Genomic DNA, 72,089 nt, shown 5'->3' on the forward strand with positions numbered 1-72,089 from the left:
CATTACCGTGGTGATTTTTGTAGTACATTATTTAGTAAAAACAAAACAAATATATAAAGGTATATTGTATAGTATAAATATATAAATAACTAGGGCTCACTCAAAGTTCTACAATCTTTTCCATATAATATATGTAAATAACACATATGTAAAATATGCTCCATCGGGATTTATCTAGAACAATTCTTCTAAGAGTTTACAAATTCTGTATTTTTTTTTTTTTTTTGTTTTTCAACTCACAGGGATAATAAATAAACGTTTATTATTACATTAGTTTTGTATATAAAAATGTTTTATACAAAATACTAAAAACTAACTTATTGTTTAACAGTTTTTGTGAAATTCGGAGCTGATAGAGTTATCATAATATTATGAGTTATGATAATATTTCTGAAAATAATTCAATTTTCATCAACTTCGTAACTTTTAATAATTTCATTAAATTATAGAAAAATAGTCTTATAAGTTATTTAAATTGTATTCTATTATAATCAATTAACCTCGTTTTCAGATAAATTTTTTTAAATCATTTATTACCATTTATCCTTGAGGCTGATTTTTCATGTAGAGAGATTAGTTGATTATAATATGAATTAATATTAAATGGTACAATTTTTCTGTAAACCAGTAAAATAATTTCAAATCTTGAAAATAAAAATAGTTCTATAAAATTTCCATTACTGAATCTTTTACGAGTAATAAAAAAGCAAATAATTTTGATATTTTATTAAACTGAACCAATGTGAAATAAATATTTTTAATCCTGTGAGTTTGAAACTGAAAAATTGAAATTGAAAATCTATATTAACACATGATAGATCATTTTGTGCTCGTCCCGATAAGACACCCTGTATATTATTATAATATTTTATTATTATTCAGATTTTTTATTTGACACAATACGTGAAACGCCTGGCTAAACACAGCGTACAGTATGCAGTGAATCTACAGGACATTTTTTCTCAATTTATGATTTACATACGTTCACAAAAAAGTAGGACTGCACCAAATAAATCACTTCACGCGTGCCACTTCCATTCTTCTTTACGTGTCAATACAATATACATAATAATTTATATTATCACTTTGATTTGACGCCCGAGGCTGAGTGCGTAGCGTAACGTACTAAGTAGATAGAATGCAGGTATTAACGTTACGGTGGACCAACACAATGTTACATGTAATAAGTCGTCATATAGTTACGCTCAATAATACCTAATACCATTGATAGTATATAGTAATTATACCATTTATAATTAATGATAATACGAAAAAAAAATGTAGATTTTATCTATATATTTTGTTTAGTACAAAAACAAAATAAAAATATTGCCATGACCAGAGCCAGAGCATCCTGGATGAATGCATGTTATAACATGTAACTATAGTTATATTATCAAGGAAATCCAGTGGGTCTCAGAGATCGTATTTATCTATGATTATTAATTTGGCAAAAATCATAATTATATATGTTTATATAAGCACTTATTCAATGGAGCTCTCGTTTGGATACTTCCACGGCAAAATAAAATTATAATGTGGATGATTCATCAGATAACAATTTTATTATTATTATTAATCGTGTGGCAAATATTCATTATATGCTTACAAACAGCTGTCTACTTACTGGAATTAATAGTTAAGTAATATTATACGTAAGAATCGCAGACGTTTCGCCCCCACCGTTTCGTCCCCGAAAAAAAACCAGTCCACGGACATTTCGTACATACCAATTTTTAAAATAGGACGTTTCGTCCCGGAGAGTTATTAGCCATAAGACGTTTGGTCCCCGGCATACTTTGATAATCTAAATACATTAATTTTAAATGAACAATTTAATGTTTAAATGACAATATTACAAAATATACAAATACATTATCAATATACATACAATATAATATTACAAATAGTCAAAATTTAAATGAATCACAATTATATTAAGTTAACACAAAATTTCGTAAAAATGAATAAATTAATAATATTTTATGTTAACTGACTTATTTTTTTTAAATCATATAAAATGTCATTATCGTCATTATATTTAAATCTTGTAACATATGATTGTAATTTCTTTTCCTTAAAACTAAGTATTTTCGGTACATTTATTATTTCATTTTGTTTTTGTACCAGTGCAGTCGTTGCAGACGCATTGCACATCTGTATTGATTCAATAAATATATATAAGTTAGGATGTTTAATTCTTACAATATTTTTAATTTATTGTTGAACCCTTTTGACACGTTGTTGATCCGACCATAGCCTTCTTTTGTAGCATTGTAAACGTTCCACGTGTGCAGTGAAAATATTGGTGGATGTCGTAGAAAGCGAGTTGTACCATACTCCGTTGTTATAGATTTGTATGTCTCGTTGACGTAAGTTGAATCAAAGTACACCACAATATCGTCTAATTCTTCCAATTATTTAAAAGAATTGGATAATAGTGACATTCTTACATTTTTTTTTAAATACTTAAAGATTACATACATTTATATATTAAAAAAATTATAAATTACCTTTTTTTACAATATTTGCAGGGAGGAATGCTAAGGCAGGAATCATTTTTGCAGCCTCTCTAAATTTTTTGTCTTGTTTATATCTAATGGCTAATCCCAACTCTTGAACTTTTCGCCAGATAGATTGGTTTAAATGGTAAAAACACAATTGCACCGATACTTCATAATTAAATACTTGCTTAATTGCCAGTACCACAGAATATTCGAAATCGATTGATATTATTGAAAGTCATTCAAATTCATCTTTTAGAGCAATCAGTAATTCAATATAAGTTTCTTTATTTTTATGCTGAAGTAAAGCGTGCACCACAGGGATAATAATATTGTCTACACTTGCGTGTAATATGTAAACTTGATAAAATTCGGGGGGGGGGGGCAAGTAGAAAATGTTCCATCCATATAAATAATTTTGGTACGTTTTAATACGTCAATGCACTTTTGTGAAGCGAAAATTATAATACGGTTTTCACTATTTTTACTGTCATAAAATAAAAATGACTCTGAATTTTCTTTACCAGTCATACTCAAATATGTTCCTTCTAGTGAAATTTCATCTATTTTTGAAATTTTTGGATATACGAGTATATTGCTGTGAATACGCCGCAAACACCTTTTTATCGAATTTTCATTTCCAATTAATTGTTTGCTTTCGTCTAATAAATTAACCACATTTCGTGCATAAATTCGAGACGGTAAATCATAATTTTCTTTTGCTATGTTTTTTATTACACATTTAGCTCTCTCTGCGTCAATAAAATCTGTATCACCTTCATGATTATGAACTCCAAATTTAAAAACAGTTATTTCTTCGTCAGTTGTTACTGTTCCATTGCACAAGTCTTTATGAACACATACCCACCGGATTTCTAATTTTACTTTTTTTTGTTCATAGTATAAAAAAATTTTGGAAATTAATTTTTTTTTTTTTATTTCTTTTTGTAATTATACACTCCATATTTGTATTATATACGCACTGCAACACGAACAAAATACAACTGTGTACGGTGAGTGTGTATAATTGTGGAAATAGGAAGTATAAAAACTTTTTATGGAATAGGTTTATCTTAATAACTTTTGATATACTAAATATCTTTTACCTATTTGAAAACCCCATCATTATCATTTAATGTATTAATATAAATTTAAAAGTTCAGTTCACAAACCGGTTTGGATGTATAGTGCACGTGAAATTTTTATTACTTGCCTATAGCCTATATACTATATTAGACATTACAGAATTGTTCATTAAAAAGAAATGTATTAATTGTTAATAAAATAATGAATTTTGAAAAAATTAATAAATAATAATGATTTAAAAAACCTAAGAACCAAATGTCCTTTAATCAAAATATGCTGGGGACCAAATGTCCTATAGCTAATAACCCTCCGGGACGAAACGTCCTGTCTAAATAATTGCCGGGTACGAAACGTCCGTAGACTGGTTTTTTTGCCGGGGACGAAACGTCCGTTTACCTATACGTATATAGTCAAACGCAGATCTAGAAATTAAAAAAGTAACGGGGGCTGAGTATTGGACGAAAAAATGTATTTCAAGTGCATAAAATCATAGGTATTAAGTTACAGTTTTTAAAGTAAATAAAATAGTAATCATACATGCATAATATAAAATTATAATGAAAAACTTCAACAACAAAATTATCTTTTATTGCACACATCATATAATAATTCAGACAAGAGTGTAAAATATTTAATAACTGAAAAATATATTAAATTTTATTAGCAAATTAATTTTACCGACCCTCTGTTTTATCCTTCTAGGTTAGAATTATTGAGGACAATATAAATAATCACTATTATCAATCGCTTCTAAATGTTAACAAACAATATAATTAAATATATATGTGTAGTATTGCACCTCTTTGCTTAAATTAATAAATTCAAAATTAAAGTAATCTTCAAAATATTTTAAATACCTAAGGCCTAATTAGGTGGGAGAGCTTTAGCCTCCATAGTCGTCATCTTATTATCCACGCCTGTATGTTGTAAAAATACTGATCAAACACACTCTCGTCAAATCTATGGATGGAATTGCGGCAAGTAACATAGCAATAATAAAAATGTACCGCTCGAAATTCGTAATCATATTCGTGTAATATAGTACACTGCGTAAACTGGTTTGGTCATCCCAATATGAAAGTAAAATGCATGATTGGTCTTCACGAGGTTATAATATAGATTTACGCATAAAATAATAATACATCAATATGTAAATATGATAGATGATAGATGTGATGAAAATATAGTTGCTCACTTATTATAATAAGTATGTATAAAAAATTATTAAGTACTCATAAAATAAAATTTGTGTTTTATTTTCAATAAAGTAATAAAACGAAACAAAAATTAGCAATCGGTTAATACACCTAAATAAAAATATTAGCAATGTTATAGTATTCTTTTTTATGAATATAGTATTTTAAATTAACCCTAACCAATTAATGTTAATCCTTTTAGTTAGTCCCTCATTAATTTCTAATTTTTTTTTTTTTTGAATACTCAAAATTTTAATTTTAATTATATTAATGTTCTTATAGTAAGTAAATCATGTATTTGATTGCACATAAATAGAGTCCAGGCATAAGGATACCTATTTTTCATTTTTTCAGTATTTAAATGGCTTAATTTTAACTCGAACTTTAAATTTACTTTTTTTTTTTTATCATTACATTTTTAAACCCAGCAATAATAAAATAATTAAATATTCTATATAAATTAAATAATATTTTAATATAGCCTAAATCAATTATATTTTTTACAAAAAACGTTTGCGTGACCGATATTCCGGAGGTTTCGTCGATTGTTGTACCGGACGGTACGTGCGTCGTCACGCGCAGTGGCTGGTGGCAATCCACATGTTTCGCACAGCACTGTCTTGCACCTAGATTAGGTTTTTAAAAAATTATTTTAAAAAAAAGGAGATAGAATATGATTGCTTTGGTTTAATTATTATAATTTTAACTAAAACTCGGAAGTAATAGCACTTAAAAGCTTTGAACATTGATTACATTATTGCATTAAAAAATACTTAAATTGCACTTAATTTATTTGTTTTTTTTTTTTTTTTTTAAGTGGAAATTGCGTTGTCTAAAATTGAGCTTTAATACGATATTTTTTATTTCATTAAAATATTCACAGTCATATGACTGCTTTTATCCATGTATCTCAGCGAGTTACAATAGACTGGGAAGATAATTTGGTGCTTTGTTTTTAAAAAATATTACACAGGCCGGCCATTTTAAAAATATTTGGCTTGCCTAGGAAATCAATTTATTAACATTAACAAATTGCCCCCATATTTCCTCAGCAATACTATGTACACCTTATTCTAAGCACGTTGTATGTACCTGCTTAGAAACATATACTCCAATTTATTTTGCCGCTTAAATCGCATACGACGCCACATCACTGACAAATAACATTACGTCATAATATCGTATATCATCAGACCAAAGAAGAAACATCGATCGGTTAAAGACACTTGTGATTATCGAATGATTTGTCTTATAGAGCACCTCTGAGTTTAAAGATAAACATGCCCAGATTTGTCTACTTTTAATGTTCCAATAATAATAATGGCAATATATATACAACACAAAAATTGGTGATATCATCAGTTTGAAACCCATTTTTAGTGTTCGGCAATTTTAGATTTGATTTTGTTTTTAATTTCAATGTAAGCATTATTTATCTAACTTTTACATTAAGTTTAGTGTATTTTTCTAGAAACAAGCAGAAATCCTTGTTTATAACTTTGTTTAGAGAAATGATTGCAGATAATAATGTTGCACAAAGATTTTTGGAAAACATAGCATTTTTGAGCACAACGTAAGTTGTCGCTGTACTTTTGAGGTTGTAGTGTTTTGGTGGCGATTAATGGCGCAGTTGTGTTTATCAGTTTTTAAGTATCGTTTAATAATGTATCTTCAATCTGCAGATACTCGAATTTCACATAATGAGATAATTTAAAATTATTTCAGAACAAAAAGTCATCCGAACAAAGTCCCACTCAAGTTTTTGTTCGTCGGCGTATTCAGGACGTTTAAATAATAATGATCCAACTAGATACGAGATACCATACGATATTTTGGTATATATATTTTAATATTTTTCTGAGGGAAAATAACATTCACATTTCGAACTTTTCGTGCGTCATATTTCAGTACTTTTACACGACAATGCAAAATAAAATGATTAAAATACATTCAATACAAATAATAAACATTTTTGCATATACGCACACTTTGAATTGACAGTATTGGCCTTATAACAGGAGATTGAAAATCCCCTATCCACAACTAGGTTTCATAGTTTTTGTTTAAACGAGTTCATATGCGACGAGAAGTAAATATATGCAAGGATCTCCCGGAAAAATTTAAAAAAAACCTCCGCAGAACGTTTGTGTATCATCTTGATACAATAAATAAATAACATTCATGCGGATTACAAATATTTGGATAATACAATTTAGGAAATATATTTATATTTATATTTAGGAAATCTGTATTTCATGGTTTATTTGGATTATTCAATTACATTTTGTTGTTCAATAACTCAAATTTTTATTTGATAACTGTAAGATAACATTTCCAAATAAATAATTATGTCAATAATAGTTATTATTGTATCATTCCTATATTGTACTGTAATATACTCGTAAATTTAACTTATCTACAGAAAAGCTTATTCAGTAACCATTCAAAGGTCATACAGTTACTTGGGTATTCAGTCAAGTTATTACTGTAAGTCCTAGATGTATAAAATAAATTCAACAATTTAATAAATTGTTATTTTGGTAACTAATAATAAATTATAAAAACTGTTAAGGTCATGACAATTGTATTGAAATTCATAAAATATAATATTAATTTATTGTTACAATATAATAATATAATTTATTTTACTAGAAATTAAAAGTAATTGTAAGTTATATAAAAAGCAAATTCATAAAGCCGAATTCTGATACTTCGGCAAATCCTGATAAGAATTTGATTGAAATCCGAATTTGGATATTCGGATAATTCAGATAATTCAGGTTTTTAAATTTTATGCCCATTCCTAATTTATATACTGTCCACTATGTATACCAAACCGAAAATGTTTACTCTTGAAGTCACAATGTCCTACAATTTTAATTATAATCCCATTATTATACTGTACCGCATGAATTGATTTCCGCGTATCGAACTTGTAACACGCTATTACGCGATATTACTGAAAATACCAATCAAACCATCTGCGTCATTGAGTATTTTATGCGTAAAAAAGTATAATACGTGTATATTAAATATTTTTTCTCATTAGAATCCTAAACGGGTTGGGGGGGGGGGCTAAGAAATTTTATATACGAACGTCATTAATTAAATAAAATAGTATTGACATTTCATTTTTGTTCATTGCAATTGCAATAATATCACATATACATAAGCGTACGCACGAAGAATGCCGGTTGTTCCCAGGCACCCCCCGAAATTTAAGTCTAAGAGAGTTAGAGGCCCGTATTGTAAATGATTTTGCTCAAATTAAATGTTATTTGCTCAAAAATATTTGGTAAAAAATAAATGATGTTTCGTAATAGAAAAAATAAAACTACATTTTTGAAATTTTCGTGCAAATCTTATTGTGATAATAAAACAGCTACCATTGACTTCAAAAGTACAAATCGTAAATTATCGAAGCTATCTGAGGAAATATACGTGATCCAAGGAAGGCATTTCCATCGGGACTAATATATCAAAATATTAAACATAAAATTAATGTTATGTTTATAAAATTATTTATACATTACAATTTGTTAAACATGCTTGTAATTACACGTTTTGTTAAGAAAGTATTGTAGGTATCCTCTGAATTACAGGTCTGCGCATGTCTACGCACGTAACAATGTAGTCGTACACATGGTATAGGGTTATTATTGCAAATTGATAAACTCGTCGCGGCGACTATCAAGCGTATACAATTTTTTTCTAATGATCGACATATGCGAAAAACGCTACGTGAACGAACAAATTGAATTATTTTCAATTTAATTTAATCAGCGACTGACGATTAACCCGGTCATCTTACGGCTTCATAAAATACGAAAATATTGCAGCTAAAAAAATTCGAGTATCGAAAAAAAAAAACAAAATAAAATAACAAATTATATTGTTTAAAATTGTTAGTGTTTCAGTTCAGGTAGTGTTTAGCATGGCATGTAATACGTACTATACATGGGTGAGTCCGTTTTCGACCAAAACCGTACCCTTCCCTTTTCTGCCGATTTACTTTTCGACCAAATTTAAAATAGGCCGATTTCCTTTTCGACCAAAACAAAAATTTATATAACAAATTTAAAATAATAAAATAATGATATACAATGTTTGATTATGATGGAAACTATTATAATATATTAATGTCGATTCAGGGTTTTACTCGCGTAGCGAGGTTTTAGGTTCACATACAGAGCATAATCCCATTTGCAACAGTATCAAGGTTTGTATGAAAACTAGGTTAGGTTTAGACTATAATTCCCCTTGGGGCGGTACATCATTTCCCCGAAAAGTGCCACGCAATGGCACTCGATTTTGAGTGGAACCGGCAGACGTAACGAGCGAAGTCCTAAAATTTTTAAGATTAAAGTTCTAATTTTTCGAAAAAAAAAAATGCAAAAAATTTTCATTACGATAAGAAATCAAAACTAGGTATAAAACATCGTTATTTTTTATATTAATATTTTAATAATTATTGACAAAAATTGTTCGTCATTATTTTATTATTTAAAATTTATTATATAAATTTTTGTTTTGGTCGAAAAGTGAATCGGCAGAATAGGGAAGTGTACTTTTTTGGTCGAAAACGGCCATGCCCGTATATATGTGTATTATTTTTTTTTTTTTTTTCTGAAAGTGCACACGTAAAATGTATACGTTTATTGCAAAACGTCTGCGTAACCGTATATTCGATTCATAGTCATAGTTCCCGACAGTGACGGTTAATAGAGTGTCTACCGAACAAACAAATTAATAATCCTTGGTGTTATCATTCGATACCAAAAGAACGTTTTTCGATCGTTTAAAACCGCAGCTAGATGTTTGCACGTGAATGTATGTTTTATATTTATTTCTTGTTAACGACTGAGATTTTACGCGCATTAAAAACGTAACAACTTTTATTTTGTTGCTTTTTAATGTCCCCCTACTTACAGACCATTAATTCACGTCTCGTATCCTTTTACCCTCCTCTGGCGGGGTTGTATGCGTGTACATCGAGTAACGTCAACATAAACCGAGGTATAATGATTGTACCCCGGCCCTTTCGTGACTGAACGTGCGCGGTACACAATGAAAATTAAAGTAAAAATTAAAGTATGTCACAGTAATGACAACAGAACGCCGTTCACTCCGCTGGAACTGAAAAATTCCATAAAATGTACACAAACTCGTCTTTCTATTCTTAATTCAAATTCTGAAATCATTATAATCCGAATATTATCCTTCATCCTTGAGGCTGGTCTGTCCATTTAATTAGATTCAATTATTGTACATTAAATGTACGTTATAATATTTTAGTTAAATAATTATGCATTTCATTGTTATCTCTAATTTGTAAATGTTAAAATAAATTGTAATTCTACAAAGTTTCAATAAAGAAAAAGAAAATACACAAACGCGCGTAGCGTTGGATTCATACGTATAATACGATTATGATATGTTATTATAACCTGCGGCGCCCACATCAAATTCTGGGCCCCTGTAATAAATATTCGGGCCCTTTAAATAACTTCCAATAATACAATTTACCACGAACTATTAAAATTTCGAGCGGTAGCATTGAAATTGTTTTTTTTTAATTTTGAAGAATATATAGTTTTCTGGTGTAACGTTTCATGACATATTTTTCCAGATTAATCTGATTTGTATTTTCGTACAAGTGTGGAATTTGTTTTCGATTCTTATACTTCATTTATCTGTGATAAAAACTTTAATAATGACTCAATAACGTCATAAATATTTTTTAACTCTTGATAATGATCAAAATCTGACCGAATAAAGTCAATTTTGTATAAAACAACTTAATTTCTAAATACCATTTGAGGTTCAGTACTTTCAGAACTTTCATTGATAAACAATTTTTTTTTTTTTATTCGTCTAGTATTTTATATTTATTGAAATTTGATATAATTTGCATATTTTTAGCTACTTGCTGTGTTTCGAATACAATTTGAGGCAAACTATCTGGTGTATTTTGTAGAACTTTTTTTAAAAAATCTGAGAGGAGGTTAATCTCTATATATATATATTTATATTCTCTCTTTTTTTTTTTTGCGTCTATACAATTAAATAAAAACTATTAGATTAAAGAAAATTTAAAATGTCGATGGATTATCCATCTTCTGGTTTCGTTTTTACTAAAAAAAAATTTAAATCCACACATACCGAATTCACCCATTCGCATATTCTATGTAATTTTAATTACTTCAACAGAAAAATGGGCTTCACTAAACATGCAATTGTGGAGCCCATGAATACTTATCTAACAATTCCGAGCCCTTTTATTGTTATTCATAATGTTTCCTAATAGAGGACACTATTTGACACTACATAGTTACACTAAATATATTTTATAGTTCTTAATATTATATCTACTATGAATACACCCAATATTTAATTTTAAGATAATGTTATCTACAAATATAAGATGTAATATAAAAATGATATATATAAAAGTTATAAAATAATCAAAATCATAATAAAATCTTTTACTGGATAGCTATCACAATAGATTTATTAAAAAACAATTTTTTTTATTTATTTCATATGGCTTTTCACAAATAGAGGGAGGTTTTTTGATTTTCGGCTGCCTGGTTTATGCTGTTTGGATTCATATTGTTAACATACTGATAACAATTTAAGGCATAAGCGCTGTTATTTATAAGTATTAACAACACTCTAGATAGGAAGGAGAAATTACAGTACACCAATCCCCCCATCAATAACAATAGTATCCATAGTTTCTAAATGTATCAATTTATTAAAATTCAATACAATTAAAGTGCTTAAAAATTAATTACCACAAACACGTGTATATATTTAAGTATTTTTATTCTTGGATATAAATTCAACACTTTTGTACTTATATAATCATAAATTGTGTTAATATTTCCAATAAATCACAATGTTATATGTTTATTATAATACAGATATAAATTGGAATTCAACAATGTAATAAGATAATATTTTTTACTTAACCAATCAAACTTATTTTAAGATACTATATTATTATAAATGTATCTAAATATTTTCAAAAATAGTTCTTAATAATTATAATAATATAGTATTTGATTTGCATTTATATAAATATTGTATGAGCTTCATTTATTTAATGAAAATTACAAATCACCAAGTTGCTTTACTGAATCATTGAGATGACTATCAGAAAAAGAGCGGTCTTCATAAGTCTGAGTTTCCATAAGTTCGTCTTTGCCATTTTCTCCAACGTTTTCTTGACTATTCGGTCGATTTTCAATTATTTCTTGCAAGTCAAAATCTATTGAATTGTTCATAATTTGATCAGCTATCAACATAACAAAATTATTATTACATATTAATAAATACAAAATTGCATCTAAACTTTACATAGCTATAGAGAATTCATAGCATGTTTAAAACAGTTATGTATAACACTAATAATATTATTAGATGTACAACTATTATACAGCAAACAATAAAATAATTTGGATAGATTTATCAAATTTCTATATCATGTCAATAATTCAAAATTGTTATAAAAACGTATTATACAAGTAACTTAATTGAGTCATTTGTAAACATTATATTGAATGAAAAGTTTTAAAAATGAATTACTATTGATTAAATGCATTAATTTTAAAAAATATTTTTCATAATTATTAAAGAAAGCTTATGATTTTATTTTCATTTAAGTCTAAATAAATGGAAGAATATTCAATCAATCATAATTGATTATCCAAAATAATTGCTAAATAAAGGCGGTTATTTTATTTCTTATTAATTATACAATGTAATTTACACCATATGCTAAAAATTAGACATCTGATTAACATAGAGTAAAAACCTAAAATATAATTTAATAAATTTAATAAATGTAATTACATTGTGTATAAACACTATCCTCCATTTCTATTTTTCTGGATGCTTCTAACATTTCTGCAGCTGTTGTTTTGATATCTGACTTATGTATGTTTGCACTAGAAACCTAATAATTAAAACATTATATTATATGTATTAAAGTATTAAATAATTTTTTATCTTTACCAAATCACTTTTGAGTCTGTAGTTTGTTTGCAAAAAGTTAGAACGATCATGAGGAATTCGCAATCCACTAGAAGCTTTAACCATAGGTAATGGAATCCTATTTACATCACGAGCAGCTGCCATTAATACCTGTAATTAATGCAATTAATAGACTATCATAATAAAGAACAATTAAAATATTGTTTTGAATAAAATCTATCCCATGTGCTCAAACCATAAATTGAATTACGATTAATAAGGTCATGTATCCAGATTGAGCAAAGTTGTATAGGCTTGTTAAATTATAACAGAATAGGAATCAGATAAATATGGCTATATTAATTGATGTCCAAAATAAAAACAAAATACTCTAATATAAAATAATTTAAACTAAATTGTTATAAAAGACAGACTTATATTGGTATCAAAATTCTAGTATAATGAATTTAGAAAAAAAAAGGATAACCATATTCAATATTATATTTAATTAATCTATAGCATAAAAATATATGCAACTTTATATGCACAATGAATATATTTTATATAGACTTTCAAAATTATAGAAAATTATTTTCAGTACAGTTATTATCAGGGCTAGGATTTGTATGCAACAGCATGTTTTTTTTGCGACTTCTGATTATTAATTTTATCATTTATGTCCAAGAATTACCTCATTATGAGATAAATGGTGGTGTTTTTATTTAGCATGTTTTTGCATATTTTGGATAAAATGCATATTATTGTATATACTGAATAAGATTAATATTATTGCACATTTCAATTATAAGAATATGAAAAATGAATGTTTTATAGTATATTTCGTAATTGATATTTATAATTTAATATTAATATTTCATATTTAATTCTAGCCATGATGATTAAAGGATAAAAATTGTTTTTTTTGTTGAACATAAAATTTATTTTATTTTATTCTTAAATTACATTAAATTAAGACAAACAGCTAACCACTGATGTATTTCAATAAATATTTTTTTTGTAACTATATTTTTGTATTAATCTTATAAAAATTTAAATGCATATTTTACAATTTTTTATTGCATACAAATCCTAGCCCTAGTTATTATATAAAAATAATTACCATTGTTTTGCAACACTTAACTATTGATTATAACATCCTAAGAATATAGCTGATCAAGAAACATTGTCAAATATCAATTGAATAATATTGTTGGCATGTAGGTAAGGTGACCATATATTCTCCTAATATCTCCATCATTTTGATTATATATATATTTTTATTTAACAACTATTAATAAAATGAATTACTATTATGGTTTCAAGGATGAAAAAAATTTAATTTATTAATTACACCTATTATTATATAACTAATTTTTATTATAAACAATTTTTTTTTTCATATATTTTTAAGAAAAACGCGTACGTTGAAAAAAACGGTCAACGATTACTGTAACACTGAAATAATTAAATATGAAAAATCATTTTTTGTTTGCACTGATATTGCTGTATTTAAATATTATATTGTATATTATATATTTTATCAGTGTAGCTATCTATCCTAATACACCACTCACATCCCTCGCCATTCACCGTTGTCACTCGTCACCACCCATAAAGCAGTAACACAGAGTATACATGTCACATGCATACATACTAGTTAAATATAATAAAAACAATAATTCATCAACAAATTAAAATTGACCATCATTATTTTTTACTTCTTTTTGGAAACAGAACATTTTATTGTTTCAAAAATTCCCTGGAAACAACGAGACAAAGATACAAAAAACAGAACTGTCGCGTTCAAAAGGGACGTATGGTCACCTTATGTAAAGGCATCAAAACAAATTATGAAAAATAATTTTTTACTACTATATACAACTTTCCTTTTCATTAATGGTACACACAAATTATAGGACAATATATGGATATAATTAATAACCAAGAAGCAATGATGAATTGCTTAGAAAAATCAACATTTTCAATTTCTAAAGTATTCCAAACAGAAACCATTAAACATAAATTGCTCTTCAATAACATTGCTCATATTTTAAAAATGTTATGTACGTATAAAGGCAACAAGTTATATTAGGTAAAAACTCTTAGTTTGCTGACTTAGTGTCCAAATAATGTTGCAATAATTTAGGTATCTTACTTCACGGGAAGGAGGTCTAAAAAATACACCATCTTGAGCCAGTTGTATAGCTATTTTGACATCATCCACATCAACATTTTTTTTTTTAGCAAAGTTTGAAAATGTCTTGGCATCCTCCAAAAGTAAAGTTGTGTATCCTAGAAAATACAAAAAATTTTAAAAAAATTCTTTTACTTTTCCTTTACATTATTTACTATAGTTAAATTCTAAAAGATGATTTAAGACTTGTTGATCATAATCATTGATTCCTAAATCTTTCATGATCGAAGCAATAATTTGGGTGTCTTTGGGCATATGTTTTCCGTGAAAAGATGCCATATTTATAAATTATGCAGTTGATTTCAATTTTTTCTTCGGCAATTAAGAAGTTACAATAAAACTAAACTGAAAGACAGTACAAAGACAAAATAACAGCAACGGGACGGGACCACAGAGGTTAATGTATCGAGCAAAGGTATACAATTACAGTCCACTGATACTGTTTAGTTGTGTACTGAATTATCAAGAACTAAGGTTGATAAGACGATCCGGTTGAATCGGTGATCGAAAAAGCGACACTGTTACATAACACAATGACTCCCAAACTCTGAGGCATATATTACTATAATATTAACTTGCGATGAATATTTGTGTTTAGATCGAAAACACTTTACTCATACTTGAATATAATAGAAAATGTGATTTTATTTGTTCGTGGGAGGCGCGATTATTTTTTTTCGTTTTGGTGATACGCGACTAAAACGAGTTTGTGAACCGCTGGCGCACAGCGTACTGCGTTCGCGGTTGCAAATGTTTTGAAATTCGGATCAAATTCTTGTCGACCATAATCGATGATGTTCGCAAACGATATGGTTCTTACGAAAACATAATTTCTCAAGGCAAGTGATATTACCAGAGAATATATGAAACTAAAATTAAATCCATAATAAATTTAATAAATGTAATGTTTCATATACGGTGTTAGAAGATATCTTTGGTTTCATATAATCTGTGAAATTACGTCGCCCAATGGGCGGAGGGGGCGGTGAAGTAGGTGAAAAGTGTATAACGTCTTTGGAATCAGTTTGCCGCGCACCCGGGCTCGCGCACGCGCCGACCGAAAACGTAAATAAACACCTCAAACACGGAGGACGTATTATTTACTACGTGCGCGCGCTCAAATCGCTGTTGGGCGTCGATAGGAGATTGCACGTTTCGTGTGGCGCAGCCGAGTCGAACCGTATCCGCGCGACAACCGTACACCAGTGAGCCGCTGGTCGCGACGACGGCGTCCCTGCGGTCAGGTCGAGAACCGTTCCGATTCCCTTTGACAACAATCATGTCCACTACCAACCGATTCATGCACCCGAGAAACATGTACCGCACGCCGCCCGACTTCAAACAATTGGCCGCCGAGTACCCGGAATTCAAAAAGTACTCAGTCACCGTAAGTAACCGATCATTATTATTGTGTATTACACTATTCGTCGGGCACGGGCTCGAATCTGATAACTCAATATTATTCCACTCCTAATACTTTTGTTATTATTCCACTCTTATTACTTTTATTATTATTATTATTATTTTTATTTTTTATCATTTATGTTTATTATCATTATTATTTTTAAGATAAGAAAAATCAATGAAATTCAAATGTTGATATAAACTTATAAGTTCAAATAATAATATCACTACATCAATTTGTTTTTATAATTCGTTATAATACTTAATAGGTACCAACATTTTTTTTCGTATAGGTATCTATGATTAAGAGGACCAAATATTATTTTGTTCATAAAGGGACAAAAAAAAAATAATAAAATAATATCTTCATCATTTTGATTACGCAATTTTTTTTTTTATTTAATAATTATTAATAAAGTCAAATACTAGGTTTTAAAAATTGAAGTTCTGATTTTCCGAGAGAAAAAAAATGCACACATACCAATTAAATATAATAAAAATAATAATTCATTAACAAATTAAAATCGTTATTTTTTGCTACTTTCTGAAAACTGGATATTTTAATGTCTTGAAGATTCCCCGGCAACAATAGAGGATGTATCACCTTACCTATGATCAAATACCATCAGTGATAGTTATTTGTGTAACATAATTGTACGTAGAATAGAATGTTAATTTTTGAGAAGTAATTTTATGAGCTAAGAATTGCTTTAATTCTTTTTCTCTTTCACGCATTCTTTTATATAATCAAAAACATTATACTTACATGAAATAACAAAAAAAATTCATTGAAGAAAATGGTACACAAAAGAAATGTTTATTTTGTAAAACAAGTATAATATAGATCAGGGGTGAGCAACTGGTGGCCCATAATATATTTTAAAATTACATCATACAATTTTAAAGTTTGTCATCTATACTTTGACTTATCAATATAATAATTTTTATCTAGTATTAAACATTCTTAAACGTTTAAATGTCATATGTATGTATAAGTTTAACTTCCAACGATAGCTGTTTGTAGCGAACTATTTAACTTTATCAGTTCCTTCGTACCATTCGTATTATGCTATCATGTGTGTTGAATTTATTATTTCCATGTATATAAATGCTAATTAAAATTCATATTTTGAATGATCTTTTATTTTTATATTCTATGCTCTAGCCCGCTAAATTTTAATTTTCTAAAAATTGGCCCTCTAGTTACTTTAAGTTGCCCATCCCTGATATAGATAAAGAAGGTTTTATAATGTGCTTACAGGCACACAAACTCTCAGAACACTTTTGCTGTTATTATGATCACTGTTTTTCAAAAAAAAATTTAAAATATTATGTCTTTGCAGGGATTGAATGGAAAAATTACTTTTGACTTTAAGAACCAGGAAGCTCTTAGACTGTTATCTACTATACTATTGAAGAAAGACTTTGATTTGGACGTTGAGTTACCTGTTGGAAAACTGGTACCTACTGTTCCGTTGCGGCTTAACTATTTACTCTGGATCGAGGATTTGTTTAACTTGAACTATGATAGTAAGAAGAAAATAAAAGGAATTGACATAGGTAATTTACATAGTTAAATATCAGTATAATATAAACATGAAATTTTAATAGAAACAAAAAATATAAAACCCATGGTAAAGGCTAAATTGATGCCCATAAACTATTATTTAACAATTTTTTAGTATTACTAGCTTTAATTATAAATAGTTAAAATAATGTTTTTGTTCTATTTGTAATCAAATTAAGTTCTTGAATTTCAATGGTAAAAGTAAAATTGACCCAACAATAATGATTTTCAAAAAGTTCTATAGAGACAACATGACAACATTCTGAATGCTTCAAGTATAAACTATTAAAAAAAATAATAACTTGTATAATAAATGTTTTTTTAGTACTATACTTTATAATAAATGCTTAAGAAAATTCTAGACCAATTCTTCTAATATATTGATTATTAATTATTTATAAGTATCAATATTTTAAAACAATTTATTGTTTCATATATTTAAGAATGATTTAATTATAACTCATTTTTTTTTTTAGTATAATAGTACATATAACATAAGTATATTGATGATTCAAAGTTCAAAGGCGCAAATATTTATATTAATAAAGTATATAAATACCTTATTCTTTGGTCTTTTTATATAATTGATTTCTTAAATCTAAAATATTTATTAATCGATTAATTTAAACCATTTTTATTTTATTTATTTAAGATGTCAAAAATAATAAGTTATGATTAATATAATAAAATTTGATAAACAATGTGGTCCCTATTTCACGTGTACATATTTTCTCGTATTCCCGTGAAATTAACTTTCGGAATTATTAAACCGTGTACTTAAAAATTCGTGTACACGTGTAATTAATTCACGTATTCACTTGTTAAAAAGTTTTAATATTTACTTCTTCATTGTTACATATAATAATTAGACTTATACCAGGGTTGAGGAATATTTATTTTCATAAAGATGTACAATAATAATTATTATATATAATAATAATATATTTTTATATTTATTATAATTAATTATTAATTATAATAAATATAAAAATATATTTATTAATATAAATATATAAAATATATTTTATTTGATATTAGGAGGTATAGGTACCTAACTTATTACAAAAGTAAATAATAATCAGATAATTCAATTGACAGTCGCTGTACATAAAGGCCAGTTACTATATATCCGTACGGCCGTGCGGTGTATTCTTGAATAACGCTAATTCACGTGAATATGTGATTAACACTAATTCGCGTAAACACGGACAGTAAATTCACTTGTATTAAATATACGTGATTGTAAATTTTCCATTCACGTGAACATGAACTCCGTATTCACGTACATATTAATTCACGTTTTCAAACGAGACCTCTAGATAAACATTTCATTTCTAGGCACTGGTGCATCATGCATTTATCCATTGTTAGCAGCAAAAAAATTTCAATGGTCAATGGTTGGTACTGATATCAACAAAGACTCCATTAAAAATGCAACTAAAAATATTGAAAAAAATAATTTACAACATTTAATTCGAGGTAATTTACCTATGGTGAGTGAAATAAAAAAAATTATATCAATTTTTGAATTTATAGTTCTAGAAGTATCTGAGTGGGATAGCTTATTGCCAGTAGCAGCAAATGATCATTATGACTTTTGTATGTGTAATCCACCCTTTCATAAATTTTCAAATTTAAATTCTGATGATGATTCAAACAGTGACAAAGGAGTAAATTGTGAAATGTATACAGTTGGTGGTGAAGTTGAGTTTATCCAAAAAATAATTCAAGAAAGTGAAACATTAAAGAATTCAATAAGGTAATGATGTAACACAATTTTATTATAGTAAAATCTATTTAATGTGGAAATCATAAGATGGGTAGAATTGTTCAATATATACAATTATTCTGGCTAACAAATATCTATATCTAATATCATTGATTATAAATATTTATGATAAATGCTTATATAGTATAGTAGTTAAGTATTTTTTTACAGCATCGTTTACTAAAAACCTTAATAACTAAAATGATTCTCTTATAAAATTAAAATATTGAGGTTTTTTTTTTTTTTTGATTTATCAACGTTTGATTTATCAATATTTGACTACATAAACTAGCATGTAAACTACACAAAATTTGAAAATTTACCAATATAAAAATGTATTCTAATTATTTAATTTTATAATTTTGGATGCTGTTTGGTGTATAAATATATATTAAAGGTACTATTAATAATAATGTTAACTGCATTTTAAATTTGTTTAGCAATGCTGATTTATAAATCTGTATGAAAAATTGACTCAGAGTAATTATACCAATGGGTATCAACAACGGTGAATACACAAAAATGTATGGTCCTAAATTCAATGATTGCTAACGGTCAATTTATCTAACTAGACTGAACATAAACTACACATTGATTTCCATATTTCACAGATTTTAATATATTTATATTTTAATTAAAATTTATTTTAATACATTTTTTAATAGTATTTATACATCAATGGTTGGTTATAAGTCATCATTAGGTCTTCTAAAAAACAAATTGAAAGCTATTGGAGCATGTGCAATTGCAAAAGCTGGTTTCTTTCAAGGTCAAACTGCACGTTGGGGTATTGCTTGGACATTTCAGCCAGATATCAAATTAAAAGATTTTATGCCTAATAAAGAATTTCAAAAGATGAAATCTCAAGTGAAATTAAGACCTCCAGTGTCTTTTAATATTTCAGATTCTTATGACTCATCTACTGCCTTAGCTAAATTAACTAAACTACTCGCCGATCTTAAGGTAAATTTATATTTATTTTTTTTATAAACAAATTTATATATATATATATATATTTTTTTTTTTATTTTTTTTTTCATTATTAGATGTCAATTTCATTATTAAAATCAGAAAAAGATGAAAACATTTTGTTTCAAGCGGACATTAAAGCTTATGAAAATACTTGGACTCATCAAAGACGAAAAAGGCGTATGGAACAAAAATCGAATGATAATAAACGTCAGAAAACTAATGATAATTTATCCAATGAATCTGATGACGAAAAGGTTGAACAAAACTTGGAAACATCTGCAAATATCAATGCATTATTTGCTGCTACTTTGGTATTAAGAAAAACAGATGATACACTTTGGATAGATATGTTACACCTTGATGGAAATAGAGATAATTCGTATCAACTTTTTCAGTTTTTGAAGAATAGATTTGTGTGATGTAAGTTGTATATAATAAAATACCAGTTATATAATACTTAATATTAAATAGGTTTAATGTGAATAACAAAATATTATAGTGTACAGTATAATAGTTATGATACTATAAAAATAATTTGGTATAATATTCTAAGGAAAAAATAAACAAAAAATACATAGATAAATTAAGTTAATCAATTGATTAACAAATAGGTGTAAGAATTGACTCAAACAACAAACAGTCCACATATTTTGTACATTATCAGTTGTGATAAAAAGACTACTAAAATACAAAAAAATTTAAATTTGAACACGTTTACACTTTTCTTTTCATTCACATTTTGCGAGATCATATATTAAGAGCTTATAAAATGAAAATTATTTTCTAAACTGCTACTATTTTACTAGGATCTACTTTGATACGTAAAAAAATTGTGTCATCTTTAGTAAATTGTCTTTTTTTCAAAAGTGTTTCATGTGACACAAATTTTGGGAAACCAAATCCAAGACTATCTGGCTGCATACTTGGTCGTTGGAAATTCTCCCAAGATGGATCAGGCACAAAACTTTCAACTATGTTGCATGGCTAAGGAATGATAAAGGTAGTTAAAATATTTGTATTTTGAATTTATATAATGTATATAACCACTAGAATAATATATTTGCACATTACAATGTTAATTCATATTTCTTGTTTGTTATTTTTTTTTTTTTTTATATATATATAAATAATATGTATATTTAGGTATTGTTTTAATTTTGACTGAAATATATTTATTTTAATCGTAAGACGTTCCTCTTGATTTTGACTGTATTTTTTGTTTAATTTGTTTATTTATTTTTTTTTTTTTATTTTTTTTTTCTCGACATACAATTTGCCCTTCATAAATATACTATTTTGATTATTTTTGATACATAGCTTTCAAATAAGTACATTTGACTGTAATGTGCAAATATATCCTTCATATTAGGTTAAGTTTATAAATGTGTACAATATCATTCAAATACACACCTTTTCACTTTGGTCGAATAATGTGAATGCTACAGAATGTGAAAATGGCCACTTTAAAAGGGCATCAAATTCACCTGGCAATATTTTTATATAAACAGATACATGTGTGTTTTCACCAGACCCATTGCCGTTCAAAAACACCGATGCTTGCAACTTGTACCCAAACTGGCTGGTGTAGAATGGCGAACTGATGAGTTCTAAGCCATCACCACATAATTTATGCCGACCTTCTTCAAGTTTTTCCAGTACATCACTGATTTTCCAAATCAATGTACCTTTAAATAATAAATTCGTTATAAGCAATCTATATTATAATTTATGTACTATTGTAAAAAAAAGTGTATTTACCTGACTGATTGACAGTTAAATTATTTATCACTTTTTTCATGGATACAATTTGTTGTTGTTGTTTGGTCACCATTGAACACATCAATGTTAAATGCTGTTGGCTTGATTCATCCATATGTGTATCCATTTGCTTTCCTCTCAAACCCTATGATTAAAAATAAAAAGTTAGTAAAATAGAGTTGTTGAAATTTGTATTGTGTTACCTTGAATCGACAGCCAACTTCTTTGAAGCTGCAAGATATTAACATGGAATTACACGCATGTTTAATATGGTGTTCTAAATCTTCACGAGCTACATTAACTATTTCACACCTGTTAGGACAAGGTAAAGGGAAACGTGGGCATGATGTTGAATGTGAATTTATAGTATCGGCCACAAACTGCCGTCCACAATGACGACAGGGTACCAATCTTTTTGAGCATTCTGTAACCTGAATAAAAATATTGTGTTATTGAATTATTCAAAATATTATAGTTCAATAATATTTTACCTTATGTTTGGCTAACATTCGTCTTGGAATTTTTACACCACATTTGGCTTCACAATGGATTGGTTCTACTGGACAAGTTCTACTATGCTCTTCACCAGCTGCCTCCCCTTTCATTTCACCATTACAATGTTCACATTTGATGACACGTTCTATACAAGTATATCTTACATGATCATCCATTAAAATCCTAGCAATTTGAGCTCCACAGTGATTGGTGCAAGGTAGAGCATCATATTTACACGTTTGCAAGTGTCCCTGTTAATTATAATGCATATGTTTATTAACTTCAATTATTACTTTATAAATACTTTTTTTATTGAAAAAATGATTTGGTAATATTAATTTTAATGGTTACTTAGATATAAACTTACTTTTAATCGTCTTAACTGATCACTCCATTTACAACCTTCTTTATGGTGAATGCAATAGACAACGGAGCCCATTATATCTTTATCTTTTTCACAATCGGAGACCTGAAAAATAAAAGTATTTAATATTATACTATTTTGTTTCGAAAATCAACTAAACAATAGAAAATTATAAATATCTTTTAATAAAATTAAGTATATAGTAATGGAAAAAACCTAATAAATGATTTAATTTGTAATTATATTTTAATTAAATTAAAAATTGTTGTAAATACAAAAATTTCAAAATCAACATAAAAGAATAGATACCTATGCATCTAAAATTTTAAGTTTCAATAGTATAACTATTCAATGAATCAAAACAATAAATATAGATTTTAATAACTTAAATAGTTATGCTTCCCACACAAATTCAACGCATTTATTGTTGTATACGTCTGTTCACTATAATTAAATTTTAAGACTTGATTTTCAACCAAATAACTTTTTAACACATTATATACTACGTACATTCGCAACGCTATACACCGATGTATTATACCCATATATTAATAAAAATCTGCAACGCCAATTTTATTATATTATTTTTTTTTTTCATAAGAAGAGAAATTACATTCACGCGCGAAACAATAGAACGCGTTTAAGGACACGTGCAAGTTCTTTTATATAGGCTTTACAATGGGTCAGCAATTACATATAGTTTACCATGTGTTTTGTAGTTTATATGTATCTTTATGATTGGGATCAACTAACGTTTTTCCATTCACAGCTGGATATAAAAAATTATCCGTATAATGTGCACCGAATATTTGGTTTACCTACATAAAGTCAAATATTCTCGTAATACACGTGTTAAACCTATATATCGAAACATAATATTGAGTGGGATGATGTTATGGATGCGTAATATTGTAGAAATTTCGAGTGTAAGTAATTATAAAATCTCGTTTATGGTCCAGTGACGACCACGGGGAAGGAAACCGCAGAAATCGATTAAACTGTTTAAGATTGATATAGGTTAGGTAGGTAGGAGGAAGTAAGGTACATGTCGAGTTAGTTCTCATAGAAGTGGTTGAATTACTACGCCTCCGACTGGTAAATGTTGGACAGTAGCTTCTGGTAATGCATCCCGATTCTTTTATTATAAATGGTTTTTTTCCTTCTAGTTTCATATATGGGTGTTGTATATCGCTATGTAAGCTGTAGTTGTTTAACATGTCGTGACTCGATCCTGATAATTTTACTCTATGCCTAATTTGTCTTGAGGTTTTTTCGTAGATTTTTATAGGTCCGCGTCTCTCGTTATTCGAAAATGCATATCCAAAATTATACTTTTGAAATCGTTACACCAAAACTAGAGGTCACTACACCATAGTTCGTTGCAGTTAAAATACAACTTAAGTACCTACTTGATTAATAAATGCATGTGCACATATAAAAATCGATATCACAATAAATTACTGTTATTTTTTTAACGTCATGTCAAGGTAGACTGAGCACCAAGATAAACCAAACCAGGTGTGATTCCTCTTGCCATATCTACTGCCACGAAAATAATAATATAATGAAAGGCGTTTCAAACCGAAGGATATACGCTTGGCGAAGCTTAAGGGAGGCCCCTAGAGTTCTGGTCAAGTCATTATATAAGAAGTTACGGTTGCCGAAACACACCTGTTCGTCCAACATCCACACGGACCTCCTGCGGGCTTTGGGGTCTCTAAAATGCATCTGTAGATTAAGTATCTATGATTACTTTTAAAGAGTATTGACCGATTAATTAATACTACACACTTAAAAATCAACCGCTAAATAAGTAATAGGCACTTGATCAACATTTGTAATGGGAAAATACTTGAGTTTTAAGACCACACAACATGCGCCTTAATATAATACGAGTAATATACGAATAATATATTATTTATAACGAAATAAATAATTTATATTTGTATGTAATCCGACAAAAATCGAGAAAGATCTATACAATTTAATGTAGTTTTAATGAATAAAACATGAAAATGGCAAATTTCATACGAGGTTTTCATTTAAATTACATAAAAATTGTTAAGTTTATAGTAATTAAATATTAAACTATATGTAATTCAGATTGCCTGGAAAAATTTAACTAACCTCTATATGAAGACAAAACAAAACAAACGAGTATTTTAGTAACGAAATTGGTGCCCTATCTAATGTTTTCTTAAAGAAAAATAAAAAAATTTATGTTTAACCACCACTGACATGCCGAATGGATAATAGAATACAATAAATAATAAAATCGGAGATATTTATGCGCGTATATACTTGAGATGTCGAGCGTATGTTTTTGTACAGATGCGATCCAAGAAGATCATTAGTCAACTAGCAATAGAAACGAAGTAATTTTGACAGCACTAAAACATTCCTACGACAATCGTATCCAATTTTCCTTTGAGATTATTGTTGTTAACGTACATAAATTATTTTTGAAAATATGCTTTAACACATTATATCTGACCTCCCGATAACATTTAAGTCGCACGCATCACGTCATACTTTTATTATTATGAATTATTTAGTTCATACTAAATAAGTCTGAACAGATGTCCGTTTAGGAATTCCTATGTATGGTACATGCGGCCGATAGGGTCATATTCTTCTTCCCCACATGTGTCGGATCTGTGACAGATGCTTTCGAATAGTGATTAAGTGAATCCTCCCTTAGTTGGGGTCACGTTCCGTCGGTTCCATATTATTGCCGGTTTCGGTATACAAAAAAAAAAAAAAAAGCACTACAATATAATCTATACATTCGTCAAAAATAATGTCTACAAAGAACAGTAATACAAGAGGCTTTTTATCAAATACTTTTTTTTATTTTTTATTAACACATTTGGAAAAAAATAACTATGAATTTCCACTATTATTATTATTACGTAATGCATGAATCATTATTCTAGGGAATATGTTTCTGTGGTAACATAAAAAATAACAATTATAAAAAAACACTATTTTCATTTTGACGTTTCGTTAATGAATAGTGTCTCTTATTCTCTGTAAATTGTATATTATATTCTGAGTGGTGCAAAGGAAATATTGATTTTACCATGGAGTTTATTTTATTTATTTAATTTTTTCGTGTCGTCCAGTATCAACTCGATTTTAATGTTTTGAAATTTTCAACAGTCAAAATAATTTAAAAAACAAACGAAAAATTATAACAACAAAAAATAAACTTAAATTTTTCGTTGTAACTTAAGTAAAACATTATAAGGACATGAAGCCTTTCCGAATTCATATAATTAACACCTTTATCTCTGTAGATGGTATAATTCTCAACATTTTCAACTTTTTTAAACTAATTATAAATATTTAAAACTGTTGTGTGCTCTTGACTTTTTTTTCGTAAAATGTCGTTACAATAATATTGATTCGACAAAAAAACTTAAAAAATGTAGGTAACACAAAATATCTTATAGAACTTGTTTATGTAAAATAATATCGACAATCTGTTATCATAATTAATTTAATCCGACAATGGGCTAGGCCAAAACGCGTGGTTACCAACTAAATTATTCTAATACTCTCGCTCCTACAAATTTTTATTTTTATGATTTTATAAATTAAATATTTATATTTTAGAACTCAATCAATTCATGAGTTACTATTTTTATACAAACGAATATGGACAGAAAAGTTGAATAAAATTGGAAATACACTGGATGTCACTTTAAAATAGATTTTTTAGTAAATAACTTTCCATTCATTTTTAAATTTCCTTAATTTTTTAATAAAATCAAACTTCTAAGAAAGATACTAATGAGTAAAATATGGCTGTAGTTAAATTGTCTCTAAATTATTAACAATGGTACTATCGTTGGCAACAATGTTTACAATTGTGATTTAGAAATGGTTTAAAGACATCATTGATACAACTATTACCATAAGGATTATATTCGGAAAATAAAATAATTGCCAGCTACTACAAAAAAATAAATAATAATAAGTCATTCAACGTGAATATTAAACACTGGAATATACTTGTACGTATAAACAGTTACACAGCTGATATCTATAATCTACGCGTAAGCAATAACGCTGAGATGCTATGTATTACATTATTTGTATTTGCACTGAGTCGAAGACATTTGATCTAAAGAAGTTACGCGGTACAAATTATCTCGTTAATGCTACAGAAATCGTTCAAATCTGATCTTAACATGTATCATCAACCGGACGATTGCAAATTTCAAAATGTACTGTGATTGTATTATTTTTTCCTAATCCATCGTTGTTAGCAAGCGACTTCCTCTTTTGAACTTCGGATGGTTGGTTAATGCAATTAACGGATGGACGGTGCATGAATACGATCATTAGGGCACTAACCGAGCGAACGATGCGTTTTTCACAATACCACCGAATTAACCTACATTGCAAACGAAGCGTTGTTTTTTTGAATTTTCGTTACTTCAATCGAAACCGTCGTACCGTACACGGAGAACGCATTACACCGCACTGAGTTCGTTTGCAAGGTAAGGAACAACGCGTTGATTCGCACCCCCGCCCGCGACGGAGAACCACTGCGTATAATTGCTTTCGAATTAATAAGGCGTCATTAATATTGCATAAGGATTTTTTTTTTTTTAATGATTCGCGCAGGAGAAATGGAACATACGCGAAGATGAATAGATAATAACAACAATATCGTGTAGGAACGGTGGCGGGCGGCAACCGGTTGGTTACGCGCGCGTAGTGCGTTTACATATTATTATTATTATTATTATTACCATGTGTTTTTGACGCGACGCAAAATGCCAAAATACCCGTTAGCTATGGGACGCGACTTTGCGAGATCATAACATATTATACAATGACAACGCCTCGTTTCAACAATAACGAGTTGTTATTGGTCTACTCTGCCTCCTAGATCCGTAATACCGCGGGATCTTCTCTCAACAGGTATATTATTTATTATGTTATATCGATAGCAGTAGTAGTAGTAGAAAGAGGTTGTTATAATAAACCCTGCGAAGGTACACCGTGATACACCGGACATCCTGTGAAATGATTAGTGTACAACCCTGTTTTGAAATTCGAATTTTTTTTTACTCCGTCGTCACGGTCATTTGACCTATTCGACGGTTTTTAATTTCGACAAACCGCACACGGAGAAAGACAGAAATTCGATATATTTTCGTCGACGTTACGTGCGCAATATTATAAAAAGGCCCCGTATACCGATAACGCACGATTCATCTTCCCTGTATAACCCTCCGGTTGGAAACTATAATTTTTTACACCTGTTGCGGCGCGTGTCTCGCATAACCGATTTTCGTCCATGTTCCACGCGAGACAAGAATATTATTATAATGATACTTCCGCGCGCAGTGGAAACGGGTAGCACTCACGTTTTCGCGATTTGTTCCTCGTATCGGAAGTGTGGCCGTCTCGAATGGATAATTTTTTTTCTCGCATTAGCACGTACGGGTGGTTGTTATAGATTCAAAAAAAAATCGTAAGATCACGCCTTTCATCGTTAAACTTACTGTAATTCATCCACTCGTCCGAATACGTATTGCCAGTGGCGGTGCGAAGTTTATTTTCAAACGAACCAATTACATGTAACGAGTATCCACCCCAAGTCAAGGTTTTAAATTCAGAGCGAAACGTTTAATACTGATGTTTATTTTTTTTTTATAATATTTTACGCGGAGCATGTATTATGTATTATGTATTAAGCTTTTCTGTTACACAACCACTATCCACCCACGCACTCACCCCATTTTGGTCATGAAACAGCTGCTTCGATAAAAACTAAAAACCCGCATTGCGTATAGCGTACGGATGGTAAAAAGTGCGGGTATGAGGACGAGTCGGAGCCGTTGTCGTTTTGGGTTTGAAAATTAAGCCCGATGTTGTAGGAAAGGGTGGAATGGAAAATACCGCGCGTTTTGCCTATGCTATCGGACAGGATGCATTTTACGAACGATTTCGGGAGTGTACATTCTTCAGAATATTATAGACAATTATCATACAACAACGAAACGGTCAACCATTATACGTACACGGGTCGGTAGTTTTTTTTTTCGTTACTATTTGCCTGTGTCTGCAGAGTGCACACCGTAGCTAGGTACATATGAATACAGTAATAATATTTTTCAAAACGACAATTGTATGCAAATGCGACGGATAATATAATTACGCCATCTTACTGCATTGTTATACGCTTGCATTATATTATTATTATTTACTTTATGATTTTGGTAAATTTTAGTTGGTTCAGAGTATTACATCCGTGTTTGGACAACCGTGGTGTACACAGGTATTAAATGTACGTATACTGTTGTACACTTGAGTTGTGCGTATACCGTTTTCCTTGAATATCATTAAATAAATATAATAATAATAATAATAATAATAATAATAAAAATAATGCAAACACCACCAAACAATTATTATCATTATTTTATTACGCGGTTGCCCGTCTTGGTCACAGACAGTCAAGCAGGTGTTTAATGAAATCAACCCAACGAACCCCCATATAGTATCATAATACATGATATTCTACTTAATGTAATATGCGTGTTTGTTTTATTTTTTAAAAATGAATATAACACTCGTGAAACAAATATAATACAATTTTAATATGATTCAACTACGAATTTTGAATATATTTAAACAAACAACGATTACGATCAAATATGTCTGACAAAATTAATCAATTTGAATTAATTCTTTGAATTCTTTATTTTACTTTGGTACCCTTATGCTTTAATGCATTTTCATTATCTAGAGCTAAATTCATTCACTTTTTTTTTAATATCAAGTATTTCGAAAAAACATTTCGACAAATTATTAAACATATACACGCGCTTGACAAAGATTATCTTACTACAATGATATTAACTTTTGTTGAATAATTTTCGGTCGATTATTTCGTATTTTTTAATTCGAATACTACCCATCATTATACAATATTGTTCAAATTACTTTCCCCTTTAACGTTTGAGTACATACTCATTAATAATCTTATTATTTTTGAAATTATAAATCTAAAAAATATGTCTAATTACGCGAAAGTTATAATAATGAGATATAATACTGCGTACCTCTAATACAAACGCCTAGAGAAATTCTTAATATTGAGATTTTTTAACATTTTCGAAATCATGCAATACTCTCACTGTATAATACAAGCTGTGAATTACTACGGTTTACGGTGTACAATATCGGTGTTCGGAAATGGTTATTATCCAGTAGCTAATCTACTTATGTAACGTCGGATAGTTAGTAATCGTAAAATCGACGCGTAATGAACGGAAGAGGGAAAAAAAAACCGTTTTTTTAAATACGTATTGACCCAGGTAAGCGATCTTTTCGAAAACCCGAAAAAGTCTTGTTTCCTTTATTTTCCTTATCAACCTTTAGCCTTCCGCTAACAATTTAAAACGTTCTAATGGTTTAAGGTTTTTTCCGACATCACAGCTTAGACTGCAAGTCGTGTGAAGGGTCGTATGATGCAAGCGCGCCAGGGATCGGGTGCAGTCCGACCGCGATGGACTTCAGGCGAAAAGCACTCGTGAACATGATTCCTCCCTGTAGAGCTGAGCAAAGGTTAAAAAACGAATACGTAACGAAACTGTGTACCTAAAAGCATGATAAAGTAAATAATTCACTTTATCATGCCTGTTAGTATGAAGAGAAGTGCACTAACGGGCGATAACCGGCAGCAAAGACAGGGGCGTATTTAAACTTGCTTGGGGGGGGGGGGGGAGGCGACTCAAATTTGCTTGTGCTTTATTTGATTTTTCACTAAGTATGGACCCGAAAAAAAGGCCCAATCCAGTATTCGCAGCCACGCGTAATTTTATATCGTTATAAAACGATCCACATTGAAAAAATTTGAAATGTGTATCCCACATATAATCGATTCCTTAAACACAGATTCTGGGGGGGAGGCAATCGCCCCTGAGCAGAGAGAGCACCGGTGGAGACGATTTTTCGGAATCATGCCCACTGACCCGGGACCTTCCGGCGATGTTAACCGCGGCGGCGCAACGGGTAAACGAAACAACATAGGCGATAATAAAACGGCGAAATGACTCGCGCACGACTTACGTCTGGCGTGGACACGGGCGTGGTTTTCTCTTTGGTCGGCGTGGCCGGCGCGAAGATCGTGCACGACGACGTGTTGATGGACGTGGTGATGCTGTGCTTGGACGATTTGTTCGGCGAGTTGCGGGACGGGAAGCTCAGCGTCTTCGTCCACAGCGCAAGGCTTCTGCCCATGTTCGACCGGTGAAACAGGACAACGATGGGGTGAATGGAAACGTCGGGACCTCGGCACGACGACGACGACGATCGGTTGTCGAACGCGATAAGACGGCGGCAGCGGTTATGCGACGGAGGTTACGACGTACGTGGTAATGGTGCGGCGAACGTGACACGACTGATCGTGGTGTTCGGTGTTAGGGCGACCGAAGGAAACGACCGGAAGGCGGCGGCGCGCGTACACAGCTGTTGCGGCGTCGGTGGCGGGGGACCGCCGACGTGCACCGACATGCAGCTGCACGTAGCCGCGTGTCCGGGAACGATCCGACGTGCGCGCGCCGTTCGCGGCCGCGGTGTTACGGGTGTCCGGTACGGTACGGAGCTCATATCGGGGGGCTGACGACAAAAGTCGTGTGATGTCTGCAGAGAGGAACGAAATCGAAACCGTTCCGTTACGGTAAAACGGTGATCGAACGCAATTACGGGTGCCTAATTCCGGTTGACGGATTAAGGGCCGACGCTGCCCTGGAGCAAATAACGTTTGCCCCCCCCTCCCCACGAAAAAATAAGGTTTAAACGAGACCTAGTCCCTAGTTTCTATGCATAAATTAAAAAAAAAATAAATGCTGTTATAAAATATACCTGGTATAATAATTAATCTACTTACACTTAAAAAGTATAACTTTATGTTTAACGTCACAGAATAGTTTTCCCAAGAATTTTTTTAAATGAATGAAAAATAACTACAAAATACGATTATAATATTAATAAACTGGTTAAAATATATGCAGATAATAAAGTGATTTTTAATGTTAACGTAATTAAAAAAAAACTAATACTATTATTTATTTTTCTTTAAATATGTTTTTTTTATGGATTTAAGAGTTGAAAATGTTTTGTATCAGTTCTTCTCACTTCATTTTCTCCACCAAATTACGTTCTATGCATATGCATAAAATTAATAAATTGAACATTTTTCCTTCTATTAATGACGATCTTAAATAATTTTTTACACGTTTTAAAACAGAAAACGATCTCTTGCCAATTGCATTTAAAGAAGGTGAACTGCAAATAATTCTTAAAACGATTTTGATATTAGGAAACGATATCTCTATAGACGATGTTTTCGGTTTTCTCAGCAGTAAAAGTAATTTTGGCTTCTGACAGAATATTTTGAACAATTGATTTGAAATGTTTTACAAATCTTCTACAAAATCTGTTTCTATGTTTAAATTTTACAATTCAACAAAACAACAACAGAAAATCAAATCGGAATCGTAGAAAATACTATAAATGACAATAACGGGTCTAACAAAACATACAAAAATATTCAAAAGTTATACACTTTATGGAACACCCTACAATATTATTTTCTAATCGTAAATTAAATTATTGTACTTAATATTATTATTTTTTTTTAGGCAATTTTAAATATGCCACCCCACTAAAGTTGTTGTCCTGGAGCAAATACTCCTTTTGCACCTAGGTTTATCCGGCCCTGTTTAAGAACATGAACGTACGCGTTTTTATGAAAACGGCGTTCAGGTTCATGCAATACACGCGTATTCGGAGTTCATTACGCAACGGTTTTGTTTTGTACGCATTTTTTCCGTACGCCAACGACATTTCTTTTGTGGCCCGCACAACCAAAAAACATAGGCGCAATAGGGTTTATAACACCCCTGAGATCGAGTTCAAATGTAGCACTCCTGTTTTTTTTTTTTTCAGATCTATATAATCTATAGTAATTACAGTTAAATACAATTTTATTTTATTTTCAGAAATTTCAGCACCCGCAATATTCGGGCTCTAGTTGCGCCCATGCCGAAAAAAATCGTAAACGGTTTGGTTTGGAATTGATTAATTGGTACGGGGTTTCTCTGTAGCGTCCAGACGCGGGGGCGGGGAAGCCGTTGATTTTATTTACGCATGGGACCAAATACTGTCGGCATTATTAAAGAGTTAGTCCCCCGTGGAATTTTTTTACTTCAAATTGTTATTGTTGTTTATTATTTATATCTTTCTAGGAAAATACTCATGGGCGTGTTCAGACTTTGGTGATCGAGGGGACGTAACAAATTTTTAAATCGTGGGACCTATATTTTTTCTATGTTAAAATCGCGCACACATTTCTCGTCCGCGTACATTTCACCCTATTTTCCAGAAACTTTTTACTTGGTCTCCAGTAGGTCTCGCGATATTCCTGACGAACAGTTTACGATAACAATGACTGATCAGTAATATTTTTAAGTGTAATATCATTAAGTATCGGTTCGAATCGTTACTTCCCAGTGTTATTGGTGATTTTTTTTTCTATTATTTCGGTGAAACATTGAACGAACTCAATAATTCCTATGTATTAGCATAGCTGGAAAAATTAAAACAGCGAGCATTCAAATCAACGTCGGATGAGCTGTGTTCAATTTGTTGATTATTTTTTGATTGAACGATTTTTACGACCGACTTCGAGTACCTCCTAATGCGTTAGTTACAAACTTGTCGAGCTAAAATAAATAATACGAAGAAAATCGAAAAATATATAACCGATCGTGTAGCAAAACACGTCGAAAATAGACATTTCATCAGAAATCTATATTGGCGTAATGTAGCGATTAGCAACTACCAAATAAATTGAGCAGCTAATTAAAGTCTATTGTTAAAACACAATCAAATCGATCATTGCAACACCATGGTATAAACGTGACATTCACAGTGTGTGTGTGGTGAAATTGAATAGGGATTTCCCGACGTCCCGGTCGTAAACGAGGCACGTGTTCCGCTGGCTTATTTTTCCGTTCGTTCAAGGGCGTGTTGATCGTAAAAAGAAACTCACTGAAATGAACTAATTAGTCATTATTTCAGTGTTATGATCTATGAAAATCTTAAGCGTTATATTTTTTTCAATAGTTCTGCATAAAAGTTGAATCGATAACAATTGTATACATTAAACACGTCCATATTTTAACTAATTACCGCGAGTTACCTACACAACGTAAAATTCCGAATCGTTTCGATAAAAATTTGCAATATCTGATAATTAATATTTTATCCTGAGGTCGGTTAGAATGACCGAGAATAACTGTGCTGGTAAAATAATTAACCTTGCATAGGTTTCGTCGCTTTTGGCTCATGAAAATGCGTTCGAAAACCGATACTTGAGTGCGTTGTCCATCCCCCGAACTGACGAGATCGACGAATATCGAAACGTGGTATGCGCCATATTGTGTTCGTCGTTTGCAACTTTGCGCCGCCGTCGCACTTTCTCCGTTACGGACGCGAACTCCGCCGATTCGTCTGCGTTCTACGCGTGTATCGAATTCGATCGGATTACCAGTTTTTTTTTTTTTAGAAACGTTCCGGGCATCCGTGATAGTCAAACAATTAGGTCGAACATTTTCACGAACATGTTTTTTTTATCGATAAACAAAAAAAAAAAAAAACCATCTGTTGGAAATATACTCGCAACACTATAAGATTCACAAATCACCGCGAGCCTATTGTTTTATTACACGTGCTGATGGATCTGGAAAATCTTTATAGTTTTCCATTTAGACTAGTTTAATGTCCAATAGATACGCATACAACGTGAAGACAAGCGTACCTAGACCAACGTTAGAAAATACGTTGAACACAACCCGAATAGATAAATCCAGATACATTTTTTTCGTTAGAGCAGTGTACGCATTTTGCAACGGAATATAATTCTGAATTACGATGAAGCAGGTTCTCCTTCTTTTCAAACCTCTGTCCACCGAGGAATTCTGCGGAGTAGGTAATAAAATGTAAATGTTTTTTTTTTTTTCTTAATCCATTCTTATTTATGTTTCACTCCCCGGACAGTCTGAACCGCGGTATTATACTCGGAGAATTCTTGTATTTTTGTATACTAAATAAATTTCCGACAAATATTTAATGTTATTAAATTTTCAAATAATATACACTCGTGTACATCATTCAATGTAAATATACCGATCAAAATAAAATCAAGTGCAAATCGTTTCCGAGTATTTGACAAATTTATGTTGAAAATTATTTATACTTTATATGTGGGCATAATTTTATATTTATTGAAAATAACTAATACGTTTCAAGGAAAATTGTCATAATCAAATTAGAAATTACTGTTTTATAGATAAAAGATGGTTGCGGTATTATTTGAAGTCAAAAGAATAATTCCAACCAGGAACTAGACGATAAATGTTATGTTCGTATATAATTTAAACTATAAATTGAAAGAGAAAACGTATTGATTTTAAAAGAACGTTTTTATTTTATTTTTCATTCAGAAATTACTTTCCGGACGGTAAAATATTTTCTGTCTTGGATAATGACATGACGTGTACATAGGATTATAGATTAAACTGTATTAAAATCACCTAATCGCCCAAGACACTCCTGGTTGTTAATAGAAACACATTGGAAAAATATAATAAATTACAATCCTTGTAAATTCAATAAAACCATTTTTAGTGAGATTGTCAATCGCTCAAAAACGACCAATACCCAATACTCGGTTGGTGCAGTTTACTGTCCTCTGTTTATTAAATTCTGTTTTAGTAAAAGTACCAAAAAACCATACAGAAAAATAAATAGGTCGTATAACATATTGTCTGATTTTATAATTTATATTTTAAAATATTATGTTTAATATGTAAAAAATGCTTACTTATTATACAGTACACTGAAACAAAAACTGAAATATGAATGATAAATTATTCATCTATTCGTTTTGATCGTTATTCAAATATTATGTAATCTATTAAAAAAAAAAAACATACTAGAGGAAATCAACTTCTCCCAGTTGACGTGTATTAAATGTACTTGGCCCGTATAAATAATTCGGTTAAAATTAATGTAAACATTTCATTTACATTTGATGCAATGAACTATTGACATTTATTACCGGAAAACATTCTAAATAAAAATGTAACAGGCATCACATCAATAACATTTACAACATAAAATATTGTTCCACGCGCAAGTTTGTAGATAAACATTTAAAGGGGATTTAAGGTCAAACAGTTGCAACTGACTTTGCATATCGGCTATATTTCCAGTAGGTATAACAGACAGTGGCTATAACAATTTAAATAGATGTACCTTAATTTTATGAATACACTTATACATTCGGTTCGTATAAATATGTAAAATCTTTCAACGACACTAAATCCACTTATATTTTCATAAAAATAATCGACTTGTTACCTAACGTTATATACGTCAAGAAACATTTATGCATTTATGAGAAAAATAAGAAATTTCGATATCTTAATAATTTATCTAAATCTACTGTTAAAGTCGTTAGACGATTAATGAGCGCCGCATAGTTCTTTGAATCGTTTATAAGAACGAAACCACAGAGGTTTTCAGATATACATATTATATTGTACTATTATGTTCTAATTAGCTTGAAAGAAATATTACGTCCGTAACGGTTAAATGTATATTTGGGCGAGACCGTATATAATTAAATAAACGGATGTTGCAAACAATTTACTATTATGGTCGGATTTAAAATTAATTTAATATCTCGTTTTATTGTAAATGATTAATAAAACCTTAATTAATAATTCGAGATTCAATATGTAGTATGCCTATTAATTTTTTTTTTTTTTTTTAATTTAATTTCACAAAGAGGAAAGTTATGGTGAAATAACATTAAAAATATGTAAAATTACTTTCAAAATAACACGTTTGATTATAATTTTTTCTGCTAAATTCATAATTGCAGAAGAAATTTTGAAAAATAATACAATTGAAAAATTACTAAATACAGTTTTTTGAATATGAATTTTTAGTTAATTTGAAAACATCTATTTTATAATATATTGGACTAAAAATTAGTTAACATTGTTTTCTTTATCATTTTTAGCGTGGTTGTCGTGAAATTTGAAAGATTATAGAATAATTTAGATTGAAAAATGTCCGTATTCAACTAATATTCGATGGAAATACATTTAGAGAAAAAATGTATTTTCATAAAGAAATGTTACCGATACTGATTTTATTTCAAATTTATTGCATTTGAGTAGAAAACGAAAATACCTACATATAAAAGTTGTATTGAGTTGGAAAAGAATCTTAAATTCCAACTATAGGTAGGTAATTGTAATCCAGATTACATCAATCGTACGTATTGACTAATGATTTACTTTGATGCGGTACACTTTTCCTGGAAACTGTAATAAAATATGAATCGTAAGATTTACTGAATCTATTTTGGGCGTTTGATAGTTTTTGAAGATTTTCGTAGATACTCGTCATATCCACTACTTGAAACTCAAATCGTAAACAATTGGTGGTGAGTATTATGTTTGCATTCCAAAATTGTTTTGAAATCTATCACAGTTACTCCGTGAACTTACCAAACAACTGCCATCCGGAGAACTCGAAGAATATTGCATTTTTTCGCGTATCAAAATTTATTGAATTCCTAACCAATTGCGTACATAATTTAATTCGGCTTTTATTTTCTCTCTCTCTCTATATATATAAATGGTAACACAATACAGATTGGTTGTCACTATCACGTAAAGTCTTATCACGCGTTCAACATAATAAAACCAATAGTAGTCTCGTGTACTGGCTACAAAAACGTTTCGGTGTCCTGTTTTTTATTCGAATTCTCACATCTCATCCTTGGGCAGAATCGTACAAGTTTCGTTACGGCATCGACGCGTAAACGGGAGAAATGTCACATATTGTTGTTACGAGTGTACGGTACACGATCGGGAAAAACGGGTTTAGCGCCTCATCCGCCGCACTCGTGTGCGTGTCCTTAACGACATCCGCGTCCTTGCCTCCGGCGTCGTGGCCGTCCGGCCGGTCGACCATGTGCGCGACCGGAGCTCGGAGGAAAAAAAAATAAAAAAACGAAAGAACAACAAACGTGTAATGCGCGAATAGCATCCGCAGCAGTTCCGGTTGGTTTTCGCGCGCACGGCTACCTGGACGGAAATGCATTGTGCACGTATCGTAAGTTTTTCTGTTTTTTTACTTGTTTGCGTTATTGTTCCGTCGTCGGTGACGGTTAGAAACAGAGAAAAAGAAAAAAAAATTGTTTATTAAACAGTTTCGGATTTGTTCTTTAGCTTTTTTTCGACCACGGTGGTCGCCGTTCGGCCAACGCACTTACGGATCAACTCGAATGCATTCAATGGGTGGACGCGCGTCGTCCCTCCGCTGTGGTTAGACGTTCTCACATGCGAAGGGTTAAAAATTGGTCAAGGACTACTAAAATCGATTTAATAATTTAGCAATAATACACATAAGAAAAAGACATCTGTTAAAACAAAACGGGTTCTTGAAGATTTTGTCAAATGTGGTCCAAGAAGAATTTAGCCAACACTTTAAATTTATTTTGTTTTTAGATAGTTATTTTTATTATTATAAATTGCGCAAGATTGTCAAGACAAAGTGATCAAATAATAAAAAAATATAATCAAAATAAAGAAGTGAAAATTATATGAAGTTGAATGTAAAGAAAACATTTATGGTAACCTTGTTATAATTATTATCATAAAGAAATCTTGGGCTTAAGCTCCTCCCCTAACTTATCAAGCCTCGTCTATGGTGGAAAATTTTTTCATGCGTCCTATGTAATTGTGTTTTATAATAATTCGTTAATACAATCTATAACAATTGTTTTATAGGGTAGAATACTGCTGTAGACGTCTGCGTCTTTATTATTATTGTTGTTTGTAAGAAACGAAGGTCGCACAGCGGTTTCAGTAGGTACCTATGGTTGTTGTTATTTTTTTTTTATAATAGTTTTCATTATTTTGGACAGGTGTAAGACAATGGCGAGGACGTTCGAGGACGTTAGCGCGCTAACACGGTGGGAAAACTATTTCAGGAATTCAGTCGTACAGGAAATGTATGAATTAGAAAATCCGTTTCAAAAACCTGAGCTGTGCCTTTTTGTACGTCGTTTCCTGTGACTACAGCCTAACCCGTGCTCGTAAAGAAAACGAAACGCAAACATATATAGTACGTCTTACCAAAAGTGGTCGTTTCGCGCAATTTGCATTAATCGCCTATAAACTAAACGTAGGTATACTTTCTTCGTGGCGTTGTTGTTCGCGCGTGCGTATACGCGTGCTTAAAAAAAAAAGTTGCAGGAAGAGGTGAAAGACAAACGGATTTTGAAAAGTAAGATAATTGCACCGTTACATTTTCACCGTGGATTTTTCCATGAATTTATCAACGCAATTAACAGTGGTATATAATGTTATATACTCCGTTAATACAAATTAACGTAGAATGTTCCCGCGTAAACTATAATACTAATCGTAAACTTGAGAATCGTATACGGGAAAAAATACATAATAATGAAGCAGTAGGTAAACACGAATAACATTACTTGCTTAAACGTGTAATTTATATAATGAGTTATTAAATTATGTAAACAAACGAACGTCAAAACCATTAAGAGAATGACAAATGATTAAAGTCGCATTCTAATTTCTTGACTAACCATAAACGAGCAGCCTTAGAACATAATTGACGTAGGTATAATTGTTTCCCAACGTCAATATAGTTTATAGACAGCTAATAAGTTTAACTGTTTTATGTTATCAAAAAAAAAAAAAAATTAGACAACCATCTACACTCAGTATTATGGAGTTTAGTCATCCTACGCTTTTGTGAACACACGCAATTCAAATTATTCAACTATCGACTGTGCCTATAAAAACCGATCCCATTGGCCACGGACTGTGAACGCATATAATCTTGTGGAAACATAAAATAATAATATTGGATAATGCTTTCCGATTAATTCGATAAAGTGATAGTTCACTGATGATTTTCGTTCGAATGTATTAACAATAGTATCGATTTAATTTCGTTGCCGCATTAAACGTGTCAACATTATTTTATTTCTCTCTCTTTCTATAACATTTTGTACACAACAACATATGAGCCTGTTAAATATATACTTTTGAGATTATTTCGATCTATTATGTAACAAGTATTGCCAAATATATGTGGTCAGTTGACTTAGCTGAACCGAAGCAATTTAATTGAATTATATTTAACGCCAGCTGCGGTTGACCATCGATCGAGAACATCTGTATTTTTTTTAATTTTTTTTTTTATACGTTCAACACTTATCGCAACAATATTATGTCGGTCGTACTCGTCGAACACGAACATCCCCATGAACGGTCGTTCGAAATTCCAAAAACATAATACAAATCATGATACAATAAAGTTTATTATGTCACGATAACAATGTTGCATTGCATGCGCACGAAACCGAGATCCTTAGACAAGTTCGAGCAGCTGCGGGTCTCCGGTCGTAACTCGCGTGATCGCGAAAATCGGTTGGACGCGAACCCGAATAATACGAGGACAACGAAATGTTACACCGAACGCTTCTGATTTCGCTTAATCGTGCGAGAATGTCTTGGTGAAAACGTTTCGGTTCTTTTGTGAACACATACCGGAAATAAGTTCATCTGTATTATGTTTCGCCGGTCCGTCAACACCTAATTAAAGTGTTTATAATACGCGCGGAGGTGAAATTTGAAAATCTATTGCAAATACTATCGCCATACGATATTTATTCACCGTGCTCGTATTAAAAATACGATAATTTCATTACGTCTCTCAGATATGTGTGCGTGTGTGTGTGCGTGTACACGTAAGCGGCTTGATAAAAAAACGATATAATAACAAATTTCATTTTTATTGTATTTTCTTGAACATTTGATTTGAAACGTATTTGTGAACCGCACGTCTTAATAAAATACCAAGTGTACATTTAGGTGCGTCTTTAGTAACCGAATTTTGACGCGTTACGTTCGTCCCTCGACGTTTCCGTCGTCGCAGTGTTGCAATCATTTTAATATCATTGTTATTATTACTGTCCTCGCAAGCGAGTCTGTAGTTACTGACATGGCAGATTCAAGTCGATTACTGAAGTCCACGTACATACTTTATATACGTACCACCGATGTCATTTGCGGTGCTTTATGTGACTTACAATTACGGCATACTTTGTTCAACAATTGTTTGAAGTTTGTTCATCATCGCGTATTTTCTAGGAAAGTCGAAGTCTTCTAAACTATGATTTACCATTACGTGTGACCTTTGCACTTGTCTCGGCTCGTTTGTTCGTCCTCATTTTTCGTTCTCGTAATCGTCATACCGTGTACAAATACCTGTCAAATGTTAAGTCACCGCACAATAATTTTTTCTACCGCAAACAATCTCACCTACAATATTTGTTTTATTCAAACACTTCTTTGCATTCGACAGGAGCGTTTCACCGGATCACTGCGTTGTTATTGGAATTAATAAAACGTTAAAAAACTCCAACCTACGCCCTTTATTATCGATCACTTCTTTGCACCGCGGACGAACGTGTTAAATTCGTTTTGTAACACCGTATGCGAGTTCCATACATTTGGCGATATAATTGAAATACTAAAAATTAAAAAAAAAACACTATTTTGGTCCAGTGCAGTAAAAACTAGTGACCTCTATTTCATGTGTATTTAGAGTCCATGTATTCGTGTATTTAAAGTCCGTACGTTATGATCAGTGGTGGATACAAGGATGGGTAACAAGGGCACATGGGGCATGTGCCCCCCATTGTTGTTTACATAAAGTAAACACATATTTAATTTAATTTTTAAATTGAAAACTTTTTTTAATAATAAATAAATAACTATTAATTTGAGTTTTATTTATACGATTGTATTATAATATATTATCACTATAAAAATAACTTATAAATATGACCAAGCCAATTCTATAAATAAATTATAAATTAGATTCATACATAATAATATAAATTATAAATTTCGTATTTGATTTTTCTAAAAATTATAAATATATATATATATATACGAGTATATATATTTATCAAATTCATGACCAGAAACAACCCTTTATTAATGACAAAATATAAATAAGTACATACATTTAATTAGTTTTTTAAATTTTGAATATTTACACATTATATTTACAATATAATACACGGGTATATGAATTTATAATACACGTGTACCTACACGAACTTTAAAAACACGTGTAATTAAATACACGGGTATTCCTACATATTATTATTTAATGTTCGGACTACGTGGACACATGTATATCAATACACGTACCAAACCGAGAGCCCTAGTAAAAATTGCTCGCAAGTGACGCATTGACGCAAATACGGGGGGCGGAGCAGTTAGGTACCCCAAAGTTCTAAATTATCACCTCCATTATATTTTAAGGTAAAAATATTGTTAAAAGACGATTATTTTCCGTTCACGAAAATGTAAGTTTATTCCAGTTTGCATTGGTAATGCATTAATGCCACGGACGGTTTGGATTTGTCATGCATGTTACCTATTCATAACGCATGCGGAACGTATTGTGATGACGGTCTAATTTATTTTTAGTAAGTATCTATTTATCGTTGGAATTCTGTTAAGGATTTTTTGTCTTTGTTTACCCGTCTATCGCTCATCGATAAAAAATAATGATGATTATCAATGCCATTTAGTTATAACACAGAAAATCGTTATTACTTATTGTCAAATGGTAGGCAAGCTAAAACATTTCGTGCCAGGTAGATGTAGGAGGGTGTGGGGGCGGGGGGCTTTGTCCTCCACAAATCACCTCGGGGTGAACAATTATAGCACCCCCGAGTCATAGACCGAATGCGTGCGTCTAATGTGTGACACGCCTCCCCGGAAACCTTCCGCCGATACCTTTTGGCGCACCAATAACGAAAACCGAGTTCGACGTTGTTTCGTTTGTTTTTTTTTCTCCTATCGTAGGTGGTGCAGATGTTGAAATTACCAGACCGTGATATTCGAAATTATTACGTTGCTGCAAGCATATGTATACGTATATACACGTATATGCATTATAATTTATAACCATGCATTACCATGCGTTTATAACCTGGTCCGGGTGGACAGACGACGATCGCTTTTGTTGTACACCCGAGACGGGTGCGCACTTCCGTACAAGTATATACGCTGCGTACTGCAGAACTGCCGTCTCTTCCCGTGCGTGACAACAGCGCGATACGGACGCGCCGTGTGTAAAACGAAGTAATAACCGCAGAAACGATATCATATTTGCTGTGCACAACAATTTCTACAGTTTCGATAAACTAAATAAAAACACATTTTATATTTTTAACTTATGTTCATTCGAGTTATTAAGATTAAAACTTTGGTACGTATCTTGGAGAAAATTGAAAACTTATCACCCCCTTAAAAATGTTTTTTTGGCCGCGCCACTGATAATAACGATAATAATATGCGAGTTTGGACGTCGAAACGAATTGCGACGTCGTGCACATCGTCGACGACCGAATCGGATAGCGAAATGCCACAAATCAGTGTGCCGGGGAAAATATCACGTTCTCCGTGTCGTAGTGCGCGCGCGTGTGCTGTACACGTCATTCAGGACGGTATTCTTCGAGGCTTACCGTCGAAACGCGTAGATAAATATATTGACGTGCCTATGTGCCGATCCTTTTTGGAATATTCACCTGACAAATCAATTATGAACATTTCCGAGTCCGTTCGTAACGGGAGCAATCGATCGTTTTTTTTTCTACGTGTTTTTTGACAATTCGGGTACGCCGTGCAAAAAAAATAAACAAATATTCGATAAATATTTTTACACGCGTACTACACACGTAACCGTATCAATAATACGTATTTGACGTGTTCATGAATGTTGGGCAGATCTTTTTCATTTATTTTATGCAATTCGCAGCTCTCAGAATAAACTCGGCTACAAGTGCTTCTTCGGATTAAAGACAATATTAAAATCTAAGCTCGTTTCAATTAGATCTAAACCAACTTTATACAAAATAATGATACGCCCTACAGCGTTATATGCATGTGAAACCTGGGCCACAACAGACGAGCAAAACCTGACAAGATTTAAGAGAACGGTTATACGACATATTATTGGCCCCAAAAGAAACCAAAACATGAGAGAATATGCGTGAAGGAAGAATGAAGAGGTAATAAGCATGTTACAGGATCCAGATATAATAGCTACTATGCAAAGCAAAAGGATAAGCTGAGCAGGGCATGTATTGCGGGGTGCTTGTAAATTGCACCCACATTAAATAGGTAGTCAAATACTACAGTGAATTGCGTCCGGGACTTTTTGGGGTCTAAATGAGTAGAGTAAATTGCGCCCATAGTATCTACTATCTAAGTAACCTCAAATTTATAATTTTATGGATAAAATATTAGAGTTACAATCTGAAATGTATATAAAAATTAATTGCATAAATGAACCTTATAGGTTCATACATTTTATACGTTCCTATATTTCAAAACACCATATAAAAAAAAAAAAATTTAAAAAATGGAAAAAATTATTCAACAATACAATGAAAACACTATTACGAAGGTTGAATATGTGAAGATGATGTCTCATTACTATGCAGATAACTTATAACTGTGTTTTTTATTATTAACATTTTTAACCTAATAAAAAATATTTAAAAAACTATAGTTAATACCATAATATTTAAAAAAAATATATATTTTTCTATTTTTATTAATTAATTTATTCATTTCAAGTAGGTAAACCAAAAAAAACTTTTTTGGAGGACAGTGATAGTTGCCTCCTTGTGGTTTCTGGGTAATGCAAAATGACTATCATAAAAATAATATTTCTATTGGGCGCTATTTACTACAGAAAAATTTGTACCTGAAAAATACCGGGTGCAATTTACAATTGTTTCCCTTCATTTTTCGTTTGCCCGTATGGCGAGATCGAGAACAGACAATCGGTCAAGTCACCTGTTGGAAGCTGAAGAGCAAACGACCACTTGGCCGTTCAAGACAAAGGTGGATAGACAGAGTCCATAAAGACTTAGATATTCTGGGAATCCTGAACGGTAATGAGTAGGGTTCGGGACTTGTTGCATTTGCATATTGCTTAATAATGACCGCAAAATAGTCCAAGTAAGATTTAAATTTGTTTTAAGTCATAACAGATTGAAATACAAAAATTTTAATTACATATTTTCGCATATTTTGCCGTTTTCTAAGCAAAATGCATATTTGACAAATTTTGGCAGTTTAATTGTTATTTATAGCATATTTATGCAGTTTTTGTTTTATGTTAAGTACATTTATTTTAAAGGTTAACTTTATTTATTTTTTACTTTCATACGTTATTCAATATACCTAATCACTCGTAATAAGTAATTGTTTCTTCGTATAGCTCGGTTTATTAATAAAGATGAGATAATAATATTATTAACTGGATTTGGCAACTAGGGAAATACTTAATTATTCCTGCGAATACTATCGTTTATCGACGATAAATTATTGACTTATCGTAAATCGTTTAAGAGTAATACTAAGAGTAAGGAATAATAATAATAATAGTAAGAGTAAGGAAAATAAGAATTCCGTTTGTTTTCGTGCGTCGTGGCTTTTAAAATCGTTATTTTTGTAGCTCTCGTAATTTTAAAGATGCCGAAAATAACGAACGTATTAGACAATATATCACCGAGTTTGGAGAAAAAATTTTCATTGTAGGAGAAGACGGAGAAAACGAAATCGAACATACACTTCAGTAATAAATATTAATAGTGTTAGTGTTGTCAAAAATAACTAATTACAAAAAATTGTCTAAATCAAATTTTTAATTGGCATTTAAAAAATATTCAGTTGCATATTTTTGCGCATATTTCGGTTATTTTAAGTGCATATGTGCATGCATATTTCCTACAATTTGTGTGCAATAAGTCCCGAACCCTAGTAATGAGCTAGCCACGGATAGAGACAGATGGAAGGAAGTGGTGGTAGCGGCGAAAGACCTGAATGGTCTGTATTAAGCCATTAAAAAAAAAAAATCGCAGCTCTCAGTCCTTGCAGTGTAATCGTGTAATCGGCAATTTCACGAGATCGGCGCAACGTAAAACATTTAATTACACGAAATTACGACTTATAAACTCGCCATTATGTCATTTAATTATGCGGGATTAATCGTAATTCATTATGCATACAGTTTCACGTTGTTTAAATCCTGAGAACATTTCAATTAAAAATTATTTTAGTATAAATATTATAATCTTTATACATATTTGTACTCGTACATTTACATTTACTCTAACAGTTTTAACGAAGTTTAGTACTGTTCAATTATTTTATACTTTCGCCGTAATTGGTATTACTCAAGTTTTTAGTCATGGACGATTAAATATTTATTGAAAACAATTATCTCTACGACTTTTTGTTGTAATTGTTACTAATCAATTTTGTAATAGCCATATAGTGGTTATTCTTACAGTGCAGGTATACCATTCATTGTAACCTTACTAACACTTATGTTTTATTCTATTATCGAAACTGATATTTTATTTTCTCGTACGTTGTCTATTTCATTTTAAATTAGTTTCACTTGTCATTTTTAAGTAACATTGCGTCACAATTATATTTTTTAAATATAAATATAGATATTATGAAATGATAAAAGGTAAAATCATACGTGCCATCGCTGCCTGATATCGGACACACACACACACACGCACATACTCAAAATAATATTATAAACATTTCTGATTATGCAATGTTTATCTTTTTTTCTAAATGTATATGTGTTATAACTAAAAGGCCCAGTGCCCATGTTAAAATTATTCTTCTTGTTCGTAATGTAACAGCGAACAACACATCGCGTTTCCAATTATTATTATTTTTTTTTCATTTGCACCATCGTATTTATTTGTTAATTATTGTAAAAGTTTGTATTGTGTGCCAATATGTGCAAGTTATTAAAACAAAATTAGTTACCATCAAGCGTCTGCGTGTAAATTTAGAATTATGTTAGCTTTAAACAGCGGTTGGCCAGTCTGCTCTCCGCGTGATTGTAAGTAAGAAATTTGTATTATTTTTATCATACTTATTATTACTATTTTTGATTGCATTGCTGACAAGGCAACTTCTACTATTATATTATTTGTCGGAATTGCAGTAACAATTAGTTAGCATTTTTTTTTTTTGAAATATATGTACACACAAGTACACATTTACACATCAACATTTACCACGTAGCTTATCAGATATGCGAGGCAATCCTAACCACTCCGATGAGCTACATAAACTACAAATACACAGTGTCCATTAAGTCACTTTTCGGTGGACGTATGCATTTTGGTGCCCGATGTTAAGCGTAACTTTACACGCTCGATCCAAACAGGTATTATAGCACTTTATAGAATAAATAAAATAACACAGCTGATCATAGATCACGTAAGGATGTGTTTGGAGGAACTTAGAACCCCGTTCAAAAAGTAATGTGACAATATTTTACTAAAACTGTCAACAATTATTTTTCTTATCTATTATTTAGTTCTTCTAAATATACTTTATTTTTAAAATAAGTTTTTTCCAACAGGGGCAGGACTTGTCCCTAGTAGCCCCCTGGATTCACCCATGATATTATATTTAATTGTACATTATTGGCGTACTTGATTTTTTTAATTTTATTAATTCTAGTAGGATCCCCTTCAATTTGAAGCCCATTCATTCTTCCCAATCACCTCCTGTAATCGTATCTACTAATTCTCTCTTCTACTAGGTTACCTGGCTTTTTAATTTAACGTTTCGTTTAATGATAAGGGTTTTTATTTTTTTTATTTTATTTATTTATTTTTTAATAATGATTATAACTGTTGAGAGTAATTGTAACACAAAATATAAATAAAAAAAATAAATAAATAAAAAAAAAAATGTTAATAAGATTTTGGTATTACCTTTCAAAGAATACTAGGTTCTGTTTCTGAACGCAGATATTATATTTAATACGTATTATTTTACAATATTAGTGCTTTGCACATTAATATGTAATTTTAACAAACGAATTTCAACCATTTTGATTAATCAATGCAACTCACACGATATTTTAAGAATTGAGCAAGTGTATATTATTTTTAAAGCAATTAGTAGAATATATATGTACGATTATTACTTTGAATATATAACAAGCTTCTTGTTGACGAGTTTAGTCCGTCCTACGTACAACTAGTTTATTAACAACCCACTCGAAGAATTTGCGTTTTTACTACATTTTAGTAGTTGTTAAAAACAATTTAAAGTTAAACTGTAAACTATGGAGGAAAAAAACGTAACCTCGATTATAAATGTTATATAATATATTTCAGAAGTAGAAGTTAAAAAATTGTTGTTCGATCACGAGTGAATACGATAAGATCTTATTTGACAATAGACAATTAAGTATAATAAAAATAATAAAAAAATATATATTGAATTTATAAATTATATATATAAAATGTATGAATTGTTACAATTTAAAAACAATAATTTATAATCATTTTAACACGCAAACGTATTTTACTTTAATACTTGAACTTCATGAAATCCTTCAAAAATTAAAATAAACTTTTGGTCTTGAAATCGTAAAAAGTATAGGGTAAGATAATGTTATATTCAATTTCTCGTGATTATCACACTCAACAAACTATTGTCTTTTATTTTCTATATACATCGCATGTCTAAAGCGATGCTTTATATTATGGCTTATTACAATACTTGCCTTATGGTTTATAGTTATAGTCAAGTAATAATCTAATTCAGTTAATCGAACGTATCGAATACTTAAAATCACCTGGGAATAAAAGTATAACATAATCCCGGGCAACACATGTGTAATCTATTAGAAATACATTATTTTTATGAATTATATAGTGAAGCAAATTATATGTGTACCTGCAGTCACAGAGATGTTACTTGTACTTAAACTATAATGAATATGTGACCCTTATCCCAGTTGATTCGTGAACGTAGTACCTATTTGAAGTTTGAACGCAAGTTCGTTGATATTGTTATTATTATTTTTTTGTTTTTCGATCATATCGATTGTTAGAAGTCGTATAAATTCGTATTTATTTATTTTTCATATACATTTTCACGAATAATATTATAATTTACAATAAAGATTTGAAATTTTTAGAATCCGCAATTTAATGGTGAGTTATCATCGAAACAAGTTTATACCGCGGATACCATGCGGAAATAATCGAATTAATCGTTGTGGTTTTTTTTCTCTCTCCCGAATCCCGTTTCCGGGATAAATGGAAATTCTGGTCGACGTCACTACACCTCTTAGACCCCGTGTAATGTGCGTGCGTCGTATACTGATTAGTCGTAAACTCGCGTAATGAACAACGCCTCTTGTACACATTATTTATTTCCATTTCACTCCAGTCAACCCCTCTCGCTGCGGACCGCGCAGTAAACAGTTATTATCGTCCATAATGAATTCCGTTTTTACCGCTACGTACCCCGCTCGCGCGCTATTACCGCCGGAACCATTTCCGGAAGTGCCATGGTTGTGTAACAATAATAATAACATTATTATTATCATTAATATTATCATCATCGTCATCGTGCACGAACAACTCGAAGATAATTTTATGCTCGGCGATCGATAGTTTGGTCACGTCTTGTCGGGAAAAGAATACCCCATACATGATAATATGAAAAAAAAAAGAAAAAAAATGTATTATTTAATGCGCGCGTTAATGTATTAAAATTATTTTATGTGCGCGGACAAATCGTACTCGTGTTTTTCGATTGATTTTTCCAATAAACGCGCGTGGACATAGAAATCGACGCGTTTCGAAAAAAAAAACAGAAAAACGTTATAAATTTCTCGGACGTTTATAAAAAAAACTTGCTTCGTACACATCAGGTCGCTATTATACTATTTACGAGTCGCCGGTCGCGCTTTGTTAACTAGATATCCGCAGCTGTACGTGTACACACGCTTTTGTTTACCGGTCAAGTGCCGTACTGTTGTGTGACCGCCGCCACTCTGATGAATCTTCAAGACGCGCGCGTACGTTTAAACGCACACACACGTACATTTCGTACATGTTTACACAAGACATAATATATATGTGTGTGTGTGTGTGATATATTTTTTTCGTCCTATCTTTTTCGGACGTATAAAAAATACGCGTGAGAACATCTTGATCACGATCATCGTTTTTTTTTCCCCGCCGACTAACTGGAGCTAATACGTGTTGCTCGATAAAATAAAATTACGTGTACATATATATGTGCGTAAACAAATGCATGCATATTGTACACGTTGCGTACGCTGTGTCGACCACTGAACGTTTTATGATGTACTTTTAAAAAAAAAAAAATTTGATCGTGTTATTCTGTTATTATTATTTTTTTTTTACACTTTTGTTGTTATTATTGCTTTTACTTCGCGAAACCAGTTCCCGGCACCACTGTGTCCTACGCCTTTCTATGACCGGCCGTAGCGACACTGTACGTCCGTAGCACATGTAAAAATCGACGATGGGCGGACCAGCTATGTCGCCGCGGCACCGAAACGGCCATCGACACGTCGTCGATCGTAATCGTTAAACATTTTGTAATCCGAAAAAATATCGTTTACTGAGCGTTGTACACGATCGCTAGCTGTATTGCCCGGGAGATAATTTACTATTTTAGACCGGAGCATGAGCGATTTCGATATGGAAAAAAAAATTTTGTTTAAAAAAAAAGCACACAATTGCGGTGTATTTCAATGATATTTATTGTTCTTTACTTGCATCGATTCAAATTCTCGATTGGAAATTATTCAAAATCAACGTATCATACGTGATAAAATGTTGTTTAGATGATGACTATTGAGCCCGAGAGAGTCTAAAACGGTTTGGACCCTAAATAATACGATCTTCGACGAATACATTCTTGATCGCACTTGCATACGAAGTAATAAATACATTTCTACGAACATTTCAATTCAATCGACAGTTTAAACTGCACGCTGATATGTTAGTGATTAAGTGACTAATGTTTGATTATACACGCATACACACGCCGGCACATTTACAGGGGGTGGACAAAATAATATGAACACCTGACATACACGCAATTTATTTATTTATATTTACATATTGATTTATAAATAAGATGTTGGGCAACCGTTTGCTTTTAAAACAGCTTCAATCCTTTACGGAATAGATTCGTAAAGGACGTGAATAGTTTCCAACTGAATTTCGTCCCATTCTTCTACCAAAATATTCGCCAATTGCTTCAGTGATGTTGGAGATACAGTACAAACAATATGTAACTATAACGCATGGTGTTCATATTATTTTGTCTACCCTTGTACGGACATATTAAATGCTATAGACGTATATTATCGTATTCGTTCGCGGTTAAATTTTCGCAGTGAGACACACGTGACCGAAAGTGTGTGGTTCTATAAATGGACGTATTATAATGCTGTAGGTACTACTTGCATTTACGCATTTGTAGAACTATTCCCGTTCGGTCGCCGTAGCTGCAGCTGCTGTCCTGCACGAGTAAAGGGTACGCATTGTATTATTTTTCAACCCGTTGGATTTTCATCAGTACAATAAAAATTATTTCAATATATTATTTGGATATTTTCACACGCCCTTCGGCCTCCATTTATGGATAATACCGTGCAGCGCGTTGTGCTATAGACATACACATCCGTTTCGTACAACCATGTGCGTCTGTCGTCGGCAATCCGTATTACACTCGGTATTATGTTTACGTCTGTGTGGTATAATAGATTATGTGCGTGACAAAATATTTTCGATATTTCGTTCGCTTCCAACACAAATTTTTTCTAGTATTAATCCTACAAAATATTTGATACTTTAAAACATATTATATTGAACAACAGCTTAAGAGTATATATATAAAAACTATGCCGAAGTCGAACACAACCCGATTAGTTTTTAATAGTGTAAATTTATATGGAAGCCACGCTTATATATTATATTATGTTGCTAAGTAATAACTTTTTGCGTCAAAGATACATTACAATAACGCTATAGACGAACGAGTATTACATTTCCAAATAACTGACGTGAATAATATTACTCTAAAATATTATATCATGGACTATATATGTCATATCTGTTTAAGTAAACCGTCGACCGAATCACTATAAGCAATTGGACAAGTATGATTGGAATTGAGCTTGTTTCAGTTTTACCCAAAATTTGATTTCTTGTGAATTGATACAAACAGTAATCTAATGAAATTTTATAATATAATACATGGGTATAGTAATAATAAACAGTTAGTTACTATAAAAACTTAAAATGAGTATAAATCGATTGGTGTGTGTGATACATTATTTTTAGAACAATATGTTTCTAGATCTATCGTTTTAATTGTCTTCCCAAATGTAACTATTGTATTTTTAACTCTGCATTTAGTGATAGATATATAATAATTAAAAAATAAATAATGTTCAACATAAATCTATACAGTAAGTTTATTTTATAGATTTAAACTTCTTCGAGAAAAAAAAATAAAAATAAATATCTGTTCAAGGTATCATTGTGTACTAATAGAACATAATATTTATTTACATCCCGGTATATATTATTCTATATAATATTATTATGGTCGTGACATATGTATCTTTTATTGTGACATATACAGCTTACCTACGTATCCATTAACATATCGTTCAACAATTACGCCACTGTTTCTCTTTCGTAAAAACATTCGACTATTATTGTAGAAGTTTCGTCCATTTGCCGAGTGATAAGATCTCTGACGAAGAACGATCTTAATGTGCACATGTATTGCACGATCAATATATTCCATAGTTACACGACTATTATTCAACAATAACATTGGATCTAAATTGAAAGTAAATCGTTGAGTGGTCTGATAAACTGTGGTCTCGTATTTAGTACTTGCACAATAGGTATTGGTTCCTATTATAATGATTCCTATAAAACGAAAAGATTTATGGATTCTTCGCTTATAATGTTGAACCATCAAACATATTAAACAGAAAAAAACATGTTACAAAAAAAAAAAAAGAGAAACTGTTTTATTATTATTGTAAATGTTATTATCTCAATTGAAACTAATAATACTACTTATTATCCAGAAAAAGTATCAAACTATAATAAACATAAAACTTTTCTGGTACCATACATCACAATTTTCTGTTATACGTTGTATTCATTACCAAACGTCAAAATCGTTTTGAACATTAATTTTGTTTAACTTATACAATGTTGCAGAAGTGAAAGGCTACTTTTTTGTTCTGAAAATAATTAAAAATAGACTAAGATCCTTTTTTACGTAAGAAACACTTGGTATTGTATCTTCAACTATGTTATGGAAAATAAAGTAATATCATAGTATATTATACAATGTAATATAATAATGTACATTCAAGTGTACTTTTAACTATTATGTTTGTATATATTAATTGTGATACAAATTAATTCACCATTGCTGTAGAGTAATAAATGTATGTTCTAGTTTATCTAAAAATATGAACTATTTCGTAATTATATTAATCATTAATTTTAAAGAACGGTTGTTTATAAAAAAAATACTTTATTTTGATCGTATTCTAATGCAATTTTAATATAATTATAAAAAGGTGTTTAAACGCGAAAAAATTAACAGCAAATATTCTTGCATTAAATACATTTCAATAGTGGGTCAATAAAAAATATATTGTTCGTTCGACCATGAAAATAAAACTGATAGTTCACATTTTCACGTAAATGCTAACATTTTCCCACATATGTATGGTACTACGGTATTCAATGTATTATTATCCTGTGTTTTCGTGTCAAGAAGTGTGCGTACAATATTTTCATTGAAATGCGATTTATAATTTTTCTACTCGTGAGAAATGAATCAAATTGGATTGGACGGGGTTAAAACGATTATGATCAACGTCGCCTGTTAAAAAAAAAATGTGATTATAAGATGTAAGAACATTTTCTATGAAAATAAAAAATTGATGGACTTAATCGCATCTCAGTGCGTTTTTGCGGCCATGCTAATTGTTAAGATTATTTGGACACCTAATGTTAGACGAGGTCAACGCTTCACCGATACTCGAGTATAATATTTTTTAATATATATCGCAATAATATATTTTCTCACACAATTATTCTCAGTACATTATACGACACATCGACAATCGACTGTACAAAAACGTTCGTTAAACGATTTGTTTATGCGTACATTACAATCCGAATGTGTAACGGAGTGAACATACGTCGAACGTAATCGCTCGACACGCAATCGTGTACATCTAATCGTGTTCAATCCGTGTTTACATTATGAATTAACACACTTAACGCGTGTCGTAAATAAAGATCATTGATCGCGATCGTACGTCGGGTCCGTACATTTATACAATATGTTAACCAAATAACCAAACGTTTTTCCTTAGGTGAACTGTTCGAAATTCGACCGTCCGAAGCATCCTTCGAACTTTAAGAGTGGTTTTTGGTGGTACAACATCCTACATGCCGAGATTTTAAGAAAACGTTATTATAAAATATTATATCATATTAAAAAATATTACGGGCTCGCTTATCGATCAGTAGGTCCAGTGTATATTATATGAATTGTAAACTACCTAATCAAATGTTCCGTTAATAATGTCGTTCAACAGCCCTCGAAAGCGACTCAAATTTTTTCTTTAATTCAGGCTCATAATTTACAAGTTAAATTTTGGTAATATTTAAATCAGATGAATCCTTAATATATTTGTGATTTTTTTTTTTTTAATCTAATGTCGGATCAATTTAGAATCGACTTTTGTGTATTCTTTTTTAACACCTAACCTTGTGTTTTCTTGATTTTATCAAGAAGTATGGACCCGACAAAAGCCCAATTCAGTATTCACAACCACGCGTGATTTGATTTCGTTATAAAATTATCCACATTAAAAACGTTTATAATGTGTATCTCGCATACTCGTATAATTGATTCCTTAAATACGGATTTAGGAGGGGGGGGCGATCGCCAACATCGTCCCCCCCTAAAATACGCCCCTGTCCGGTAGTGCTTTCTCGTGAAACACATTTGAAGAACTGATTGGGTGAGTAGAGTGAGTAAAGGAACAAAGGATCGCGACGCGTTTCTCGGTTTCGACAGTACATCGATTACGCAGACACGCGCGCGCGAGTAAGTATAAGCACGTGCACGCAATAAAATACGAGAGTGGACGTCGTCGGCGAGTGAACTCTCTGCGTGCAGTCGATGACAATGTCGATGGCGCGTATCAACAATATCAATTATCGGTCGAACAGCTAATCAGTAGAAGCGTGCTGAATACGCTCGTCCGCAGGCTGCGATGTAGGAACGATAAACAGTTCTCCGACTGCGACGACGACTCGCATTTATCGCTCACATTACGCAGGTGCACCGTCGTCGGCAGCGAATGCAATGTGCAATATTATTCATTACGATGTACGCGTACGATAAAACGACGGGAAAAAGTGTACTCGGACAGTGTTGTCATATCACAACGATTGGTTGTGTTTAAATATTACTTCTAGTGTGCACTTGGGAGGAACAAAAAAATAAAAAAAAAAAAACAACGCAATTTTTTCGCAGAGAATCGTTTTCTTTCCCGTGAAAATCATCTAACGTGCATAATGGTTATCAATTATATTATAATACTTTGCTCTCTTCTATACGCGTTTATTTGGAAAATCGCATATTGTTATAACGTTATATACATTTATTTTATGGGAAAAACATAGTACAATTAAGTTTTCGGTTACGTCTATCATATTATTTTTTCAAAGAATATTTTTTTTTATCACTATCTTTATTTTATTTATTTAAATATGTAAACCGATGGCGCAGTGTCTGTAATATCCTGCAGACAATAATATGGTACGTTTTTTACCACGATGAGCAATACCCAATTAAATGTACCTATTAAGTATACCTATATATAATATACATGTATAATTAATCTATATATTACTCGTTCGTTCGATACAGTATACATGTTAATAACTAATTACTATACATAATATGACACATAAAATATATTGTTAATTATGTTAATTGTTTAATATTCCTGTAACCTTGGTACGTTTATTTTATAATTATTTAAATCATAACCCCATAATATATGTCCAAATACATTCGACCAACAATTTTTTTTTTTTGCACGTACATGCAAAATAGAAATATTACACTTATTGTTGTTACTTTAAAATTAATATTTCTACACACTTTCATTTTTTACAAAAATGTTCTCAACTAAAAGTTGTGCGTAAGAAATATCAAGTGATTATCATTCGAACAAAATGTATTTTGTACACCGTCGGTCAAATTTAGGTTATTAAATTGTTTATAAAATGTATAGAAATTCATACATTTATAAATCAGAATTGTATAAATCATATTTAATCAACCTCATCTCGATCTCAATTGTCATGAGACTGTAATTTTTTGTTCGGACATAATAAACCTAATATATAAATAATGTATACCTAAATATTGTTTTATTAATTTATGATGAACCGATGGCTCATATCAATGCATAATTCTATTTAATTATAATTGTATTTATATAATGAATGATGAAATGATGAAAAACATTATTCAAGGCCGACAATATTATTTATTCCTCGAAAATAACTAGTAATTATTTATTAAAATTTAATTTTGTGATTGTAATCAGAATTGATATTTTTAAAAACATAAGTTCTTATATATTTTTAACATGTGTTTTTCACTTGATTGATCTTTGAACAATTTTTTTTACCTTATACTTATTAGTCGTTTTGTTATCATTAAAATCATTTAAAATATTTTTCAGCTTCAAATAGCTACTATATACATACGAGTTAATAAATTTGAATACACTTTTGAGTTAAAATTAAATTTAAAAAGTAGATTATATTCATTGATTTATTAACTTTTGCATAATATACCTATTAGTATTTGTATTTTAAAAAAATTTAATTTGCATAAAATTAAAGTACATGAATTAATGAGCAATTGATATAGGTACTTGATATAACTATTTATTTACTATGTATAATACGAGTACAGTCTTGGGTCGATTTAATTTTTATATTCTTGCATTTTATAACCGATTTTAAAGCTATTTGTACACTAATTGCATCCCATGTCATTTCAAATATCTAATAAAATTATAGGTGTATGAAAGTTTAAAAATCACTAAATAAAAGTAGAACGTATAATTGAATTTATTATTGCTTATTGTATGCTTTTATTTATTCGTAGGTATTATAATTTATAATACAATCGCGTAAAAAAATGTATTGGCGATAGTATTAATAAAAAAAAAATTCTAAACCATTGGATTATTTTTAGTTTTTTGTGCAATATTTACCAAGCAATAGATATACGAATATAATAGATACTCGAGCGATTTACATCGATAGAGCCTATTTCTCACGGGAATTTTAGCTCGATCGTTGTACTGTTTTTAAACGTACCTACTATGTGTACCGAAACGATTTTACCACGATCGACATGCGTTGTTCTGTAAAATATTATAACTTCGATAAGATGTGTAAAAAATGTCTACAATCATCTTAATGTAATTATTTATTTAAACACTACTACTATTTTTTTGAAGCTCATTGTCTTAAAATATTTTTAGGAACACCGTATACTTGTGGAAAGCGACAACGCATTTTTATTTTGAAAACTAGACCAGTACCACTAGATTTTGATCCACACGACTGCAATCTCCACGCATTTGAAAATTTATGGTTTTTGAAACTCCGCTGCGTCCGAGCTCCCAAGCGTATTATTTTTAAAAACATTTATGATGAGTTTAGCAACAACGCATTGTTGATATCGCGAAACGACATATGATTTTGTTGTTCTTTAATATTCTTCTTTTCGCAGTACAATATTGAGTACTGATGAACTCGTACCCGCCATCCCTGCAGTAACGAACAGCGTTCTGTAACGGCATCATCCATTGATTTTTTTAATAATTCAAGTAGTTTTAAGTCGACCGATCTCCAGGTAACGATGGTGGACGGGGAGGGGGGGCATTCGCGTTAATACATCAATTTGCGTCGCAGGTAGTTACAGGTACGCGCGTGCCCCGTATACTTGGCCTCGGCAAACGCGGCTTTCATAATAATCGACACACACGTGGTACACGCGTTTCACGTAAAATGCGAAATAAAAAAAAAAAATACCAATATTACTCCGATCCGGCCGTCGTGGGAACGATATTACTATCTCTGTACGCGAGCCGATCTATTGCGACGTACACATGTATATTACATTATTATTGTTTGCGATACGAAAAATTGCAATCGATGCCTGCCTTTTAGCTTTGTCGTCATGCATCCGAATCGGGTTGAAACGAACTGATGGCGACAAAAGTCCGATTCGACGCGCAACACGTATAATTTAATGGTACGCTATTGCAGCCGAATGGTATTGGTTTTTCGTGATCGGAATACGTAAACGATTACTGCAATTGAGCTACGAGTACCGTCACTAAGGTTATTATATTTATGACGTGCGTGTACACGTACTCGTGCACTTGTGACTATGCACCACGCATCAGTGTTGCGGTACACCCACGCAGGACGCGATGCACAGTAATCTGCACCGATGCACTCAAACTTTTCTCGGATACGTGTCGGTACAATATTACACTTGATTCGACCACGACTGTATGAAATACTGTTACTAACCATAATATGCCATGGTAATGCATAACGAGTGCAGACGGTTTGCGAGTCCGATTTGTTCGATGCATTAAATGCGTGATTTCCCACTCGTGAACCACTAACAGCGATAACAAATTCACTGAGGCCTACCGTAAAATTTTAAGTATTTCGTACAACGGTGTCAATCGATCAATTGGTCTACACCAATAATATGAGTGTATATTATAAAAAAAAAAAAAAAAAACATGAGCTGTAGTGTCGAAATTAAGGAATATGCATATCACGTAAACGAATTAGCACAACTTACCGGTACTCAGTACGGATATTATATGGATCATAAATCTACTGTCAATAATGTGCTATGGAAATTTAAAAAAAATATATATATATTTAAAAATAGGTGAACAAAATAGTTTTCAGTCGATTCCGAAAATAAGTTGGTATTCGTACGTGCGTTAAGAAATAAATGATTCATTAGTTACAGAAAACTTAATTTATTTACCAAGTGTCCACGTTTCCTTCTGAATTCTAAAAGAGATTTGAATCGATTTTTTTTAGTAGACCTTATACAGATTGGTTTGATGATAAACAATGCATTATACGTTAAGCCTACCGTAGCTAAAAATGTTATTTTCACAACAAACCGTGTATTTAATGTTATCATGATCGGCATCCTATTTTAGATTTTAAATGGAGCAAAGGATCTTATGATTTTACAATGATATATTTTTAATTTTTTTTCGTACACACTTTTTCTGATATAAATACTAGTCCAAAAGTTTCGGCTGGCAACTTTTTAGATTTGAAATCGGCTTGCGATGGTACTTTATAGAGGTTTCCAAAATCTTAATAAAAATAAATAAATTATGTTTAATTTATGTTTTATTATTTTAATTTCTCGCATTTCGTATTCATGCAATGTCATTAATTTATTTTTCAGTAAGAAATTTATATTTTTGTTTTACCATAGAAATGCTAAAACTGACCCCTATAATGTATACTCTTATGTTTGGCATTGAAATTGTCGCAATCATAATAATTTTAACCAATGTCTCTGTATATGCATTAACATAGAACATAAAATGCCATCTTACAGTTTATACTCCTTCGTATTTTTCTCGGTGACATACTTACTTACCTCACTGCGTTATACATATTAAATCAGCGAGCCAGAAATGGATAAACCTCCGTAGTAGCGGAGTGACGTTTTTTCTAGGATATAGGTCTGCGAATCATAATCTTTATTTATAAATTAACAGCACAGCAATATTTTAGTAAGTGTTATTGTTATGGACTGTAAGCATATACCTAATACGTATACTGTACGTATGTATTACGTTTTTGTATGTAAATATGAAAAATATGAAAAATCGGTAAGGCACGTGTGGACGTGTTACGTAAAGCAATATTTTTACTCAAATTGATTCGAATATAGAAATTTCCGTGTTAAACATTAACTGTTTACGAAATATCATAATTGAGTATCACATATTAAAAAAAAAAACACAGTAGTACGTTTTTAGTTCATTAAATTGGCGCGTTTTTCGCTCTCGAATGTGACACTGCCGGACGGTGATTCAATTTTTATGAAACCTGATGACGACGCCGCCCATGCTTCGGGGTGGTATTGTGTTGATTATGGTGTATAAAACCGGCTCAACATATTAATAAATGTTATAAAAACACTTTTGATTCACATTTTTTACACGCACACACACATTTATTTCACTCACATAATATTATGTAGGGCATGTTATGCAGCGGTGATCAATGTAGAAAGATAATTATGTTGATAATTAGTAAACAACGAAAAACATTATTATAAGTTATTAAAAGTCAAATTATACGTGTGATTAACTAACTACTCTGTGCACAGTAATCGTGTCGTCGGAATTCCCGTTTGATCACTGCGTGTAGTGTACCTTCTAAACATGACGGATACAGCTTACACAAATTGTCTACAACTATTGGAGTAACTGTACAGAGTAACTGTAGCTGCAGCAGTGGTATAATTTTGAGTTTGGAGGTGACAAGAAGAAAGCAACCTTAGCGGCCTACGCCCTAGAATTTCACTTGGTTGGCAAAATTACCATTTCGAACGGTTTTCTCAGATATTATTCTAAGCAGTCTAAGACTTAAAGTGTAAACTCTAGTAAGTGAGTAGTAAAAGTTTAGAGTGAGTAGACTCTAAGCGTTTCATAGGTGCAAAGTTTTAAAGTACATTTTAGACTTTACTATAGAGTAATATAAGATTATTTTTTTAAATTTGTATCAATTTTTTTAAAACAATATGTTTTCATAGTGATTCTAATTCGGATGGCCGATCTTCACGAAGACATGTATTATAGGGAAAAACGTAAAAGATAAATTATGCATTTACTCATAAATCAATATAGTCTTGTAGAATGGAATAAAGTTTAATGAATATGAGTTATCTTTACTTTTTCACTCCTCTACAAATCTATCTTGGGTAAACTTCTGACCAACAATATTCACGACCTTGTATTGCATACATTAGTTCATATTTCCATTACGGTTCATGTTTTTATGACGAATGAAATATACACTGTAAATGGTCGGATAACTTTATTAGTGAGTTTATCGTAGTATGTGGTGGAATTTAATTTAATTAAAAAAAAAAAAAAAAAATCATATTTTGAGCACTAGAAACTATTTAATAATAACTCTAAACATTTAGAAAACGCACAATCCCAATTCGTCGATAGCCTCGTCCATATAAGGGGATTCTATCAACGTAATCTAAGTACCTCCATAATATTAAGAGTTGATTTTATATAAATAAAATATAATATCCATTCAAAGAATCGGGACTTCTTTTTTTATATGTAAATATAAGTTTTATTTGATTTTGTTATGAAAAAAAAAATATAATTTATAAATGTTTTCACTTTTTAAAAGTTGATTTTAATAATTACCAGCGAGTAGGCATATGTAAGTAAATAAATAAAAATAATTATCAATACAATAAACGATGGTTGTACGTTTTTTCAATTTAAGGTTTAGGTTTAGTAATTAATCTAATCTAAAATAGTAAAATATCTTAGGAGATTCGGTTAATTTAGCCAGTATACAATAAAAATAGTAGTTTCAACTAAAATTATATTATTCGTTTTTTTTTCTCCAACTCGAATTGTTTAGTTCTTGCGTGTTTTAATTTTATTTTTAACCGGATAATGATGTGTGTCGTTTTTTTTTTTTGATATTTAACGCAAAAAAATCATGTCAACAACAAACGCGCACTTCATTTGACCACATTTCATAACATTTATTGGAAAAATATCCACAAATGTTTACGTTTTAATAAGAATCGGTTTTTTCGGAATTTCTTTTTTCATTCTCTACGAAACAATATGTTCTGTGTTCGGGCAAAAACGTAAGCCGAGAGCAAATTAGCTGTACGGATTTTAATTTGTAAATTATCCGGCTATGTAATTCAAACACTCAAGTGACCGCAATATGCACGACCGCGGTGATGAAAACCGGGCAGTGGAGCAAATAATAATAACGTTACATTCAAAATTAAATAATCACTTCGCGTAACAGATGGAATAAAATTAAGGAATTTCATTGAAAACACAGTGGATGGACGTAATAATAGTTTACAGTGTTTTTTGGGTCATTTTTCGTTATTATTGTATAGGTAACGAAATGATGTAAATCGTAACGCGTTTTCTTAACGACCACGTATAACAGTGTTGTTAGACGCATACATAAATTAATTAACAATTACAAATGCAGCACGCAGGCACGTGTACGGTACGTGCGTAAACAATTATTATAAAAGTCTAAGTACGCGTGCATTTCTACGGATGGTACAATTATCGAGTCGAAAAAAAAAGAACAATATGCGGTCGTCGATTAACGTAGTTGTAGTAGATATAAGTTGGATGACGACTAACATATATATATTATATAAAACCTGTGCAGTTTTGTTTAGATCATCCGGCCAGATCAATGTACCTGCACATTTAAAATCGTATTCATTCCTAAGATAAGTTTCTGATCCAGTCGACCTTATTTATTCCATTAGAGTTTTTTTATTTTTTTTTTAATTATCTAATTAAAAATACTGTATACCACCATCTACTTACTTGTTCCCGAACAGTTTTCTCGTTAAAATGTATTTCAAGTATTGTTTTTAATTTACGACCGATTCGTTTTCTTAAGTAACGTTATACATTTACGCGGTATGGAATTGTAACAATTTAACGTCCGTGAACTATTAATAATTATAAACTGTCCGTTTTAAAATATTCCGTTGAACTCCCGGATACACCTTATCGGTACATAAATTTAGCAGTTTTTTCACCGTACGAGAAAGGTTATACTTTTATATTTTTTTTTACCCAAGGATATTATCTGTCATGTTACGATTGACTTTGAAACGAAATGCGTAATATGTAATATTTATGCGCGACAAAAATTGTGTTTTGCATACTGCCATTAAACAACTCGAACATCATATGTTAATAAGCGAGTTAGAAGAATTATTAATCATGACGTTAATTCTATGTTTTTAGGCGTTTTACATTTACTATGCCTACATATTATGAAGTCTGTTAAATTAGCTAATATATTTATTCCGACGCGGAAAATAAACTCGTCAAAAAATTCAAGACATATTCGTATGCATACACGTATCTTGAACGACGATTTTAAAATTTTATTCTGCATTCAATTGTTTTTTTTTCAAATATGTTCCTAACTTTGTATGGATTTAATAATTGACGTTTTTATTTTCACGGTATGAGTGACTTCATTGGTGACGAAACATAAAAAAAAAAAGATAAAAACTATTGAACAAACATTTTTAGCATAATTCGAGTTGTAAATTGTACACTACAAAGTGTTAAAGTAATTTTATTATAAGTTTTAAATTACAATTTGTAATATACGTTTTATAAATAAATATTATATGCAAATGTGAAAAAAATTTACATTTTTTATCAAAAGTGTGATAGTTTTTCGTGTATAGTTAGTTTTAAAAACTTAGCCATTTAGCCTATGAACAAAATTATTTGTATAAAACACGATTTTCGTTTGATGTGTTATTAATGGAAATTTGTTGAATAAATTATAACAAGCATATTTTTAGTGCCCATATAAATGTAGACATGTAGTATGAGCATAACTTGTTTCGTTACAGTTGATTTGTGTGAATATAGTGGATATGTGAATATATTTCATTATTTTTGGATATTATTACTATAGAAAATATTTAGAGATAAATTAGGTAGTAGTTAAGTAGTTATACCGATCATGAAATATATGTTTTTGTTGTTAGTTGATGACAAGTCCGTCATAACGATCCTGAAATTATTATACACTCGACATTTTATGCTATAGATATAGTTATAATATCTAGGTAACTTTCAGTACCGTGTGATTTCTAAAAATTGCTTTATTTAACATTTTAAACTTGAATATAAATTGATTTTACATACGTATGAAATTTTTAACTACTTTTTATCCAATAAAATTATCTAGCATATTTTATTCTTGATTATTTCAATAAACAAAGTAATGGAATGTGTGGTATTTATATGACATAAAATCACGTGGTATAAAAAGTTAGAATACATTTAAAATGATAATTTATCAAATGTATTTATTTATTTTAAGTGAAAAAAAAAGAAATTATAAACAAACTGCATATTATAATTATAAATTGTTATTTGTAATTTTAAACACACTTTTAATTAAAAATATCATGAAATATTCAAAATGTGAAGTATGATTACAAATAAATTCTATTCAAGTCATTAACTGTCGAGTTATAAATTATAATGATCGTTACTCATAAGTTCGTTGATATCTATCTTATCATAATTTATTTGAAATATTGCAAGTTAAATTCAAGTTCAAGATAATACATACATAACTAAGTTGTATTCAAAATAGTTATGTATGCATTTTTAGATTATAATTAATATACAAGACACTTTAACTATGACACTATCCTTCGATGTACCGAAAAATTAAAAGAAATGTATGCGCGAATATAAAAAAACGTAATATAATTCTGAGCTCGGAGAAAAATTAAAATAATATAAGTTCCATTTAAGTAACTTTGATAAATCTATAGATACGTCTCATGTATTATTAATAACTACTATAACGGTCTGATGGTTTTATTTTTGGTGCTACTCTCATATGCGGACTACAAATGCATACGGTCTACCATCATAAATGTAATATTAGAAAAAATTTAGATAAACTGCATTATAAACACGTAGATAAAATAAAATTGGTCAGATAAAATGTTCTGATACATGTCATATCTTGTATTTTCCAACTATGTTTATTATTATTAAAAGATACCTACTTACAATTATAACTGTGAGACATTATAACGAATTGAATAAATTTGCTAGTTACGTATTGGTCGTCAATTGTGTTGTACTGCGTTTATACTTGTGTCTGTTTTGTAAAATATCGTGTGCGGTGTGCATTATCCAATTAAAATATTTGTATTTGACTGTCGCAAAGAGTGAAGAGAATGCTACTGCATTTTTAAAGGAGCACCGTTTATTAGACATTGTCGAAGAAACATTGCCGTGTCATAAGTGTGGTTTTGAAATAGTTAATGCTAGAAAACAAGATAGAGGAGGTGATTTTCGTCCTGTTCTTCGTTGCAAAAAAAAAAGGATGTCAGACCACGCGTAGTACACGACAGGGGAACAATTTTTTTCATTACGAGGACTTGAACAATAGGTCTAATCGTAATCTCAAGCTTACTAAAATTTTAGAATTACTTTTTTTTTTTATATCAGATATTTCTTTGACAACAACGGCAACTTTAACAGGAAGAGAACAAGGGACAGTTACGGACTGGTTTAACATATGTCGTGAGGTATGTTCAATTATTGTTCATAGTCGGCCAAAGATGGTGTGAACTCAGATTGATCCAATACAGATTGACGAAGCTAGATTTGCCGGGAAGGGAAAATATAATTGAGATCGGTTACTCAATGTTGATCAACCCCCTTCATCGGAAGATAGTGACATTGAAGTCCAGAACGGTAGAAACCATGGACAAAGAGTAGATGGACCTTGGGTATTTGGTCTAAAAAAAGGTTCTGACTGCCGATATTTTTATGTACTTCGGAGAGACAAAAATACATTACTTCCAATTATACAGCGAGAATGTGAGGCTGGCTCTGTTATTCACTCTGATGAGTGAGCGGCAAATAATTTTCAAACTGTGATAAAATAAACGTTTTATTGCGAAAATCGTTTTTCAAATTATAAACTGTTTGATTTTGTTAGTGAATTTTAAAACGAGTTATTACGTAAAAATGTCGGCTATATGAGATTTCTTTTAAACTTAATATCTATTCTTACGTATATAGTAAAACCATTATAATGAATTATATTTTTATTGTTTCCAACATATATATTCAAGAGTAGTTGCCGTCTATTGTTCGCAATTGTTTTCCTAGAAAAGTAGAAACTTAAAGTGATTTAAATGTAAAACAGTAACTTTCAATTAAACACATGTCCATTTACAGTTTCGTGTAATGTAAGCAATTCAATAATATTAAATTTTCGTGCTTGGTGAAGAACTTATGATAAAAGAACATATCGAACGAGTACGCTTATAAAAATAATACTGTATAATGCGAATAAAATATTAATGACAAGTTTATTCAAACCCATAAGCCATGTAGAACGTTATGTTTAAAAATTATACTGATTTATAAATGGAAAAATCACTTTTGTGTACATTCATAAATAATAATATTTAATTTTAGCGCGTACCTATAAGGTTAATAATGATTATAAGAATATACATAAATAATTGGTTTGTTAAACACAATTGTACATAATCAATTGTCTGTTAAAATCAAGCTTCAAATCATTCGATAAATATAAGGTTTTCGATGTTATTATTTTCATACGTTTATTTACTAAAATGTAAGTGCAGTGTAACCTTATTACTATGATTGCTCTAACGAATATTATCTGATGTATCGGATTTTTAATGTGAAACGACCATTCATTAAATACTATTGTTTGGTAAACCAAAATGCGATTGTACACGGTTTTACTTTTTCGACGTGAACGATGAACCATGAGACTCGTTAACCACCCGTCGTGTCATTATTTTGGAAGCCACGAGAATTTTGTGCACCAAAAATCGTGAGGTGTACCGGAGAATCGCCGTCGAAACGGGTAACTAAAGACATGTGAGAGACGAGTTTGTGAGTGTGTAATATGTATGAAATCGTTTACTGGTAGATATACACGTATTCGGTAATACGCAGGTAATGGGTATCGTGAGACTGAACGTGTAAAAGGGATACTCTTCCAGAAAGATCGCCGGAGAAATCCGATGCCGCTCGGAACGTAAATGTCACAGTACGGCGTACGGTGTTTCGTCGCTCTCACCGTACGTATATACGTATAATATGATTTAAAAAAATATATATAAAAAAATACTATGGTCACTTCATCGCGTACGTTTGCAGCACACAAAAACGTAATCGATGGTGTTTATTTGAAAAACGTATCCCGTTCGTTTGCAATCCATTGTACGCGCAGTGTCGTATTGCGGCACAAGAATGGAGAGATGTCGAATATCTATTGGTTTTTATTTCGTCGGTTCCGTCCTTCGGTTCGTCTATTGAAATATTGAAATAACGCAAATGCAGCTCAAAGGCCGTACAGCCGTATCCGTCCGTTGTGAAACGAGTGCGATATTATGGAAGTCGGGGATTTAAATTTTGAACGGGAACAGTAGAGAGCGATTATTAGTTGTGCTGCGTACGTACACGATAAATACTGTCTACGTTGCCGCTGTAACGATCAAGGTCGTATTCAAGAGGTGATTCAGGGAGACAATAGTCCCCCTTGAAGTGTTTGAGAGGGTTACACAATTTTTACAGTTATTGTAAATTAAAATTGTTTATGAATGATAAATGAATAAAATCGTATGAAAAATACATATAGAATTGTAAAATTATTTATATTATTTAGTACCGTATAAAATGCATATCTATTTAAAAGTATTTTATTCAGACGTAGTTTAACTTTGATTTGCATGGGTACGGGATGTTCAGACCGACGGATCAGTGAATTGACCACTGATCAGTTTTATGAAGTATAATTTTCTATAACTTTGTTTAGGTAATTAAAACTCAGTTACTGTTTTGGATTCTATATCAGTTACAAATATTCTGTACTGAAATGGACGGCTTTTCGACGAATAGTTGAACACATTTGTTTTCGATTTTCGCACTTCGAGGAAGAGAGGCGGCGTTAAAATCTTAATTACGGCGAACGATCGATGACGTATTATCTATTTTCTATTTTATGTTGATCCTCAAAAGGTTTCCGCCCCATCAAATATAAAATTTGCTGCCCCGGGAAAATCCCCCCCCCCCTCGGCACAGATTGTTAACATCGTTCACGAAAACGCGTTTCGTCGTGTCGCTGTGTAACGTGTCACATCTTCGGTGCCGGGCACGGGGCCAGGTGATAAAACCGAACGAACGCGTGTCGGCCGCGTGTACGCGCTGAAGTGGTGCCGCGCCCCGACGGGGTGGCCTTGCACGCGCACTTGAGAAAAACACGGGTGCGCGGGTGCGAGGACCGGTGGCGGCGGACGATAACAAACGAGCAAACGGATACAAAAATACGTATATACGTGTAGTACCTCGTGCCTAAGTGAACGAGTGTACGGGATGGATAGGAGGAAAAAAGAAAAAAAACCGAAATTCCTGTGTTCCAGGTGGTGTTCGTGCGGCGTGCGTATCCTCGAAACTATACGTGTGTGTATCGGGTGCCGCCCGTTTCGTCGACCGGAACATCTGCCACGCGCCAGACACGGACGGCCCCCGAGATTGTGCCGTCGACGAAAATAATAATAAAAAAAAAAAACCACACGCGCGCGCAAGACGGAGCAGAGGATATAAAATAAATCAAAACCCGACCGGGGAGTGACGGCCGTATAGGAAGAAGAATGTAGACGACGCTTGGGGGTAACAGCCCGACGACCGGGTGCCCCGTAATAGAGCGTCGCAAAAGAAAAATAAATACAATGCTCGGTGAATGGCAACGGGAATAAAAGAAACGATACGTTTTCGGCCGAACACGTTTTGGCGTACATAACTATTTGTTGTTGTTGCCGTACGAACACGTATACGCATGAGCACGCGCCTTTATGTTTCAACATTTACGCACAATACGCACTTCGAATGGTCGCGAAAAACCAATTAAATGTTATAACTAAGGTTCGGAAGTTATAGGAGCCAAAAAAAAGGCAAAATGTGCACGGAAAAATTATAAAATATGCATGAAAAAATGAGAAACATGCAAAAAAAAAACATTTATTTATTAAAAGTTGATTAGTAAATTCTAAAAACCAATATTTAAAAAAATGATATTATTGAAAACTAAAATATGGCACATAACCGGTTGGCATTTGAGATTTTATTGAAAAAATAGTTAAACTAATATATTTTCATTATTTGTAAAATACCAAATAAATATACGTTGTATAATACCTGTTGCAATGAACCATCAATATTTTCATTAAATTCATAGTAGAAAATAAAAAATAACAATAAATATATATGATGGAAAATTGACAAAATATGCCCTTTTTGTTTAAAATTAGCAAAATATGCAAAATATGCATTTTTAATTTTCAATTTTTAAACTTTAATATTACATAGCTCGAATTTCTAGTTCAGTCCGCTGTAAATCGAGAGCATACAGAAAAATATGCAATTACTATAACTTCCGAACCCTAGTTATAATCGTGTACCTGTGGAAAACGGCCGGAGTAAAAAATTATTGGTTTACGCGAAACTGTTAAGTACAATATTTAACGTTTGCCAATTCAATATCGAAATAACGAAATGCATTTCAGTAATGTTGATCGCTGTTTAAAAAATATTTCAATTTCCGTTCCGTTTTCAAATGTTTCAAATTAAAATTGTTTAACTGACTTAATGTAAATCCGTGTTTGTGTATCGTGCATTCCACAGATTTTTGAGGTATTTTTTGTTATTGATGTTGCAGTACCCCCAGCATTTTAGATACGCCTCCGGTTGGATGCTTATGTGTTAAGACATAAGAACCGCTATAGTTCGGGTTATTGGGAAAACAAAATAGACATTGAACGCTCATGTGCGCTTTCAAAATGATTACTCGTATAAAGAAAACGAAAAACTATTGTTTGCTATATTTAAACGGTTTTCATCATTTGTTCGACATCGACTGTCTTGTGGCTCGTATCAACTGAACGCGACCGAGTGGTGTGCAGCTGCATCGATAATAGTATCGTGTATCGTAATGTACTCGTATTATAATACCGTAATATTATCCACGTTACCGTGAACATTATATTTTAAAATGGTTGTGTACTTTTTTCTCTATTACGATGTTTGTATAAGACGGAAACCGTCATAGGATAAATTTCGTCCTCTTCATTGAACGGATTTCCGTTGTATAATATGGGTATAGTACGACGAGTAACTACGTAACGCAGGTAAAGGAGCAGTAATAATATTTAATATAGTCCGGTCGAATTGGGTTCCGCATAAGGGTTTTGTCCGGACAACCGATACGTTAATTTCGTTTACCTTTAACGTGCAATTTATATGCATACAAATTCACTAAAATTAATGTTGCTAGGCTCTAGAGTTTTTTTTTGTTCCTCAGAAACAATATTTCATCTTTATAACATTCAGTTTCTCAAGTATATCCTATCTATCCGGTGTGTTTCTAACTTAAAAGCAGGAAATTGGTTTAACAGTTGTAACCAGATATAGAAGTAAGGGTTGTGTGCATCGCACACGAAACATGTAACACATATGCTGCACAGGAAATTAACTGCAGCGCCACACTGCACGTTCAACCTTTTTCAGACGATAGACCGATTAATTTAATTTTTGTTCATAGATGATCGCGACTATGAAACAATGAAGATTACATTAGATAATAGTATAGAATAATTATAGAATAATAGAGACCTATATGTTGAAATTATCTTGGAAGTTTTTTTTTTTTTTTGTTGAATTTAAGATTCAATTCGTTTAAATTTACATTCTACAATGCGAACCTTTCGTCGATTTTTTTGTAAATCTTATACTTTGTATCAAATTTTTGCTTTAGAAATTGACTTCTACAAATCACTAAACTGAAGTGAACATTTTTTAAGTTTTTTAATTTTTTTCAGATAGAAGTAAAGAAAACAATTTTTTACGCACAGTAAGAAATAAAATTTTATAATATAAAATTACAAATTGCCTACTTATAAAATATGAATAAAACAGTTAATAATTTCATAAACTATCTTTAAAAATTTGTTAAACTTATCAATATTTTTTTTTTAACCATACAGTTTATAAATACACAAATTGGTGTCATGATCTTACGATTAAATGGTACAAATGTCTAGCAAATAATTGTTACTATCAAGGCAAATCAGACTGAAACATAGAAATCGAAAAACAATCGAACAGAAAAGTTTAATAATATCTTTCTTATATCACTCCTACTGCGAACAACAACATTCGTGGTTGACGTGTATATAAAAATGCTACGATCACCGGGAAGAAGTGGTCCTCGGTGGTCACGTTCGTTCGATAAATATTAAAAGGTGCAAAATTAAAATTAAAAAAAAAAACACCGAAGTAATATGATGTTGGACGTGAAAAGCGTACCGACAACTTTTAGTGGCGTACACGGGCGCATAAATTATTGCTAACGTTACTGTTGTATTATACATTGTCCGTCACACGTCCATGTACGTGTATACGAAATCGTCATCCATCTGGCAGGCAATACGTGTTCGACGAATATCGTCCGAATTTGGAAGAGCAGCCGATTTAATATGATATACCGATAATGTATTATTATACACCTGCACTATAATAATCAAGGGGCCTTCCGGACTTCCGTCGTATTCGTCATCCTGTCTCGTCCATACTAATATTGCGTAGTGCCTTATGTTAATGGTTCGACGATGGGAAAAAAATCGTTGACGATCGCCAATTTATATCATAAACGTTGCTTATATATATATTTTCTCGGAGCTGTATAAAAAAACC

The 72,089-nt window shown here is 31.2% G+C and overlaps 4 protein-coding genes across 5 annotated transcripts in view; 2 read left to right on the forward strand and 2 right to left on the reverse strand.

The window, feature by feature from the left end:
• Positions 1-11,831: 11,831 nt before the first annotated feature.
• LOC112684203 (transcription initiation factor TFIID subunit 9-like) lies at positions 11,832-15,236 on the reverse strand. Its single transcript, XM_025555582.1, has 5 exons — positions 15,113-15,236; positions 14,919-15,055; positions 12,806-12,934; positions 12,644-12,746; positions 11,832-12,086 (listed from the first exon to the last, which is right to left on the reverse strand). Exons 1-5 carry the CDS (start codon positions 15,234-15,236, stop codon positions 11,902-11,904), a joined length of 678 nt encoding a protein of 225 aa, XP_025411367.1. The 3' UTR covers positions 11,832-11,901.
• Positions 15,237-16,013: 777 nt separating this feature from the next.
• On the forward strand, positions 16,014-22,387 carry LOC112684188 (U6 small nuclear RNA (adenine-(43)-N(6))-methyltransferase). Of its 2 annotated transcripts, none has more exons than XM_025555556.1 (8): positions 16,014-16,344; positions 17,705-17,921; positions 19,267-19,407; positions 19,465-19,687; positions 20,362-20,659; positions 20,743-21,088; positions 21,536-21,668; positions 22,198-22,387. In XM_025555556.1, the coding sequence occupies exons 1-6, from the start codon at positions 16,237-16,239 to the stop codon at positions 21,085-21,087; spliced, it is 1,332 nt and encodes a 443-aa protein (XP_025411341.1). In that variant the 5' UTR covers positions 16,014-16,236; the 3' UTR covers position 21,088; positions 21,536-21,668; positions 22,198-22,387. The 2 variants fall into 2 exon arrangements, with proteins under 2 accessions (XP_025411341.1, XP_025411340.1); XM_025555555.1 differs by having other exon boundaries at positions 22,177-22,264.
• Positions 21,221-31,550, reverse strand: LOC112684187 (TNF receptor-associated factor 4). The gene is made up of 7 exons (XM_025555554.1): positions 31,380-31,550; positions 23,289-23,390; positions 22,918-23,172; positions 22,630-22,857; positions 22,427-22,571; positions 22,079-22,353; positions 21,221-21,652 (listed from the first exon to the last, which is right to left on the reverse strand). Exons 1-7 carry the CDS (start codon positions 31,548-31,550, stop codon positions 21,452-21,454), a joined length of 1,377 nt encoding a protein of 458 aa, XP_025411339.1. The 3' UTR covers positions 21,221-21,451.
• A 15,604-nt stretch (positions 31,551-47,154) lies between these two features.
• Positions 47,155-72,089, forward strand: part of LOC112684189 (prostaglandin E synthase-like) — a 60,003-nt gene continuing 35,068 nt past the window's right edge. The window contains exon 1 of the transcript XR_003148660.1: positions 47,155-47,393. The gene's annotated coding sequence lies outside the window, so the exon portion shown is untranslated. The remainder of the gene's footprint in view (positions 47,394-72,089) is intronic.

Source organism: Sipha flava, unplaced genomic scaffold (genome assembly GCF_003268045.1).
Source record: "Sipha flava isolate LNK unplaced genomic scaffold, YSA_version1 245_pilon_pilon, whole genome shotgun sequence".
NCBI lineage: Eukaryota > Metazoa > Arthropoda > Insecta > Hemiptera > Aphididae > Sipha > Sipha flava.

Coding starts and splice junctions, on each gene's coding strand:
- LOC112684203 (XM_025555582.1), bottom strand. CDS start 15,236: ATGGCATCTTTTCACGGAAAACATATGCCCAAAGACACCCAAATTATT. Junction 15,056..15,112: donor TCTTTTAGAATTTAACTATA/GTAAATAATGTA, acceptor TGTATTTTCTAG/GATACACAACTTTACTTTTG. Junction 12,087..12,643: donor GGATAGTGTTTATACACAAT/GTAATTACATTT, acceptor TTATGTTGATAG/CTGATCAAATTATGAACAAT.
- LOC112684188 (XM_025555556.1), top strand. CDS start 16,237: ATGTCCACTACCAACCGATTCATGCACCCGAGAAACATGTACCGCACG. Junction 17,922..19,266: donor AATAAAAGGAATTGACATAG/GTAATTTACATA, acceptor TTTCATTTCTAG/GCACTGGTGCATCATGCATT. Junction 19,688..20,361: donor ACATTAAAGAATTCAATAAG/GTAATGATGTAA, acceptor ATTTTTTAATAG/TATTTATACATCAATGGTTG.
- LOC112684187 (XM_025555554.1), bottom strand. CDS start 31,550: ATGGGCAGAAGCCTTGCGCTGTGGACGAAGACGCTGAGCTTCCCGTCC. Junction 23,391..31,379: donor CGCCCGTGTCCACGCCAGAC/GTAAGTCGTGCG, acceptor TTTATTTTTCAG/GTCTCCGATTGTGAAAAAGA. Junction 22,858..22,917: donor GAATGTTAGCCAAACATAAG/GTAAAATATTAT, acceptor ATTTTTATTCAG/GTTACAGAATGCTCAAAAAG.